The 62,500-nt window shown below is 35.6% G+C and overlaps 1 protein-coding gene across 1 annotated transcript; it reads right to left on the bottom strand.

The window, feature by feature from the left end:
• Window positions 1-3,535: 3,535 nt before the first annotated feature.
• LOC124362708 lies at window positions 3,536-60,681 on the bottom strand. The gene is made up of 11 exons (XM_046817426.1): window positions 60,604-60,681; window positions 53,545-53,617; window positions 53,018-53,059; window positions 52,370-52,423; window positions 50,598-50,646; window positions 49,831-49,904; window positions 15,921-15,962; window positions 15,228-15,281; window positions 10,994-11,042; window positions 10,220-10,293; window positions 3,536-3,680 (listed from the first exon to the last, which is right to left on the bottom strand). Exons 2-11 carry the CDS (start codon window positions 53,614-53,616, stop codon window positions 3,633-3,635), a joined length of 558 nt encoding a protein of 185 aa, XP_046673382.1. The 5' UTR covers window position 53,617; window positions 60,604-60,681; the 3' UTR covers window positions 3,536-3,632.
• Between the last annotated feature and the right edge of the window lie 1,819 nt (window positions 60,682-62,500).

The raw sequence follows: 62,500 nt of genomic DNA, 5'->3' as shown, positions 1-62,500 counted from the left end.
CTTGAATATGATAAACCTGCTAAACAGAATAGGCCCTAAATAGCAATATTGATGTTTACTAATTTCTTTATTACATCGTGGAACCATTAGAGCAAGATTTTCAGTTGATCGTGTTATCCTTTCCCTTTGTAATATAGTAAAATTATTTAGGTATGTATGCGTGTACATTATTAAGCCATATTCATGCAATTGTTGAAATGTTAAAAGGTTCCGTTCTTTAAAAATATGGCTTACTCTGCCAAAACGCTTTAAATTACTAATGGTTCGAACAGCATTTCTCTGGCACACTATGACAGGTTTTAATCCCGTTGGGTAAGTTCCTCCAAAATGAATTATACCATACCTCAACTTACTTTCAAACCATGAAATATATAATTGAATTAAATATTCTTGTCTTATATAGTCTCTTATATAGTACAGGGAGTAATTAATGCTTCTTAGCCTTTTGACTAGATAATTAATATGATGATTCCACTTTAAATGCTGATCCACGTAAACACCCAGATATTTAACAGACTCGACTATTTCTATACTAGAACATTTACATTCATATTTACATTGATGCTGATGACAATAAAAATCGAAGACTTCTTTCAACTGTGATTTTTCTTTGTTTACAATAAAAAAACACGATGCATTTAGTTTTGGATATATTAATCAGCAATATATTATTTACTAGCCACTCTGAAACGTTTACTAAGTCATTATTTACTTTTAGTTTTAGTGACTGTCGATTGTAGGCTGAGCACACAAGTGCCATGTCATCGGCATAGGCAAAAACAGTTGAATTAAAATTAATATCTAACAGGTCGTTTATGTACACAAAAAACATTAAAGGACCAAGAACCCCGCCTTGAGCTGTACCATACTTCAGATCCTGGACCTCACTTAAAGTATTATTTATTTTTACAGCTTGACGCCTGCCTTTACAAAAAGAAATCAACCAAGACAGGGCCATACCACCAATACCATACTTCTTAAATTTATTAATCAATACATTTACATCTAAAATATCAAAAGCTTTCTGCATATCTAAATATATCGCAAGGGTATATTTGTGCTGGTCAATTGCCGATGCTATCGTACTGATGTGTTTTTCTATTGCCAAGTCCGTGCCCCTGCCAGGGAGGAAACCATACTGATTATTAGACAAAATAAAATTGCTTTGGAAATATAAAAGAAGTTTATTTTTTATTATTCTTTCAAAAATCTTAGCTATAGTATTAATTAATGAAATTGGACGATATGAGGCCACCTCATGAACACTGCCAGACTTAAATATAGGCACTACAACAGCTGTTTTAAAATCACTGGGAAACAAGCCTTGCTCAACAGATTTAAAAAAAAAAATGGAACTTAAGAGTGGAGTAAACACATCCATATTTTCCTTAATGTCGCAAATACTTATCCCATCTATCCCCCTGCTATTTTTGTTTCTCATATTTCTAACAACATCTATAATTTCGTTATCTGCTACCTCAAATTTACTTAAAACTACATTGTTGTGCACCTGCTCATCATAAAACAAATCACAACCAAAGGAACTGTTGCGTAGCGCAGACACAACCTGAGTATAATATTCGTTGAAAGTATTTCCAATCAAAAATTCATTACCACCAACTTGAAGCAAGGATCCATTAACATTTATTTTATTAAGTGATTTTTTCTTTGATTTTACTATTTTTTTTAACAACATTCCAATACTGTTTTGAATCACCATTACTGTTTTCAATAAGTGAAGAGTAATAACTGAGTTTTTCTCTTCTAATTTGTTTGCACACCAATTTTGACAAATTATTATATTCATTTCTAAGGACCATGTTATTTCTATCCTTAATTAGGCGTTTATACATTTTATTCTTGCGATTTATTAGTTCTATAAGATTGTCAGATATCCATTCATTCAGTTTTCTATTTTTACTATTTAATTTTTTTAATGAACATGAAGCTGTATAGCATTCATTATAAATTTCGTGTGTGTGTGTGTGTGTGTGTGTGTGTGTGTGTGTGTGTGTGTGTGTGTGTGTGTGTGTGTGTGTGTGTGTGTGTGTGTGTAAATGGTAAATGCAATATTTACTATGCAATGAAAGATCTCTTGTGCCATACTTTATTACTACGTATCTAATATCATTCAGAGATGAGCCTAAGACCTCAAATGCTATTATGGATAGCCGTGAGTTGTGATTTCTCAGCAGACATAACATTAAAATACTTAAAGCCTTGTTAAATGCATTCAACTATCCTAGTGAACACTCTTGGAGTAGCTACAAATAACTTTAAACTAGTTGTAGTCTGTAATAACGACTCTTTTCTGAAAAAAAATCAAATTGTATTGGACAAAAGTTGTTATTACTGATTACTGCTACCATAATACAGTGTCAAGTACAAAATGTATTAGTAACTTTGGTAAATAATAATAACCTGTTACTGTTGTCACACTAATAAATAAACATTTAAATTTCAGGTAAACATGTGACTATTTTTAAAGTGCCGGGGGTCTTTGTTTAATTAAACAACTTTTTCAAATGTCAATCTTCCTGTATTTGTCAATGAATTATTGAGATATGCCTGCCTCAATCGTTTTAATATAAGAGACATTATCGTAATACAGTATTACTGCACAACGTATTCAATTTTTATAGGAATGGCAGCTTTTTAAATTCTATCATACTATATTCTCAATTTTAACAACTGTCAGATTTTATTTAACCTTTTGTGAAAATAAATGGATAATCTATTACTAAGCCGTTCTTTTCAAAAACTAATTTTATTGTTAATACGTTTTAACTTTTGGAATTTGAGATAATAATACGGCAGCAGGAGGATAAATAACTCATAAATGCGTTTTATTAAAATAAAAAAAGAACAAAGAACAAGAAAACCATAAATGGTTTTCAAAACTTTCGAAGAAGAAAAATGTTTCACCCGAAGACAAGAATTTGAAACGAAGATTAATGAACTTTTATTTAAATATTAACTTCAAAATGTTGTTAGAAAGCCAATGTTATGAATTAATATTTGATTTGAGAATTTATGATAATTTTGAGGTTTTTACAATCTTTTAAGTTTTAATTTCTTTTTAAAGTAATTTTAGGCATGTAAATAACTGAAAATGGTGTGAATATTTGTTGATGTCACAACAGTAACAGAACATTATTTAGCTTATTACTAGCAAATGTTGTGCTTAACACTGTTCTAAAGTACTTGTAGTAATAAACAACTACCTAATATTTACATATTTATTTACAATATTTGTAATTCACAAAGTACAAACAAAACATATAAATAAACATTAAGTGTAGTCCCAAGCTCAACACTATGAAGCGTTATATTAGTTATAGTAATTATGTTATTTGTTCCATTTATGTTAATTAAATTGTATTGAAAACAAAAAATTAGTCACGCAATCAAAATCATTTTACAAATATCTACAAAATAAAAATATTATGCCATTTATAAGTAGAAATCTAGAAATTAGACCATATTTGCATATCAATAGGTATATTTCATAAAAGGGTAATATAAAAATCTCTCCAACAATACAAATATTTTAATTTGTTTAATATGTATTAAGAATAAATAAATAAATTGACCTTTATAAAAGCTAAATTTCTTCTGGTGCTTTTGGGATGTTAACCATTCAGTAAATCGTTGACAGAGTCAATCGCACTCTTAGGAATCTGCAACAATATAACTCAATAAATATCCTACTTATTTAAGATAATTTTTCATTTGCATACAGTATAAAAATTATCAAAAAAAGTTTCATGTAATGAATATGTTTTTTAAGGATATATCATTTTTACCTTTCAAAATAGAACACATATAAGTACACGCATCTGAATATTGTCGAGTGTTTTGGAGTATTTACGATTTGGAACACATAAATATTATTTAAATATAAGCAAGACATATTTTTCTCTCTGTTTCGTCTAGGTGTTTCGTCCATGACGTATATAAGTCCTGCAATTACATTGTAAATAACCGCAGTGCACGTAAGTTTGCTTTCTGCATTGATAAATATTGTAGGCTCTTTAACAAATGAACATAATAAAATACAGATTCTCTTTAAAAATGACATTGTCTGTATTTTGAAATATTGAAATTATATTAAATTGTTATCAAAAAACCAAATAAAGTGTTTGTGGTAATTTTCATTCCAAATCAATCTAGTAACTATGTTGCTAATATTAAATATTTCTTAATTAAATATATTTATTGGTTTTATAAATTTCCGTCTCTCTGTTCTCTCTGTATCATTTAATAAATCCATAAATGCGAAAAACTTCGTGTATACACAAATAACACAAACACACAAAGTGGGGTGGGATCCTAAAATCGGACAGAAACCTCATTCCTGTCATTAATGTAATTTGTTGAGTAATACTCGTGCAATATGAACAAAAAAGTTAATTCTTGGTTTAAAACACCTTTTTATAACATTAACCCGGTGTATATATCAATAATTAAATTTATAAAAAATAAACAATACTTTGAAAGCTGCATATATATATATATATATATATATATATATATATATATATATATATATACACACACAGATGGTTACATATAACACAAATGTCTTAAAATTGATAAGAAGTCAATTATAACACGGTAGGAGTATGCTTTTGTCGCGTAACAGGCTTTGCTGAAGCTGCTTGCAAAATTTCAAATATATAGCTCATTTCCGTCTTAGTGACGCTTAGCACAATTCAGTGGTTGAACATGCACCATTACAGTATACGACCCTTTATTGTCTGTGTGGTTTGATGGTAATGAAGTTTCATGGTAAATATAACGTCTACAGATTAAATCTCTTTAGAGGTGTCTTGCCACGTGATACCTTCACATATTTGCTCATTGTCTTGGGTTTCATATGTTCAAATAATGAAAGTTACAGTGATGTAGGGAGAGTCCTACAACGCAAGAACTTTCCACTCTATTATTTGTTTAATGAATAAGCTACATGTTTAAATAAGTCACATGTTAAAATATCATATGCATCTACTCAGTTTGTTTACGAATTTACTTATTCTGCTATTTTTTCGTTCCATCATGGATACCTTTAAGACCAATATAAAATTATTTGCTAACATTCAGCCGAATACCCTGGAGTGACATGCACCATAATCGAACTCAGTGTTTTCCATATAGAAATGAATTTTCATGCAGAATTCTAAGCCTAAAGGTCAGTTCGTTCTCGAGGAGTATTTTACAGACAACGTCGTGGAATTGGAGCGCGATGATAAATAACAAGCAAAATTCCTCAAACAGGTTTTTGCTCAGGCTGCTAGCCAGTCCAGTAATGGTGTGGTGGCCAAAACATCCATCCATACATTATACTAACCTAATTTACCGCCAACAATGTTATTGTAATTACTTATGGCCACAGGAATTTCACAAAAAGTTATAGATATAAAAGTTTTTTCTGCCTAGTTTACATGGTATGACATATTTAAAAATGAACTTACTTAGCAAAGAACATTTGAAGGAAAATGTTATCTTACTGGCTGCTATTGACCTGACTTAAAATGTTGTTTTTGTTTAATACAAGATTATTATTTAATGGCTTAAACAGTGTAATTTACTAATGCCAAAGAGTTTGGTGAACACTTAGAGATAGTTCTACTGAACTTAAGATTAGACCAAGAAAAGTAAACAAACAGTTTTCTTTTGAAGAATGAACCTATTGAACTAGGAAATAATTCTTTTAGAGTTGACTTGATCAGTGATATTGGAACAAATGTAAAACAACAGCTGCATATGTTAGTGCCAGTAGGTGCACCCAGTCTACAGTACATTTAAAAGGAATGGTCTTAGAGTTTGTTGTGGCCAATGTCCAATCGGTTCTAATCGATTAGAACGAGTGTAACATAAACTAATTTCCGTTTAGGGGGGGGGGTCGGCATGTCCTATCTTCCCTATGTAAAATACCATATCTTTAGGTACACATATCTCAATAACTAATAAAGATATCCAGTTAATTCTTTTTTTGTTGTGTTCCCCACACCTTAATCTTTAATTAGAGCGATTGGTTTTTATTTCTCAAAATGTTTTCCCAAAAAAAAATCTTTTTTTTAATTAGTCATTAAATATTTGCAGAATGTTATTTGTATATTTTTTTAATGACAAATTTAAAAATAGGAATATCATAAAACCCATCGCTTAAAACAAAGATATAAGTGTGGGGAACACAACAAAAAAAAGAATTAACTGGATATCTTTAGTAGTTTTTGATATATGTGTACCTAAAATGTTAAAAAATCTACTTTTCGGAAAACGCCAAAAAACCAACTTTATTATGAAAAAACGGAAAAAAAACCTACCTTAGTGCATTGCCTGCTCCATAGGAAGGGTTGTCAGGGTCTTCCATATCTTCATAAAACATCTTCTAACCTCTTATTGGCAATGCTGAGCTGTTTACGGCACCGTTTTTTCAATTTCTTGCATAGCTTTATCCGATTTTTTTATCCGCACCTCGTCAAGCTCCTTCATGACACGGATGCAGTTTGACCCAGGATTGATTCCAAGTTTGTGTAAAAATTTTACACTTTATAATATTACAACGGTGTGTAAGTAGCTTATTGCTTCACACACTCCTAGTTCCAAGGTATTCTTCATTACAAAAAACTGCTTTAGGAACCCGAGACCAGATGACACTGTTCAGGGATTCGCTAGGATTCTGCGTGCCCCCGTGCAGACACTTACGCAGCAGATGCTCTTGAGAGAGAGATTCCCTGAAAATAGGCTTTATTTCATCCATAACAATTGGAGGCAGATGGGTGTGGTCCTTATGATTGTATGGTTTTTCCTCAGCTATAGCTTTCTTGAATTTGCACCATGTATCAGGTCCATTGGGGCATAGTGCATGAGCAGGTTCAGCGTTAGATGAAACAAGATGAAAGTAAGTCGCCCAGGACTGCTGCTTTCATTTTCTGCAAACTATCTGTAATTCCTCATAATTGCCAGACCATAATATGTCTGTAATTTTCATCTATAACAGAGTTAGTCAAAGCGACCACGGCCTCCTATCTTTTTACCATCGGAAAGATCTTTTTTTCCTATTTTAGTCTTTAGAGTTCGGAGCCTGGTGCCCATACGTTTTCTAAACATGAGCTATACACTCTAACTTTTCTGTTACATACTCTGGGCCATAAGGGGCTTCCTTTTGAATGGTTGGGAATGCAGCACTGTCGCCGTCACCTAAGTAATATCTGTATTTGATACCCCTAGTAGCCTCTGATTTCCTGAACATGTCAACAACACCGGCCACCTCCATTCCACCCACTTGTCCGGCCATAGTTAGCAGCACAATTACCTTCATGTTGTTGATTTTAGTCTGTTTTTGCACCTACAAAATCTGCTAAATACCCTAACATCTACTACTTTCCGGTATTAGCGGCAATAGCAGTAATAACACACCGTTGTGTGAGACATGGCCGCGGCGCTGCCAGGTTCCGTCAAAAATAACCAGTTATATTCATATCGCCATCATTTTCAACCACAGCTTCTGTGGCTGCTTGTTTCATTTCTTCTTCACAAATTTCTTTTGCTGTTGCTGCAAGGGTTTTGTTGTATACCTTGAAAGAAGGAGGCTTTGGTAAGTTCATAACTGAACAAAATGTCTTCGCTGCCTGCTCCCCCTTCCCAATACAGCGAAAAGCATAAACTGCTCGAACATTTACTTCTGATCTACGGTTTCCTAATTTTTCACTGTTACTAGATGATACAGAAAATCCACACTCATTACACTTTATTTCCAATTGTCACAGATAGGCCTACTCTGTTACTTGTTTGAAGTGAAAGTGAACCATTGCATTGAGAGCAAACCGCTATGTCTAAAAGCAACTTCTCAAAACTCAGCAAGTTTACAATATCATTACTACAATTGTTTACTCATACTTATGCATTGCTCATACTCATCTAAACTACTAACTAACTTTTTCCCTGATGTGCTCTGTTTATTTAGATTACAATCATCACTTGGTCCAGGAGTAGGCGTAAGTTCAGTGACATTGGAGCTAACACTAGGCCTAGCAGAAGTATCACCACCACTTCCATTGTTTGTCTTCCAAGCTGGTACCCCACTGAATAAACTTTTACGTTTTTTAAATGTCTTACTAAGTACGCGAGGCATTTCGAATAAAAATATAAACTACAACCACTTTCAATAACTTTGGTAACTAAATTTCACCATTGAAGCATAAACAATCACTGTCACAACATTACAAACACAAACATAACCAACAAGTCAGACAAACAATAAAACAGAACATCTGACTGACACAACCAAAGTGTATCACGTGATGAAGTGTTGCCAACACAGCTATAATAACAAAAAAAAATCTTTCGTAACAGTTTTAGAGTGAGTACTATATTGAAGCCCAGTCGGGCGTGGTGGAGCCACGAAAAAACTACGGTGCATACTGTAATAAAATGTCTCATAAAAAAATAAATATAATAATAATAACAGTAATTTTGGTATCAAATTAAAGCTAAAATGTAGAGGAATTTAGATAGCTAAAAATCTAAAAATCGATAATTTTGACGAAAATTCGTTCCGACCCCCCTTAGTTCCAGTGGAGAAAGGGGTATTTCACAACTCAAGGTCATTAAGAATTATTTAAGGTCAATTATTTAAGGTTATTTTGCATGGATGACTGAGCGGTTGGAAACTCTAATAGAAAACTAAAATGTAACACGGGATATGGTTTTAGTTTTGTATATATTTGTATTTAGAATTGTATAAGTGCATATATATATATATATATATATATAATATATATATATATATATATATATATATATATATATATATATATATATATAAGTATGCACATGTATATGCAAGTATATAAACATGAATAAGAAGATTATTTCCATACAAATTGTAATCAATTCTACTGCATAAACTAATCATTCATATCAAACCGAACACGGATTATACTAAAACTTGGCAAAATTCAAAAATTTATTTTTTCCGGTCCGATGAAGGTACCGGCATCTCAAACATACTGTACCGTTAGTTAGTTAGATTTTATATAATGTAACATTTCACAACCTAGTCAGCCAGTACAATTTATTATTATTTTTTTTTTAAACCAATGTTCCGGAACTAAATTATCGGCGGAGTAACTACCTAATTGGCACGCGTATGAATATTTTATTCTGAACCTTTTGTAGCAGCCCAACTACGTGACCGATCTGACCTCGCGCGCCTTGTCCGTAAGTAAAATTTATCTCTTCGTATTATTAAATTAGCCCTTTGATGCCAAACATATAAAAATAAATGTAACGTAAAGTAAAGTTGTAAATAGTAAAGTAACTTACCCTTGAAGATCTTTTATTTGCTTGGTTGAAATAGATACAAGTTGTGGCGTCGTCCTTCTGACGAGCACGTTGTTGTAATAAGTTTTTTGTATCATTAAATGGCTAATACTGTCGCGAATTTGTTTTAGGCGAGCTCACGTATTATTTGAGTAGATGGCTACCACCTTCACAACTTCTACTCCTCTAGTAATTACCGACTAGAAATAACCCTTCTTAGACTACAGCTTCAATGTCTCGTGCCAAGACGCCGACGCCCGGGTTGTAAGTCTACATATTGCGAAGGGAAGTGAAATCTTAATGTTTTATAAAGTAAAACATCGTAGGCATAATTCCATAGAACACTGGATATTTTAGGCCCACCTATCAGATATACATTTTTAGTTCTTGTACTCTTTTAGTTTATGTAATTGCCAGCAACGTGGCAAGGCATACATTTAATTTACCAACTAAAAGTGGTGCTTGTAAGTTTCACTGATTAAATTGAACTTATAAGTAAACTTTGCAATTCGGGTATTTATTACTACGACCTTAGAAGTCACCACCCCCATGTGTTATCGTCATTCAGTACAATACTTTATTTTTTAGTGTAGAGCTAAAAACATTTCCTGATTTGCTGAGAAAATGCTCAGGTAATATATAGTAGCCTAAAAATTTGGAAATTTGTTTATATCACATAAGCGCTTCTAACCGGCCAGGCGAATCATCATCCAATTCCTTTACTTAATTGCCACACTTGAACTACTTAAAACTGTACTATATTTATGGTGAAGACACATCATGATAGTGAATATTGACAGGCAGTCTAGAGAAGATTTTTCACTGAGTACCAAAATACCTAGATACTGCCCTGGTGCATGCACAATGTAAGAGGAAACGAGTAACTTACCGCGAGGGCATTGTCGTGGCAGGTCCCCTTGCCGTCCTTGTCCACTGGCAAGCTGCCGTCCTTACACTTCACACCTACACACAAACAAGGTTTTAAGACGCTTTCCATCCTGTTAAGGACGTTTTGACGTTCAATTGTTATATCAGATGACATGATCTTGAAATATAATTCTATTGCCACAAGAATTAATTCCAGCTACGTAGGCAATTTGCTAATTGGGCCTTCTAGAAGTGCGTAAAAATAAAATACATTTAATAAATCATACTAATGCATAATCATTCGTGAATATTCATTTAGTGTAGTCTATTACATTTTTTTCCACATTACAAATGCGATTCTAGACCCTTCAATGAACATTATTGAAATTAAATTTATAATTTACAATAAAAACTGTCCCCTTTTATGTTTTCATAAGCATTTTTTGTTAAAAAAAAACATAATAACACAAAAGGGCAATGGTTTTGGTTAATTTGGTTTCATATAGGATCTATGGAACAGAAACACTTATGAAACCTAAGACTCAAGTTCAAACAGAAATATTGTACATGTAATGAAAACGAACCACCTTACGAAGTCGTAGTTGCATGAATGTGATATCGCCTATCATATTTTTATGTAGGCCTATTATAACTTATATCATACTTCATTAGTTAAATCCACTGCAGTAAAATAAAAAAAAAACAGCCATAGGTGACGTTTAAATATAAAACATATTTATCCATTAAGGAAATAAACAATTTTCTAAATTATGCTAAATTAAATACAGGTAGTTACCATTATCGTTCAATTCTTTGTTTACGGAGTTGAGAATGGATCTTGGAATCTGAAACAAATTTGAGTAAGGATAAATATAAACTGCTCGTGAAGCGAAATATATGACTTTCAGACTTAAACAGTATTTGCACACACTCATCATCGAAAGGAAACTATATTACTGTTGCTTGTCAGTCACTTCGATAATGGATATTTTATGCCCTTGATTATTTTAATAATTCAATCAAAGTTTGTATTAGTATTTTTAACGATAAAATCTTGAACTGATCGGCACTACTTTTATTTTGGTACATGAAGGGAAATAATTAATTTGTGGTATACAAAGAAACTAGACTCCATCTATGCTGATAGACCGCTTCAACACAAAAATACCTCCAAATCTGAATTTTTCTGTCAACCAATAACATCCTGAAAATACAGAAATAGGAGTTCTAACCAATGTAAACGGCCTCTATGGTTGTTTAAACAAGATTAGAAAGTATGTAGTCTCCGAAGGGACTGACACTAATGCCTCCGGTCACCCGATTGGGCCCCGCGCTGATGACGATGAAAGAAAAACGTCCCTTAAGTTAGAGTCTATTACGTAACGGAATACAATTCTAGAGGATCTGATCAATAATGCCTGCTAAATTAGAGCTACCATATTATGAACTCATTTGCTTAAATGTATTTCATAGGAAACCTTTGGATTTCTAAGCCCGGTGACCTGCTCTGTTGTCTTTATAGCTATAAGACGTTTGATATTTTCACTGATTAACGCCATAAAACTGATTCTTAGTAGACAGTGGTTGCTTCTACTCTGTAGTGAAGCAGTACATTGTAGATCGTTTTATATAGTTATTTTCTATATAAAACGTTTGTGATTTGGGAACATACAATGGAATTTGAGCAAATGTTGTAAAAGAAGATTCACTATCAGTAAACTTCTTCAATAAAAGATAAATAGGTAAAATAAGGTTCCATCTATGCAGATAAGCCACTGAAATTTGATTTTCCCTGGTTCACAACTGTATGTACAAACAGCACAGAAAGCTTCATCTGAAGGTACATACCTGTAGTAAATGCCTGTTAAGCAATTAAAAAGTTCAAATTACTCCAAAACTTACAATTTCTGTAGACATCTTTAGACAAGACTAAGGTTTGAAAATCGTAGTCCCTGAAAATTATAGTGATTCTGACCAAGAGACAGCTTTTGTTTCCGCGGCCCTGACGTTTTGTCTCTTTTAAACTCCCTGATAATGTTCAGTAACTACGTTGAATGTTAAAAAAGTAAACTTTTCATTTTATTCTGGTTGTACAGTTCAACTGTTGAATGGCTGACTCTGGCTAAGGCAATCTTAACAACAGTAAACAACAATATACAGGGTGAGTTTTAAGTCCCTTCCCCCCCTATTTTTTTTTTAAACCGTATAAGTTAGGAGGTTTTAAACTCCGTACATATTCGTTAGACCTAAATATCTTGTTTTTCATGGGTTCATTGACTCTCCACCTCCAATGGGGGACGGTCCACGAGGAGTAAGCCGAGATTCTTAAATGTAAGCATAGGTTGATATGCACATCAAATTAAAGGTCTCTGTAAGTAGAATACAATGCCGCAAACCGGACCTCAAAAGGTTAATCCTAATGAAAATTACAGGGTGTTAAAATGTACAAAATAGTAATGTGCTATTATCTGCGTTTTATCGCGCAACTTTTTAAAAGTTCGTTTCAAAACAATTTTTCTATTGCTGTTTATTCTTTAAAAGAAACTTTATTTTGTTGTGTTTAATGATTTTAAGGGGGATCACTGGAAGTCCGAAGATCTAGGAGTTAACTAAAGGATTTAATAAGAAGTCGGTCATGTGATGTGTCGTTTAACATTGCCTTTTTAAAACGCTGGAAACTGTGCTACAATCTGAATTAAAAAAGGATAATTCGTAATTTTGTTAATAATAATTTTGTACAGAATCTGTGGTATGCATTTTTTAATGTAATCTTTGACATAGTCCCTGTGTTGTTGTAAAAGTTAAAGTTGTATGTTATCTGGGTATTCCCAGAGACTTGTTATGTTTGGTTTCAGTTACTTGGGCCATTAAGTATCTGACCTTGTTAGTTGCAGTGTGGCTACTGACCTTGTTAGTTTTAGTGATGTTAAAGTTAGAAACATGTCTCGCACTCTTCAAGAAAAAGTTGACATGGTGTTTATTTTTGGCGCTTCTGGGAATAATTACCACGAAACAATGAGACGATTTAATGAAAACCATCCAGAAAGAACTGTTAGCAGAAACCTATTTAAGGCAGTTAATAACAAAATTTAGAGAGACTAGTAGCGTTACTGATGCAAAACGTTCAGGCCGTCCTCCTTTGTCAGAAGAAGTTGATTTTGAGGTTCTTTGTACAGTTGTGAAAATCCTCAAACCTCTTCGAGACAAATAGCAGACAATATCGGGGTATCACAACGCAAAGCAATAATAACCCTGAAGAAGCACAAATTTCATCCCTACAAAATTATGCTACATCACGCATTAAATGAAGATGACCCGGACAGAAGATTGCAGTTCTGTGAAACTATGGATAGGACTAATTATATCAAATCCAACAACCGTAAATAATATCTGCTTTAGTGATGAGAGTACATTTTACGTAAATGGTTTAGTGAATAGACACAAACTGCAGATACTGGGATAACTCTAATCCCCATGTTCACAGAGAACATCATACCCAGTATCCCCAGAAAGTAAATGTTTGGGGCAGGTCTCTTTGGTAATCACGTGATTGGACCACTGTTTATTGACGGAAAATTTAAATGGAGAAAGTTATTTACATATGCTCCAAAATAATATTCATCCATTAATAGAAAATACAATTCGCACTAATGGTGGGGAGTTTAATCGAGAAGAAGTAAGGTTCCAGCGGGGGCGGTGCTCCTCCACACTACGATGTTAATGTTCGTGGTTACCTTAATGTACATTATCGTGAGAAGTGGATAGGACGACGCGGGGCAATAGAATGGCTGGGCACGGTCCCCTGACTTGAACCCACTGGATTTTTTTTGTGGGAACACTTGAAGTCTGTGATTTATTGTACACCACTCGCATGTGTGGAAGATCTTCGGAACAGAATTACTGAGGCCTGCAGGAAAGTAACACCAGAAATCCTAACCCGTGTAAGGAGTGAATTTGTTAACAGACTATACTACTGTCAGGAAGTAACAGGCAATCAGTTTGAGCATCTACTACAATAAAAGGGTAAGTAACAATCTACTAGTATCGGAATCGTACAATATTAGAACCGGAATCGCTGTTGAAATAAAAATAAATGGGTCTAAAACCTTTGTAAGACAACAATTCTTTAAATAAAATACTTACAAGGCGACACAACACATGATCGACTTCTTATTAAATCCTTTAGTTAACTCCTAGATCTCGGACTTCCAGTGATCCCTTAAAATCATTAAACACAACAAAATAAAGTTCTTTTTAAAGAATAAACAGCAATAGAAAAATTGTTTTGAAACGAACTTTTAAAAAGTTGCGCGATAAAACGCAGATAATAGCACATTACTATTTTGTACATTTTAACACCCTGTAATTTTCATTAGGATTAACCTTTTGAGGTCCGGTTTGCGGCATTGTATTCTACTTACAGAGACCTTTAATTTGATGTGCATATCAAACCTATGCTTACATTTAAGAATCTCGGCTTACTCCTCGTGGACCGTCCCCCATTGGAGGTGGAGAAGTCAATGAACCCATGAAAAACAAGATATTTAGGTCTAACGAATATGTACGGAGTTTAAACCTCCTAACTTATACGGTTTAAAAAAAAATAGGGGGGGAAGGGACTTAAAACTCACCCTGTATGTAATTGTTTAATTTTTATCCATAGTTGAAATCATTTAGACGATTATTAAGTTCAGTCTTGATTGGTGTTTTTATTCCTAAGTCGTAGTTATCGGAGCGGTGCCTGGCATTGAAGCAATTAAAGCACAGACTCAGCAATTTTATCATTTATTTCTATATAAGCAGCTAGACTGTATAAAACTAATAAAACACAGTGGTGTTCTGCAGTGAGAATTTGCATTTTACTTTTGAATTCAAATATTTAGTATCCATCTAAATGGATAGACTCCTAAGTTGTTTTTCAGCATAAAATAAACTAGTTACAAACGTTAAATGAGGTCGTTAGTATTTCTAGGTAATGTGTGTATGTCACTCTAGTCGGTACTGAATTGGTTATAAAAGACCACACTTACGTTCAATATTAAGTCAAAGAATGTGCGGCCTGCCAGCTCGGGTGGCGCTGGAGCCTGAAACATAAGTTAACATTAATTTGCATTCAATCTTATTATAATAAATGATTTTGTTTAATCAATAATTTTGTTGGAAAATAGATCAATTTGGCTTTTCAAAATTAGTAGTATTTTAACTTTTTAACTAAACTGTAGGTTACGTGATGCACGTTTTGACACAATAACTTTATTCCTTCTTCTTCTTGTTATCGGAGCGATGCCTGGCATTGAAGCAATTAAAGTACAGACTCGGCAATTTTCTCATTATTTTTTCTATATAAGCAGCTAGACTATATAGCTTTATCTTTCTAATTAATAAAACACGTAGTGGTGTTCCGCAGTGAGAAGTTGCATTTTATTTTTGAATTCAAATATTTAGTATCCATCTAAATGGACAGACTCCTAAGTTGTTTTTTTTTCATGAAATAAACTAGTTACAAACGTTAAATGAAGTTGTAAGAACGTATTTCAAGGTAATGTGTGTAAGCACAATACTGTACTTGTTGTACGGCATACGCCCTAAAGTCTTTTATCCTCAACAAAAGGTTGCTACTTTTTATGTCAGTCTAGTCGGTACTGAATTGGTTTTATATACATATATATATATATATATATATATATATATATATATATATATATATATAAGACCACACTTACGTCCAATACTCCGTTGCCTGCCGGCTCGTGTGGCGCTGGAGCCTGAAACATAAGTTAACATTATTTTGTATTCAATCTTATTATAATAACGTAACAAAATCGTACACAAAACTCTCTGTTCTGGTACCGAAAAATGATTTTGTTTATTCAATAATTTTTTTGGAAATTAGATCAATTTGGCTTTTCAAAATTAGTAGAACTTTAACTGTTTAACTAAACTGTAGGTTACGTTACGTTTTGACACAATAACTTGTTTCAGTGATATCATAAAATGAACATTCACATACTTCTATAACGTTATCAAACGTATAACTCCCAGTTTTACTTATTAATAATGTGACTATCAGCCATCTCGCAAAAGGGCGCCCTGGGTATTTGTTTCAGACCACAGGGAGAACTTTACAATGTTATATATTGCAACAGGTACACTCCGATGTTACCGAGGATCGCATGAAAGGCACGAGGAGTCTTGAGTTGAAATACTACTTCCCTATAACTAGTGATGAAGTGATATCCACTCACCGAATTAACTCGGTCTGAAGCTAACCAGAGAAAGCTCGCCAGCACAGCGATCAGTGGAAGGGCCGTCTTCATTCAGAAACAGGTCACCCACAGAATCAGTGGCGTGTCTTGCACAGTGCAAGTAGACCTCCCGCGGATCTGGCGCTAACATGGGCTCTTATGGAGTTATTCTGGACCAATGAGAGAGCAGCAATGGCGGCTAGGCCACGCCCCCTGCACCCCTCCCCACAACCACCATCGTCTCTGGATCAATGAGAGGGCAGCAATGGCGGCTAGGCCATGCCCCTGCCCCCACCCACCCCCTCCTACACCCCCTGTCACCTCCTGGTCCCTCCCCTAGCCAATGGGAGATTGTCTCTTATGGGAGGTACATTTCGGTGTTTCCTAACCACAGACTTCCTGTTTTCCGACGACTTATCTCAACCTAGACTTCCTGTTTGTCACACACCTCTGACTTTCTGCACTGCTTAACCACCCGTCCACAGGTTCCGTGTCGACGCCTATTGACACTCACCTTTTTGAGTACCTGAGAGTCTTAACACCCGCACCCGCGTATCTGATGGCTCCTACAGGAGTCCGACACTGTCCTACTGCCTCCCGCACTCCGAGCCTGGCGTAATGCCCATACCCGGATTTTGACCGCCTAACCTTTACCGGCAATGCACGACATATTCCGTCACCCATCTTTTCGAGTACCGGAGTGTATGACAAACCGCACCCACATTTCTAACGGCCCCTACCCAAACATTTCGAATGCCTCCAATACTCTTAACCACATATATTACCCACACTGTTATTTCTAACAATTCACTCCAGGACCTAGCCACCCATCTATACCCCCGTCTCTTGCAGACCCATACCTGAACAGTTCCTCACAGGGTTCCAACTTATACCCAAATCGGTACTCTGATCGCCTATCTTTTATCGGATGAATGATGATCTTTTAACCGTGTACTCGTACCCTGCCGAAACCCTACACTTTTCGATTGCCTCCAGTACTCCTACCCGAGCGTATCGCTCATACACGGATTTTGACCATTTTACAGTCCAATGTACCACATAGGCCTGCAATCGCCCGTCTCCTGGACATGCACCTGTATTTCTAATGGTCGTTACAGAAACCTCACACTATCCTATTACCTCTCATACCTCGGCTCTTAACCACGGATATTGCACATACTACGATTTCTAAATCCCCGATCTTTACGCGTGTATACGCCTACAGCCTCCCACCTCTCTCGTGTACCCAAGCGTCTTCGGCCCTCATCTGCACCCTGCTGAGGCCCCACACTTTCCACTCCTAGTCAGGCATAAAGCCTATACCCAGATTTTTACCATTTTACCGACCAATGTAACACATAGGCCTGCAATAGCCCGTCTCTTGGACATGCTAAGACCTACTTTTCTAACGGATCCTGCAGAGGCTTCACACTTTCCTATTGTCTCCCATACCTCGGCTCTTAACCACGGATATTGCACATACTATGATTTCTCACTCCCTGACCTTTACGTGTGTATACACCTACAGCCTCCCACCTCTCTCTCTCTCTCTCTCTCTCCTCTCTCTCTCTCTCTCTCTCTCTCTCTCGTGTACCCAAGCGTCTTCGGCCCTCATCCGCACCCTACCGAGGCCCCACACTTTCCACTCCTAGTCAGGCATAAAGCCTATACCCAGATTTTTACAATGTTACCGACCAATGTACCACTTAGGCCTGCAATAGTCCGTCTCCTGTACATGCTAAGACCTACTTTTCTAACGGATCCTGCAGAGGCTTCACACTTTCCTATTGTCTCCCATACCTCGCTCTTAACTACGGATATTGCACATACTATGATTTCTAACTCCCCGAGCTTTACGTGTGTATGCGCCTATCTCTCGTGTACCCTAGCGTCTTCAGGCCCTCACCCTCACACTGACGGGACAACAACACTTTCCAAATGCCTCCCGTACTCTTACCCAGGGGTATTACCCATACCCAATTTAGACCACCTACACATTACCGACTAGTATCCACAAAGTCCAACAGGCATCCATATAATATGTCGTACACCACGTCTCTTAGCCCTTACACATACTCCATGACTCCACACTCTAAAGTGTTTACTACGCGTAGCGTCACATTCGAAAATTGTCTTCCCACCATTAATACCCTGTACTGGTTCCCACACATATAGTTAACACCTTTACCGTATTAATCTCCATATACGAGTATTTACCGAGCACATCGCACAATCTTAGTTAGCCTTACCTTCGTAGGGTTCAAACTTGCATTTCGTTCAATTTCTAACATACCGAGGTCCCCATTAAAAAAAAACCAAGCCTAACACGGGACTCTCATTTTACTGACAAATATTCATACATTACCTGAAAGTGTAATGCTAATATTTACCGAGTACTTTCCCAACAGGATATTCTCATCCCGAGGTCCTAGTCTCAAGCTAACAGCTTATAACACGAGGCGTACCTTCTGAGCGACTACTATTTGCCGATCAATGCCCGTGCATATGTTTCAATACCTGGACACCTAATGTCTACGAAGTACTTCATATACTCTTATCCCACGCAACCCATCACGGGACCCTAATTTCTATTACCTTTCACTTGGATGTCTATCACTTCATTCCGGGACCCAACTCTCAAGCAGACTTAACCGGTAATTAAAAGAACCGTATTTCATTATTAACAAAGCACCATACATTTATTTCAACTACTGCTTAGACATTTAGTTTCCATATTAATCAAGTATTTTGTTTTCACTTAACCCACGCCTCCCTTTACGGCACTCCAACTTTTTATCCACGTTAAATCCACCATCACTTTCTAACGGCCAGGCTCTCATTTTCATAATATCAAGCGGGCGTAGCTTAATACGGAATACCATCCCATACAATTTAAGCTTTACCGTGTGTAATTATATATGTCGCTTATACTTGGACATCTAAAGACCCATCATACCTCACTCTGGTTTCCTAGCTGTTCCCTTACTTTAATTTATTTATAAAGAGACGCATACAGAGGTATTAGTCCAATCGTCTCGAGACCGCGTTATACTAATGTTTATATTATAATCTATACTAGCACTTTATGAAATCTCGACCACAGTGACTTACCCACTGCACCGGCTCATGACACTGCTCGTAACGGACAGTTTGCGGTTTGCGGTTACCTGCATCCTCGGACTCTGATAATTCATTTTCTACAACAATATTAAAACTAATAACTATTATAACATCTTCAGTACAGCACGGGATATCTGCCATCCTGAATACAGTCGGAATAATGCATAGGTACTGCATTCGGTGTGTAATAAGTTTTAATTTTTCTCCCGAGTGTGATGTAAAGAGCTTTAACTTATTTATAGTCTATTTTCAAAAAAAAACGTATACCGCTTCGTATACTTTGAATTTAGTTAATCATACAGGATGCGATGATTGAGGTTTGCGGTTACATGTAAAAACCCAGACGAGTAACGGTACAGCTGCAACCGCAATTTTAAGAGACCTCATTGGTCAAAATAAGCGCGTCTCTGATTGGTCTAAAATAGCCGCCAAGCACTCTGATTGGTCGGTGTTCTACACAGGCGGCAGAGATTTCCCTGTCTCGCCAGTCTGGAGGTGGACGTCAAAGAGGTAAGACCTATGTCGCTCTGTTCCTTGATATTGCACAACATTGTGTATACAGAGTCGATATCAAGACAAGAAATTTTATAAAAGTAAATTAGCTTATAGGAGTTTTATTACATTTTCAGTTTATTAAGTGCTTGTACTTTATTTAGCGATCACAGACATTAAACTCCTTTACACTGTGTGTGTTCTTAAAATCTTAATATACTATTGCTTCTTTAAATCTAATACAGTGTTATTGTGTTTTTATGAAAGTGAACAAGTTAATTCGTTGTGTTACTGTGTTTGTATCGTAGTGACAAATCCAACATAGATTTCATTAATTTATTTGTGTGTCGTATTTATAATCAAGTTTTGTGTAATTTATTTCGGTTATTACATCATACCACAGTGCACTGTAAAAAAGTTTACTGCGCATGCGCACCTCCTACACTTACTTAAATGCGTGACGTGGTCTTCTTGTCATTCTTAGACGTGACGTTGAACAGTCAACACCCATTCCAAAAGCTTGTATCAAAGCTGCTTGCTGTATTATTTTAGAGCTAATTACATACAACATGGATCCCGTAAAAGTTTTGCATACCGGTGAAACCTACTGTAGAAGGTTTAGAACATATGGGTCAGAAACAGTTTTCAAGTTTAACCCAGTACCCAAAGGAGTGTCCGAACTTGATTGGATTAAAAAGGGTTTTGGGAGTATTGTCGAAAAGGCGAAAGCCGGTACTACCGAATATGACTACCTAGGCTTCACTTTAGATTCTCTGAATTTTAGGACCAAAGATTCCGGATATATCGCTTATAGACCTGCAAATCAAGTTCACGGGGATATAATTTGGGATATATTTGGAAAACTTATCCAAAGTAATACGGATTCGATTAAGTCCATGGACACATTTAGAGTTAAGTGCACCCGCACCAATATTCCAGTAGGTAGTGGTGGCCTCAGAAGACCAGGTTTGTACAATAATTTCCAAGAAGAATGTAAAGCACGTAATGGTATCGTAGTCATTAAGAATAGTGATAATCTGTGTCTGCCCCGAGCTATAGTGGTAGCAAAAGCCTATGCCAAAAAAGATCCTCAATTCAAGGCTATACGTGAAGACAAGGGTAAGCGACAGACTTTTAGAGCCCGAAAACTGATGACTAAAGCCGGTGTCCAAATTTCAGAACAGGGAGCTGGGACCCCCGAACTTTCAAAATTTCAAGACCACTTCAAAAAGTATAATATTACAGTTTATAATTACGATAATAAGGGTCGAGATGTGTATTTTTCAGGTAGTAACGATGATGCTCAGTACAAAATTAACTTGTTGTATCACGAAGGCCATTATAATGTAATAACTAGCCTAACTGCAGCTTTTGCGTGCCATTTTTTCTGCGAAGCATGCCATGTCCCTTACGACCACAAAGCTGAACACAGATGTTCAAATATCTGTCCTGCGTGTCAGACCCTATCTCCACCGTGTAAAGAGGAGCATGGGGGAATTTTGTGCCCTGACTGTAACATGACCATGAAAAATCAGAACTGTTTTGCGGCTCATAAGAGTGAACGTTGTAAGTCCGTAAAAAAATGTTTACAGTGTCAAATACTTGTGTTTTTGAACAACCGTAAGTCAAAACATGTGTGCGGTGAAGTCTTTTGCAAAATCTGTAACGAATTCATGCCCCCGAACCATCAATGCTACATGCGGGTCGACACAAACAAACCAAAAACCAAAGACTTTCTTTTCATTTTCTTTGATTTAGAGACCCGTCAAGATGAAATTTTAACGGAAGAATCTAGAGTTCATAAAGTTAACCTTTGTGTTTCTCAACAATTTTGTTGGAAATGTATTAATGGTAAATCTTGTGAAATGTGCAAAGACCGAACAAAGATCTTTGATAGTGATCCTGTGAATCAATTTATGAATTACGTAATGGAGGAGAGAAAAAAATTCAAAAACGTATGTGTAATGGCTCATAACGGTCAGGGTTTTGATTTTCAATTTCTGTTAAAGTACGTTCTCGAACAAACAAAATTCACTCCAGAGCTAATTATGCGTGGCACTAAAGTCATTCTTATGGAATTGGATAACGTCAGATTTATCGATTCGCTAAATTATTTCCCCATGGCCCTCTCTGCACTACCCAAAGCCTTTGACCTCCCCCCGGAGAAGAAGAAGGGTTACTTCCCTCATCTTTTCAACACTTTGGCAAACCAAAATTATGTAGGCCCCATACCACCCAAGGAGTACTATTGCCCTGAATCCATGTTTGAGAAGTCTTACAAAGATTTTGAAAATTGGCACAACGACCAACTTAACCAAAATGTAGTTTTTGACTTTCAAAAAGAGTTGGTCGAGTACTGTATCTCCGATGTGGAGATACTGGCGCAAGCGTGTATTAAGTTTAGAAACATGTTTTTGAAAGAATGTAATGTAGATCCGTTCATGGAAGCCGTCACCATTGCCAGCGCATGTAATCTGGTGTTTAGACGGAATTTCTTAAAACCCAACACTATTGGCCTGGTTCCTAAAAACGGATACCGTATGGTTGATAACCAATCGCCTATTGCTTTACAATGGCTGAGCTGGGAGGAAGAACAGCGTAGTGTCCGCATTCAGCATGCGGGGAGGGACAGAGAAGTTAAAATCGAGGGATTAAAAGTAGACGGTTTTGACGGAGAACGAATCTATGAATTTCACGGCTGTTATTTCCGTGGGTGCCCAAAATGTTTTCCATTTAATAGAGAAGAACCACTCAAAGAGGACCCTTCCGACTCCCTGCACTTAAGGTTCGAGAGAACCAAAGCTAAAATGGCTCGTCTCCGAGCATCCGACTATGAAGTAATTGAAATGTGGGAGTGTAAATTCAATCATTTAAAGAAAGAACAAAAATTGGATTATCTAAATTTTCTCCCTATTCTAAACACACTCCCACTCAATCCCAGAGATGCCTTCTTCGGGGGCAGAACAGGCAATGCAAAATCTTATCACAAGTGCGGGGACGGGGAAACAATTCAGTATGTAGACGTTTGCTCCTTGTACCCGTTTGTCAATAAGTTTTCTCCTTATGTTTTATCCCATCCAAACATATATGTAGGGGACAAGGAGTGTAGAGAAAGAGGCATGGAGGCCGAAGGTCTCATGAAATGTAAAGTATTGCCTCCACTAAATTTGTACCATCCCGTCCTTCCAGCACGCATGAACAATAAATTAATGTTTGTTTTATGCCGTACATGTGGTCTAGAAATGCTAAACACAGACTGTAACCATAACATCGAAGAAAGAGCATTGACAGGGACATGGACAATGCAGGAAATGAGAAAGGCTGTAGAGAAGGGGTATACCATTTTAGAAATGTACGAACTTTGGGATTATAAAATTATTACTTACGAAGACGGTGGTCTTTTTACGGATTTTATTAACAAATTTCTCAAGATTAAACAGGAGGCATCGGGCTACCCCTCTTGGTGCCTCACTGAAGAGGACAAGGCTAAGTACGTTCAAAATTATTATGAACACGAAGGTGTCAGACTTGACCCTTTCAAAATTGAAAAGAACGGAGGTCTTCGCTCCCTTGCTAAATTGATGTTAAATTCTTTCTGGGGTAAATTTGGTCAAAGGGAAAATCAGACAAAAACATCAATCATAAGAGACCCCTTTGAATACTTTCAGTTGCTGTCCAACCCTGAAATAGATGTAAATACTACTCAAATTATTAACGATACTGTACTAATTGTGAACTGGCAGCATATTGAAGAAGCCGCAGAAGCCCTAAGGACAGTGAATGTTGTGGTTGCAGCATTTACAACGTCACATGCTCGATTAAAACTGTATGAACACTTAGAAAAGTTAGGGAGGCAAGTTCTTTACTATGATACAGACAGTGTCCTTTACGTACACAGGGAGAGTATGCACAAGGTCCCCACAGGGGACTACTTGGGCGAAATGACCGACGAGTTGGCTGACTATGGTCCAGGGTCATACATAGTAGAATTTGTTTCCGGAGGCCCCAAGACTTACGCCTATCTTGTCTGGTCAACAAATAAAAACGCACTAGTTGAAGTTTGTAAAATAAAAGGCCTTACTCTAAATTTAAAAACTAGCGAAAAATTAAATTTCGAAACATTGAAAGCATTAGTTCTGAGTAATTCATTTGACTCAGTGGACATAGAAGAGAACAGAATAAGACGAACCAAGGACAAAGACATTGTTACAGTCAAAGAAACAAAGTCTTTTAAAATTACAGGGCCCAAAAGGAGACTTGAAGGACCCTATGATACTGTACCGTTTGGATTTAAGAAACAAAAATTAACACTCTAACATGTTTAATAAACTACATTTTCACCAATCACAACGTTAAAATTTCATTACAAATCCTGAGACATACATAGAGAGAGATTAAATGTAATTATAACCCACCACATCCGTTGGTTGTGACCGAACGTTCGTTAAACCGCTTCCTTCAGATGTGTACTAGTATTGAATTATGTTATGAGAGCTGACAACGAGTAAAAATTTTAAATTATTTTATTATACAGGTATTTCAATTACGTACAAAAGAACTTTTTAAATACTAGATAATTGTACTGTATTATTGCAGCCATTACATATAATTTTGCACTCCAGACCCTTCTTTGGGTGGTTGGCCGAAAGTGCAAAATACAAATGTTTTGAGTGTATATCTCCCCCCGTCATCTTTACCTTCAAATGTCACATAAGTGTGAATGTTTGATCACCCTCGCGTCAAGGGAGCTTCTGCTTCTAAGGCCGGCGTAAAACCTGTAAGTCCTGGAGCAGTTCGACCTCTTTCACGGCCGGCTTAAAACCCGTAAGCCCGGGAGAGGTTGACCCTTGGACAGTGTGGAGGGTGAGACTGATTTGAAGGAGTGAATGTGGGAACTCAGTAGGATGCGTGGACTTGGGCATGGAGATGAACAAGTCTATGCTCCGAACGGCTCAGCATGAACGAGGTCTCTAAGGCAGGCCTAAACTCTGTAAGTCCTGGGACCGTGATCGTGTAATATAGTGACCACATTGAATGTGTACTGATGACGGAGCCGATAAACGCTGATTTCCCTCTTCTTAAGCCATCTGATACAGCAAACTGTTAGATACGTCATTACATAGTTATTTGCTCGAATGTTAGCATTTTATATTTCTTTATTGTTTTTAATAACATAAATACCTTCCAGTGTATGGATAAAGTCAATTATCACAAACATTTTACCATACCGATTTTTCTACGTCACTTAAATATGCTCTTATGTGTGATCTCAGGTCCACTTCAATACATACACGCTGACATATCCATCAAACACTATTCACTCTGTAATTTCACCGCAAAATCAGAATGTCTAGGAGCTTTAAATAATTATGCCCCGCAAACACTCACATGCACTACACAGGCTTACAGGTGGATACCAACAGTTTTATTTATAAATTTGTAGATGACTCGTCTCATGTTCATTCGCAAATGAACACTCAGAGCGTTAACATGGCAACCTTCCTTAAGCTTGAATCTAGAAATGTGGTTAACAGAAGTGAGAGGTTTCGTACCACACGTGAAGAACTAACGTTTATACTGACCTCTCCCATTGACTCAATAGATTGGCCCCTAGCATTTTCAGAGTACATTGTCGATCATATAAAGGATGGAGCCTCACCTACTGATCACTTTGGAATTACAATTAAACATCAAAGTATAGCCAAAGAAGGGATTATACCTTTCATGGCAGCATCTAAATTAACCTCTTACGTGTTTGATGATGCGCTTGAGAAGACATTCGTTAATGTGGAAACATTGATAGGGCCTTTAATTGTGACAGCAACTATAGTAAAAGTACCTGAGCAGTTTCTTCAGTAATAGGCATTTAGTATATCTCCTTGTATTATTAGTAAAGAGACAGAGAGAGGTTAGGCATTGAGTTGAGGATCACTTTGTGTTTGCTTTGAATAGGTACACGGAGGAGGAATAAAAATAAGTACAAAGACCCATTTTACGTTTTTTTAGTAGAGTGAATTGAAAGACTTCTCCGAGTATAGTGAACTGTTGAACTTGCAATGGATAAAATAAAAAAAAAATAAAAAAATAAAGTATAAAATCTATCTCACTGAGAGGTGAGGTACAAAAAAAAATATGTTGGGAGGTAGCAGATTTGTCATGGAATGGCTACCACCGTAAAGAGCGATGGTTGGGGCTCTTTACACACGTGGATAGGCCTACTGGGGAAGGAGCCACGTAAAAAATCTCCTAACGCGCCATGGTCCTACGCCCTGGTCACGCGGCAAGCACGTGTGTACCTAGCGTGGTGGGGAAATGTGACCACTCGTCACAACACGGTTGTTAAAACATATAGACCTCACCGAAACATACGAGTATTTCTAGGACGTCAGATTAACATATATAGTGACACCATTTAATCTACATACCAATAGCATGACTTGACTGGTTCATCTGAACCCTCATCTGCACCCTGCGCCTAACACTGTTGCCAGTTTTACTTGTAGTGAAAATTATTGGTCTCTCTCAGCATATGTTGCAATAAACAAACGTTATCAATTGTTACCGTAAACAAATAAATGTACATTTTATTTCACTCATCTATTTTACATTCATATACATTAAGCAGAGCCAGTATATGACCATATCCAGGTCATAACGGGATCAGCTGGTGATCAGCATCGATATGGTAACACCGTCTCAATTGTCATTGAACTATTTTAGTGCAGACTGTTTTAATTGTTTAAACAAATGGGTAAATAAAACAAAAATTTCAGAAAATCTTTTGTCAGTAATAGGTCCATTACCCGCAGGTTAGTGAGGCGGTAGAAGGCATCCAGCGAGACGGTGCAGTTGTTCATGTGCAGCTCCTCGAGTGTACTCTCCACAGGTTTGAACGTGTTCATAGACAGTCGGATTTGCTGTAATGTTAAATGTGTATTTTTAACTTAAAATCTATGAAAACAACTTTATAAAAAGGAAATTTTACTCTGGGTGATTTAGGTTAAGTTGAAGCGTAGGGTTTTAGGTTGATTAAGGACTACCTAGGATATAAGGGAGTAGGAATGTTAGGGCTACCAGGAATAGGACTACTAGGATACTCCAACTTAACCTAAATCACCCAGAGTAAAATTTCCTTTTTATAAAGTTGTTTTCATAGATTTTAAGTTAAAAATACACATTTAACATTACAGCAAATCCGACTGTCTATGAACACGTTCAAACCTGTGGAGAGTACACTCGAGGAGCTGCACATGAACAACTGCACCGTCTCGCTGGATGCCTTCTACCGCCTCACTAACCTGCGGGTAATGGACCTATTACTGACAAAAGATTTTCTGAAATTTTTGTTTTATTTACCCATTTGTTTAAACAATTAAAACAGTCTGCACTAAAATAGTTCAATGACAATTGAGACGGTGTTACCATATCGATGCTGATCACCAGCTGATCCCGTTATGACCTGGATATGGTCATATACTGGCTCTGCTTAATGTATATGAATGTAAAATAGATGAGTGAAATAAAATGTACATTTATTTGTTTACGGTAACAATTGATAACGTTTGTTTATTGCAACATATGCTGAGAGAGACCAATAATTTTCACTACAAGTAAAACTGGCAACAGTGTTAGGCGCAGGGTGCAGATGAGGGTTCAGATGAACCAGTCAAGTCATGCTATTGGTATGTAGATTAAATGGTGTCACTATATATGTTAATCTGACGTCCTAGAAATACTCGTATGTTTCGGTGAGGTCTATATGTTTTAACAACCGTGTTGTGACGAGTGGTCACATTTCCCCACCACGCTAGGTACACACGTGCTTGCCGCGTGACCAGGGCGTAGGACCATGGCGCGTTAGGAGATTTTTTACGTGGCTCCTTCCCCAGTAGGCCTATCCACGTGTGTAAAGAGCCCCAACCATCGCTCTTTACGGTGGTAGCCATTCCATGACAAATCTGCTACCTCCCAACATATTTTTTTTTGTACCTCACCTCTCAGTGAGATAGATTTTATACTTTATTTTTTTATTTTTTTTTTTATTTTATCCATTGCAAGTTCAACAGTTCACTATACTCGGAGAAGTCTTTCAATTCACTCTACTAAAAAACGTAAAATGGGTCTTTGTACTTATTTTTATTCCTCCTCCGTGTACCTATTCAAAGCAAACACAAAGTGATCCTCAACTCAATGCCTAACCTCTCTCTGTCTCTTTACTAATAATACAAGGAGATATACTAAATGCCTATTACTGAAGAAACTGCTCAGGTACTTTTACTATAGTTGCTGTCACAATTAAAGGCCCTATCAATGTTTCCACATTAACGAATGTCTTCTCAAGCGCATCATCAAACACGTAAGAGGTTAATTTAGATGCTGCCATGAAAGGTATAATCCCTTCTTTGGCTATACTTTGATGTTTAATTGTAATTCCAAAGTGATCAGTAGGTGAGGCTCCATCCTTTATATGATCGACAATGTACTCTGAAAATGCTAGGGGCCAATCTATTGAGTCAATGGGAGAGGTCAGTATAAACGTTAGTTCTTCACGTGTGGTACGAAACCTCTCACTTCTGTTAACCACATTTCTAGATTCAAGCTTAAGGAAGGTTGCCATGTTAACGCTCTGAGTGTTCATTTGCGAATGAACATGAGACGAGTCATCTACAAATTTATAAATAAAACTGTTGGTATCCACCTGTAAGCCTGTGTAGTGCATGTGAGTGTTTGCGGGGCATAATTATTTAAAGCTCCTAGACATTCTGATTTTGCGGTGAAATTACAGAGTGAATAGTGTTTGATGGATATGTCAGCGTGTATGTATTGAAGTGGACCTGAGATCACACATAAGAGCATATTTAAGTGACGTAGAAAAATCGGTATGGTAAAATGTTTGTGATAATTGACTTTATCCATACACTGGAAGGTATTTATGTTATTAAAAACAATAAAGAAATATAAAATGCTAACATTCGAGCAAATAACTATGTAATGACGTATCTAACAGTTTGCTGTATCAGATGGCTTAAGAAGAGGGAAATCAGCGTTTATCGGCTCCGTCATCAGTACACATTCAATGTGGTCACTATATTACACGATCACGGTCCCAGGACTTACAGAGTTTAGGCCTGCCTTAGAGACCTCGTTCATGCTGAGCCGTTCGGAGCATAGACTTGTTCATCTCCATGCCCAAGTCCACGCATCCTACTGAGTTCCCACATTCACTCCTTCAAATCAGTCTCACCCTCCACACTGTCCAAGGGTCAACCTCTCCCGGGCTTACGGGTTTTAAGCCGGCCGTGAAAGAGGTCGAACTGCTCCAGGACTTACAGGTTTTACGCCGGCCTTAGAAGCAGAAGCTCCCTTGACGCGAGGGTGATCAAACATTCACACTTATGTGACATTTGAAGGTAAAGATGACGGGGGGAGATATACACTCAAAACATTTGTATTTTGCACTTTCGGCCAACCACCCAAAGAAGGGTCTGGAGTGCAAAATTATATGTAATGGCTGCAATAATACAGTACAATTATCTAGTATTTAAAAAGTTTCTTTTGTACGTAATTGAAATACCTGTATAATAAAATAATTTAAAATTTTTACTCGTTGTCAGCTCTCATAACATAATTCAATACTAGTACACATCTGAAGGAAGCGGTTTAACGAACGTTCGGTCACAACCAACGGATGTGGTGGGTTATAATTACATTTAATCTCTCTCTATGTATGTCTCAGGATTTGTAATGAAATTTTAACGTTGTGATTGGTGAAAATGTAGTTTATTAAACATGTTAGAGTGTTAATTTTTGTTTCTTAAATCCAAACGGTACAGTATCATAGGGTCCTTCAAGTCTCCTTTTGGGCCCTGTAATTTTAAAAGACTTTGTTTCTTTGACTGTAACAATGTCTTTGTCCTTGGTTCGTCTTATTCTGTTCTCTTCTATGTCCACTGAGTCAAATGAATTACTCAGAACTAATGCTTTCAATGTTTCGAAATTTAATTTTTCGCTAGTTTTTAAATTTAGAGTAAGGCCTTTTATTTTACAAACTTCAACTAGTGCGTTTTTATTTGTTGACCAGACAAGATAGGCGTAAGTCTTGGGGCCTCCGGAAACAAATTCTACTATGTATGACCCTGGACCATAGTCAGCCAACTCGTCGGTCATTTCGCCCAAGTAGTCCCCTGTGGGGACCTTGTGCATACTCTCCCTGTGTACGTAAAGGACACTGTCTGTATCATAGTAAAGAACTTGCCTCCCTAACTTTTCTAAGTGTTCATACAGTTTTAATCGAGCATGTGACGTTGTAAATGCTGCAACCACAACATTCACTGTCCTTAGGGCTTCTGCGGCTTCTTCAATATGCTGCCAGTTCACAATTAGTACAGTATCGTTAATAATTTGAGTAGTATTTACATCTATTTCAGGGTTGGACAGCAACTGAAAGTATTCAAAGGGGTCTCTTATGATTGATGTTTTTGTCTGATTTTCCCTTTGACCAAATTTACCCCAGAAAGAATTTAACATCAATTTAGCAAGGGAGCGAAGACCTCCGTTCTTTTCAATTTTGAAAGGGTCAAGTCTGACACCTTCGTGTTCATAATAATTTTGAACGTACTTAGCCTTGTCCTCTTCAGTGAGGCACCAAGAGGGGTAGCCCGATGCCTCCTGTTTAATCTTGAGAAATTTGTTAATAAAATCCGTAAAAAGACCACCGTCTTCGTAAGTAATAATTTTATAATCCCAAAGTTCGTACATTTCTAAAATGGTATACCCCTTCTCTACAGCCTTTCTCATTTCCTGCATTGTCCATGTCCCTGTCAATGCTCTTTCTTCGATGTTATGGTTACAGTCTGTGTTTAGCATTTCTAGACCACATGTACGGCATAAAACAAACATTAATTTATTGTTCATGCGTGCTGGAAGGACGGGATGGTACAAATTTAGTGGAGGCAATACTTTACATTTCATGAGACCTTCGGCCTCCATGCCTCTTTCTCTACACTCCTTGTCCCCTACATATATGTTTGGATGGGATAAAACATAAGGAGAAAACTTATTGACAAACGGGTACAAGGAGCAAACGTCTACATACTGAATTGTTTCCCCGTCCCCGCACTTGTGATAAGATTTTGCATTGCCTGTTCTGCCCCCGAAGAAGGCATCTCTGGGATTGAGTGGGAGTGTGTTTAGAATAGGGAGAAAATTTAGATAATCCAATTTTTGTTCTTTCTTTAAATGATTGAATTTACACTCCCACATTTCAATTACTTCATAGTCGGATGCTCGGAGACGAGCCATTTTAGCTTTGGTTCTCTCGAACCTTAAGTGCAGGGAGTCGGAAGGGTCCTCTTTGAGTGGTTCTTCTCTATTAAATGGAAAACATTTTGGGCACCCATGGAAATAACAGCCGTGAAATTCATAGATTCGTTCTCCGTCAAAACCGTCTACTTTTAATCCCTCGATTTTAACTTCTCTGTCCCTCCCCGCATGCTGAATGCGGACACTACGCTGTTCTTCCTCCCAGCTCAGCCATTGTAAAGCAATAGGCGATTGGTTATCAACCATACGGTATCCGTTTTTAGGAACCAGGCCAATAGTGTTGGGTTTTAAGAAATTCCGTCTAAACACCAGATTACATGCGCTGGCAATGGTGACGGCTTCCATGAACGGATCTACATTACATTCTTTCAAAAACATGTTTCTAAACTTAATACACGCTTGCGCCAGTATCTCCACATCGGAGATACAGTACTCGACCAACTCTTTTTGAAAGTCAAAAACTACATTTTGGTTAAGTTGGTCGTTGTGCCAATTTTCAAAATCTTTGTAAGACTTCTCAAACATGGATTCAGGGCAATAGTACTCCTTGGGTGGTATGGGGCCTACATAATTTTGGTTTGCCAAAGTGTTGAAAAGATGAGGGAAGTAACCCTTCTTCTTCTCCGGGGGGAGGTCAAAGGCTTTGGGTAGTGCAGAGAGGGCCATGGGGAAATAATTTAGCGAATCGATAAATCTGACGTTATCCAATTCCATAAGAATGACTTTAGTGCCACGCATAATTAGCTCTGGAGTGAATTTTGTTTGTTCGAGAACGTACTTTAACAGAAATTGAAAATCAAAACCCTGACCGTTATGAGCCATTACACATACGTTTTTGAATTTTTTTCTCTCCTCCATTACGTAATTCATAAATTGATTCACAGGATCACTATCAAAGATCTTTGTTCGGTCTTTGCACATTTCACAAGATTTACCATTAATACATTTCCAACAAAATTGTTGAGAAACACAAAGGTTAACTTTATGAACTCTAGATTCTTCCGTTAAAATTTCATCTTGACGGGTCTCTAAATCAAAGAAAATGAAAAGAAAGTCTTTGGTTTTTGGTTTGTTTGTGTCGACCCGCATGTAGCATTGATGGTTCGGGGGCATGAATTCGTTACAGATTTTGCAAAAGACTTCACCGCACACATGTTTTGACTTACGGTTGTTCAAAAACACAAGTATTTGACACTGTAAACATTTTTTTACGGACTTACAACGTTCACTCTTATGAGCCGCAAAACAGTTCTGATTTTTCATGGTCATGTTACAGTCAGGGCACAAAATTCCCCCATGCTCCTCTTTACACGGTGGAGATAGGGTCTGACACGCAGGACAGATATTTGAACATCTGTGTTCAGCTTTGTGGTCGTAAGGGACATGGCATGCTTCGCAGAAAAAAATGGCACGCAAAAGCTGCAGTTAGGCTAGTTATTACATTATAATGGCCTTCGTGATACAACAAGTTAATTTTGTACTGAGCATCATCGTTACTACCTGAAAAATACACATCTCGACCCTTATTATCGTAATTATAAACTGTAATATTATACTTTTTGAAGTGGTCTTGAAATTTTGAAAGTTCGGGGGTCCCAGCTCCCTGTTCTGAAATTTGGACACCGGCTTTAGTCATCAGTTTTCGGGCTCTAAAAGTCTGTCGCTTACCCTTGTCTTCACGTATAGCCTTGAATTGAGGATCTTTTTTGGCATAGGCTTTTGCTACCACTATAGCTCGGGGCAGACACAGATTATCACTATTCTTAATGACTACGATACCATTACGTGCTTTACATTCTTCTTGGAAATTATTGTACAAACCTGGTCTTCTGAGGCCACCACTACCTACTGGAATATTGGTGCGGGTGCACTTAACTCTAAATGTGTCCATGGACTTAATCGAATCCGTATTACTTTGGATAAGTTTTCCAAATATATCCCAAATTATATCCCCGTGAACTTGATTTGCAGGTCTATAAGCGATATATCCGGAATCTTTGGTCCTAAAATTCAGAGAATCTAAAGTGAAGCCTAGGTAGTCATATTCGGTAGTACCGGCTTTCGCCTTTTCGACAATACTCCCAAAACCCTTTTTAATCCAATCAAGTTCGGACACTCCTTTGGGTACTGGGTTTAAACTTGAAAACTGTTTCTGACCCATATGTTCTAAACCTTCTACAGTAGGTTTCACCGGTATGCAAAACTTTTACGGGATCCATGTTGTATGTAATTAGCTCTAAAATAATACAGCAAGCAGCTTTGATACAAGCTTTTGGAATGGGTGTTGACTGTTCAACGTCACGTCTAAGAATGACAAGAAGACCACGTCACGCATTTAAGTAAGTGTAGGAGGTGCGCATGCGCAGTAAACTTTTTTACAGTGCACTGTGGTATGATGTAATAACCGAAATAAATTACACAAAACTTGATTATAAATACGACACACAAATAAATTAATGAAATCTATGTTGGATTTGTCACTACGATACAAACACAGTAACACAACGAATTAACTTGTTCACTTTCATAAAAACACAATAACACTGTATTAGATTTAAAGAAGCAATAGTATATTAAGATTTTAAGAACACACACAGTGTAAAGGAGTTTAATGTCTGTGATCGCTAAATAAAGTACAAGCACTTAATAAACTGAAAATGTAATAAAACTCCTATAAGCTAATTTACTTTTATAAAATTTCTTGTCTTGATATCGACTCTGTATACACAATGTTGTGCAATATCAAGGAACAGAGCGACATAGGTCTTACCTCTTTGACGTCCACCTCCAGACTGGCGAGACAGGGAAATCTCTGCCGCCTGTGTAGAACACCGACCAATCAGAGTGCTTGGCGGCTATTTTAGACCAATCAGAGACGCGCTTATTTTGACCAATGAGGTCTCTTAAAATTGCGGTTGCAGCTGTACCGTTACTCGTCTGGGTTTTTACATGTAACCGCAAACCTCAATCATCGCATCCTGTATGATTAACTAAATTCAAAGTATACGAAGCGGTATACGTTTTTTTTGAAAATAGACTATAAATAAGTTAAAGCTCTTTACATCACACTCGGGAGAAAAATTAAAACTTATTACACACCGAATGCAGTACCTATGCATTATTCCGACTGTATTCAGGATGGCAGATATCCCGTGCTGTACTGAAGATGTTATAATAGTTATTAGTTTTAATATTGTTGTAGAAAATGAATTATCAGAGTCCGAGGATGCAGGTAACCGCAAACCGCAAACTGTCCGTTACGAGCAGTGTCATGAGCCGGTGCAGTGGGTAAGTCACTGTGGTCGAGATTTCATAAAGTGCTAGTATAGATTATAATATAAACATTAGTATAACGCGGTCTCGAGACGATTGGACTAATACCTCTGTATGCGTCTCTTTATAAATAAATTAAAGTAAGGGAACAGCTAGGAAACCAGAGTGAGGTATGATGGGTCTTTAGATGTCCAAGTATAAGCGACATATATAATTACACACGGTAAAGCTTAAATTGTATGGGATGGTATTCCGTATTAAGCTACGCCCGCTTGATATTATGAAAATGAGAGCCTGGCCGTTAGAAAGTGATGGTGGATTTAACGTGGATAAAAAGTTGGAGTGCCGTAAAGGGAGGCGTGGGTTAAGTGAAAACAAAATACTTGATTAATATGGAAACTAAATGTCTAAGCAGTAGTTGAAATAAATGTATGGTGCTTTGTTAATAATGAAATACGGTTCTTTTAATTACCGGTTAAGTCTGCTTGAGAGTTGGGTCCCGGAATGAAGTGATAGACATCCAAGTGAAAGGTAATAGAAATTAGGGTCCCGTGATGGGTTGCGTGGGATAAGAGTATATGAAGTACTTCGTAGACATTAGGTGTCCAGGTATTGAAACATATGCACGGGCATTGATCGGCAAATAGTAGTCGCTCAGAAGGTACGCCTCGTGTTATAAGCTGTTAGCTTGAGACTAGGACCTCGGGATGAGAATATCCTGTTGGGAAAGTACTCGGTAAATATTAGCATTACACTTTCAGGTAATGTATGAATATTTGTCAGTAAAATGAGAGTCCCGTGTTAGGCTTGGTTTTTTTTTAATGGGGACCTCGGTATGTTAGAAATTGAACGAAATGCAAGTTTGAACCCTACGAAGGTAAGGCTAACTAAGATTGTGCGATGTGCTCGGTAAATACTCGTATATGGAGATTAATACGGTAAAGGTGTTAACTATATGTGTGGGAACCAGTACAGGGTATTAATGGTGGGAAGACAATTTTCGAATGTGACGCTACGCGTAGTAAACACTTTAGAGTGTGGAGTCATGGAGTATGTGTAAGGGCTAAGAGACGTGGTGTACGACATATTATATGGATGCCTGTTGGACTTTGTGGATACTAGTCGGTAATGTGTAGGTGGTCTAAATTGGGTATGGGTGATACCCCTGGGTAAGAGTACGGGAGGCATTTGGAAAGTGTTGTTGTCCCGTCAGTGTGAGGGTGAGGGCCTGAAGACGCTAGGGTACACGAGAGATAGGCGCATACACACGTAAAGCTCGGGGAGTTAGAAATCATAGTATGTGCAATATCCGTAGTTAAGAGCGAGGTATGGGAGACAATAGGAAAGTGTGAAGCCTCTGCAGGATCCGTTAGAAAAGTAGGTCTTAGCATGTACAGGAGACGGACTATTGCAGGCCTAAGTGGTACATTGGTCGGTAAACATTGTAAAAATCTGGGTATAGGCTTTATGCCTGACTAGGAGTGGAAAGTGTGGGGCCTCGGTAGGGTGCGGATGAGGGCCGAAGACGCTTGGGTACACGAGAGAGAGAGAGAGAGAGAGAGAGAGAGAGAGAGAGAGAGAGAGAGAGAGAGAGGTGGGAGGCTGTAGGTGTATACACACGTAAAGGTCAGGGAGTGAGAAATCATAGTATGTGCAATATCCGTGGTTAAGAGCCGAGGTATGGGAGACAATAGGAAAGTGTGAAGCCTCTGCAGGATCCGTTAGAAAAGTAGGTCTTAGCATGTCCAAGAGACGGGCTATTGCAGGCCTATGTGTTACATTGGTCGGTAAAATGGTAAAAAATCTGGGTATAGGCTTTATGCCTGACTAGGAGTGGAAAGTGTGGGGCCTCAGCAGGGTGCAGATGAGGGCCGAAGACGCTTGGGTACACGAGAGAGGTGGGAGGCTGTAGGCGTATACACGCGTAAAGATCGGGGATTTAGAAATCGTAGTATGTGCAATATCCGTGGTTAAGAGCCGAGGTATGAGAGGTAATAGGATAGTGTGAGGTTTCTGTAACGACCATTAGAAATACAGGTGCATGTCCAGGAGACGGGCGATTGCAGGCCTATGTGGTACATTGGACTGTAAAATGGTCAAAATCCGTGTATGAGCGATACGCTCGGGTAGGAGTACTGGAGGCAATCGAAAAGTGTAGGGTTTCGGCAGGGTACGAGTACACGGTTAAAAGATCATCATTCATCCGATAAAAGATAGGCGATCAGAGTACCGATTTGGGTATAAGTTGGAACCCTGTGAGGAACTGTTCAGGTATGGGTCTGCAAGAGACGGGGGTATAGATGGGTGGCTAGGTCCTGGAGTGAATTGTTAGAAATAACAGTGTGGGTAATATATGTGGTTAAGAGTATTGGAGGCATTCGAAATGTTTGGGTAGGGGCCGTTAGAAATGTGGGTGCGGTTTGTCATACACTCCGGTACTCGAAAAGATGGGTGACGGAATATGTCGTGCATTGCCGGTAAAGGTTAGGCGGTCAAAATCCGGGTATGGGCATTACGCCAGGCTCGGAGTGCGGGAGGCAGTAGGACAGTGTCGGACTCCTGTAGGAGCCATCAGATACGCGGGTGCGGGTGTTAAGACTCTCAGGTACTCAAAAAGGTGAGTGTCAATAGGCGTCGACACGGAACCTGTGGACGGGTGGTTAAGCAGTGCAGAAAGTCAGAGGTGTGTGACAAACAGGAAGTCTAGGTTGAGATAAGTCGTCGGAAAACAGGAAGTCTGTGGTTAGGAAACACCGAAATGTACCTCCCATAAGAGACAATCTCCCATTGGCTAGGGGAGGGACCAGGAGGTGACAGGGGGTGTAGGAGGGGGTGGGTGGGGGCAGGGGCATGGCCTAGCCGCCATTGCTGCCCTCTCATTGATCCAGAGACGATGGTGGTTGTGGGGAGGGGTGCAGGGGGCGTGGCCTAGCCGCCATTGCTGCTCTCTCATTGGTCCAGAATAACTCCATAAGAGCCCATGTTAGCGCCAGATCCGCGGGAGGTCTACTAGTGCAGTCCAGTATTGGATGTTGATCTTCGTAACTCAGGAGACCTGACAGAAGATTATAAGAGGAATACGCCTACTCGTCAAACTTTATATATATAAAACAATAACTCCATTTTCTGAGGCAGCAACCAATCTATGCTGAAATTAATTTTAATATAAGGGATTTGTACAGTGTGATACAAAATCAATCTTCTCGTTGAATGAATTGGCACCCAAATTCAAAATGGTTTAATAGCAATAATATCTTTCTTCGTTAAGAGCCTGCTGTACTGGCATTTTTACGATCTTATTTTAGTTTTTCAGAGTTACGGCAGATGCCTTGTTTTAAAGATAGAATTAATACGCGTCAAAAGGCTAATTGTTCGATATTTTTAATCGCTTTGCAAAAAGCTCATACGTTTTATGCTTCACTGTTTAAAAATTTAAAAGATGTATACCTTACAAAATAATAAATAAAAAGTGTTTGTATATGTATTAATTATATACTTAAAATTAGACCTCTCCCATAAAGCTCTCCCGAACAAACATAAGGACATAAAAGTGCATGAATTTAATCATTGCTATTGTGTGATAAAGAAAACATGAATTGGACGCATTATAAAAATCAACCTCTTCTTTAAAGTTTGTAAAGAGGCCCAAATTTATGCATAGTTTTCAGCAGTGCTAATATCGTTAACAGAAAATACGTGTTCAGTAAACTAAAGGTTATTTTACCCCAATTTAGAAGTCCATACTCGAGTTACTAGTTGTCTTCTCGCCTCTATAAACTATAAGAAAATTATTAAATGAATACAGTAATAATATATTATTATGGTAAATGTACTGAAAATGTTGTATTTTTATTAATTTATAATTAATGTGCATTTATTCATAAACCTTTAGTGCTTATACTTCAGATTACAATGATTTTTATGAGTAAAATTTAACATTTGAAAGTACATACCATAAAAAAGATCTAGAAAATGGATAAATTCCAACACTTTTTAATACTTTACGTCAAACAATAGAACTGAACTAAACTTATTTTCCAAATTCCTATTTCCTATCTGTAGCTATTACAAACTCAACAAATCTGGATGTCTTTATTGAACTACATTTGATGTTAAGATAATTCCAATATTATATAAAAAAATGACTCAATGCTCAGGTGAAGATCAAGCTAACAGACTATGCTTCCTTTGATAAAATACAGAAAACTCCAAGCCACAGCAACCCGTAGAACAGTAACACGTCACTGGAGTGTGATACCCAAAGTTAACCTGGTTCCCAAGTTAACTACAAACTTCAAAATTGACTTTGACGATCTCTCAGGGTGCCGGCTAACAAATCCGATTGTAAGGACAGGCCGATTTAGATTTTAACAATCATCAGCAAATATTCACTGATATTCAAAATTACTAAAATATGCTGATTTTTATATGAATAGACATAATATTACTATATGGGACCATACAGATTAGAAATATTTAACTTTATAAAGAAACTAGTTTTACAATTTGTTCGAATCATGAAAGATTTATTATTTATACGCTCATAGTAACTTGTTAAATAAACGACTTTTAGCTATAACATACGTGAAAATGTATTTAATTTTAACGGAACAAATTATGTTTCTAAATAAATATGATAGTGGTATGTTATCGTAAGGGATATATTAAGGTATGTTGTACCGACGTCGCCGCCGTACTAAAAGAGTGACATAATCCTTGAGATGTTAAGGCATATAATAGCACAATATGGGACCATACAAATTAGAAATATTTAACTTTATAAAGAAACTAGTTTTAAAATTTGTTCCAATCACGGAGGAATTATGATTTATACCCTCATAGTAAGTTGTCAGATAAATTATTTTTGTTACCTACAAAATATGTATGTATCTGAAGTTGACGGAACAAATTATGTTTCTAAATAAATATGATAGTGGTATGTTATCGTAAGGGATATATTAAGGTATGTTGTACCGACGTCGCCGCCGTACTAAAAGAGTGACATAATCCTTGAGATGTTAAGGCATATAATAGCACAATATGGGACCATACAAATTAGAAATATTTAACTTTATAAAGAAACTAGTTTTAAAATTTGTTCCAATCACGGAGGAATTATGATTTATACCCTCATAGTAAGTTGTCAGATAAATTATTTTTGTTACCTACAAAATATGTATGTATCTGAAGTTGACGGAACAAATTATGTTTTTAAATAAATGTGATAATGGTATGTTATCGTATGGCATATAACAAGGTATATTGTACTGACGTCATCGCTGTACTACGGTATGTCATTAAAGGATATTCTGTAATTTAGACAGTAACACAATCCTTGGGATTTTAACGGTATGTCATTAAAGGATATTCTGTAATTTAGACAGTAACACAATCCTTGGGATTTTAACGGTATGTCATTAAAGGATATTCTGTAATTTAGACAGAAACACCAAACATACCAGATGCAAGACAAAATTCATTTACAGTATTTATGGTTTGGTTGCTTATTTGTGGTTTTAGCTGTTGAGTGTTCTCATCACGGTATTTAGAATTAGTAACAATAATCATCAATAACTATAATGTAAGAGTTGATAATCCTATTATAGGAGCAAGCTTTAGGCTGACACGTCCACTATGACTATCCTCTATTTTTTCAAATCACATGCAGTTCATACATTCTAAAGTGGCTATGGGCGCTAGTTAAGCACTATATCGAAGGGAGAGCTAGTAAGTACTGTACCTAGTTTTGGATTCGCTGAAGTTGTTTCAACGTTTGCATTCTTTACAGACTTCATTTAATAAGTGATAACCTAGTTTATTTATATCTGAATGATAATTCATATTTTTATTTAATGTATTATATCAGGCGTTTATGTTACACCAATTGCTTGTCCCAGAGTTCTTATATTTACTGAAACTATTTACATTGCACAGCAATAAATTAAAGTTTAATAAAAAAAACAACCTACCATTTGTAACGAAAGTTTTACAAAGCAACGCCTGAATAATTTCAAATTGCTTAATGGGACAAAATTTATGAATTTATCTCCAATGGAATCTGTGTGCATTGTATTTACTAACAGAATGGTTTATAAGGTTCCCACACTTGGGGAGCTACAGTACCTACGCGAGAGGCTACCTTGCATAGCACCCGGCAACATAGGCAGCTTTAATTGCCCAAAGTGGAATTTGGCTTCTCTTACTTGGGCACTAAGTTGTATAATGACCTTTCTCGGTTACTTAAAGCATCTTTGACATCTGATTCGCTTAGAAATAAGATAAAAAATATTTTTACCACGCCAGTTATATCAATGTTTTTGTAATAATAATTTTGGAAGTTATGTTACAGTTCATCCTTGTTAATTTAATTTATTCTTTTAACTATTATTAGTATTAATTTTGGTTCATTTTTATTTAGTTATAAGCAAGACGTGAGCTGATCTGAAAAGCTTTTGTACTGAAAAACGGTCGTATACAGGCTCTATTATTTTATTACTTAATTTATACCAGTGAGACAGACAGAGAATATCACGTGAGATCGCTTATAATAAAATTATAAGCGATTATGTTATTATAAAACTAATTATTATTTAAAAAATGTAAACATTTGATAATTTGTGAAGTGCCTGACGATGATTACTGAATTTGAATCAGAAAAGCCTTGCACAAAATAAAAAATTATATTGGAAAATGTTGTATTCCTGTATTCTAGTGATACTACAATATATATATATATATATATATATATATATATATATATATATATATATATATATATACACACACAATGTTAAATATTCAAATTTTGATTTGGGCTAATATGATGATTACCCAAGTCACTAATTTAAAAGCCTCCAAATTAATAAGGACTCATTAATACAATTGTCCTATTTTCGTCTTTTCAGGGATGGTATAAGATTCATAAGGGCTGAGAATGGAAATTAAAAAAATATCAAACAATGTTTACTTTCACTATCTTAATAAACTTACTTTGTTAAACATTATTCGTCTAGACGTGTGAATTAGTTAACTATGAAGGTATATTCGAATACGTTATACTAAGAATAAGTTAATAAAACTTATGAATTAGAAGTTGAACTAAATAAAATGTCTATAACTAACATTATGAATACCGCTAAATACCTTTATAAATTGTTATAGGTATGAATTTATTATTTAGGATTATTACATTAATTTTATAATTGAATAGTATATTACTAAATACTCTAATCAGTATAACTTTAAAATAATCTGAATTTTAAATTAATTTATTCTAATGTAAAAATGTAAGATAGTAAATGTGTCCTCATTTCCAGAAATAATGCTATAAAAGAATTTAGCTTGCATTTTGGTTTTACTTGCTTTGTATCGCCCATACTAAAACACCATATTGTAAAATATTTGAACGTTTCCTAGCTATTTTTTCTTCTAGTTGTCTTCTAAAGCGGATTGTTGATATTTTCTTAAACAGTATTTTACTTTCGAAAAATGGGTTTCAATATTGATTTTATTAGTAGTTTAGTTTTTTACACCCCTTATTATTTAGAAGAGGAAATAGGGTAAAATCTATGTGATAATACAATTTGTTTATATTTAAAATTTTAAGATTATCCAGAAGATTAATCCAAATAATTTGGCTCAGAAGTGTTCTCCATCTTCATTAATGCCTGGCCTTAGAATTAGTAGCTATATATAAAAGATTTAAAATTTATATTTCGGATAATATTCATAAATATAACTAATCATGAGGAATGAAAAACAATCACAATATGGTTCACGTACATAATCATTTAAATAATGTACACCTTTTTAGTATCTTCAGTTCAACGTGTTCTAGAAAATACTTATGAACATTTGTTCTTTATTTAAAACTGCAAAAACAAAAGAGAATTACCTTGCAAGTATAAATGTATAGTCCTTGAATATAATAATAATAATATAATATGCAGTAATAAAATGAACAGTTTAAAGTGGCTCACCTGCTTGCCTCACTACCTGTCCCAGAGAAATGGTAGAGGTGAATGTGATGTCCATGTTATATAGGAGAACTGGCCTTGGTATAGTTCTTGTTTGTCGTCGTTCTCCCTACTCACAACTCCTGACGCACAGCAAGTGATAACAATACAGGCAGGGATACTTCCACCTCCCCAATTCACTGCCCTTGTGTTCCCTATTCACAACTTCTGACGCACAGCAAGTGATAAAAATACAATGGTACTTCCACCTCTCCACTTTACTACACTCGTGTTCCATACTCACAGCTTCTGACGTAGAGCAAGTGATAACAATATAGGGATACTTCCACCTCCCCACCTCACTACCCTCGTGTTCCCTACTCACAACTTTTGACGCACAACACGTGATAACATTGCGTGATATTCCACCACCCCACCTAACTACGTGTTCTCTACTCACAACTCTTGACGCAAAGCAAGTTATAACAATACAGGGATACTTCCACCTCCCCACCTTACTACCCTTGTGTTCCATACTCACAGCTTCTGACGTAGAGCAAGTGATAACAATACAGGGATACTTCCACCTCCGCACCTTACTACCCTCGTGTTCCCTATTCACAACTTCTGACGCACAGCAAGTGATAACAATACAATGGTACTTCCACCACCCAATTTACTACCTTCGTGTTCCCTACTCACAGCTTCTGACGCACAGCAAGTGATAACAATCAGTGATATTCCACCACCCCACCTCACTACCCTCGTGTTCTCTACTCACAACTCTTGACGCAAAGCAAGTTATGACAATACAGGGATACTTCCACCTCCCCACCTTACTACCCTCGTGTTCCCTACTCACAACATCTGACGCACAACACGTGATAACAATCAGTGACATTCCACCACCCCACCTCACTACGTGGTCTCTACTCACAACTTCTGACTCACAGCTAGTGATAACAATATAGGCATACTTACACCTGCCCACCTTACTACCCTTGTGTTCCATACTAACAGCTTCAGACGCACAGATAGTGATAACAATATAGGGATCCTTCGCCTCCCCACCTTACTACCCTTGTGTTCCATACTCACAACGTCTGACGCAGTGCAAATGCTAACAATACAGGGATACCTCCATTTCCCCATCTCTCTACCCTCGTGTTCCATACTCACAACATACTCATAGCTCCTGACCTAGAGCAAGTGATAACAATACAGGGATACTTCCACCTCCCCACCTCACCACCCTCGTGTTCCATACTCACAACTTCTGACTCACAGCTAGTGATAAAAATATAGGGATCCTTCGCCTCCCCACCTTACTACCCTTGTGTTCCATACTCACAACGTCTGACGCAGTGCAAATGCTAACAATACAGGGATACCTCCATTTCCCCATCTCTCTACCCTCGTGTTCCATACTCACAACTTCTGTCGCAGAGCAAATGATAACAATACAGTAATACTTCCACCTCCCCATCTTACTACCCTTGTGTTCTATACTTACAATTTCCGACGCAGAGCAAGTGATAACAATACAGTGATACTTCCACCTCCACACCTCACTACCCTCGTATTCCCTACTCACAACTTCTGACGCACAACAAGTGATAACAATCAGTGATACTTCCACCTCCCCACCTCACTACCCTCGTGTTCCCTTCTCACAACTTCTGACGCACAGCAAGTGATAACAATACAGTGATACTTCCACCTCCCCACCTTACTTCCCTCGTGTTCCATACTCACAGCTTCTGACGCACAGCAAGTGATAACAATACAGGGATACCTACACCTCCCCACCTTACTACCCTAGTGTTCCATACTCCACCCACCAGTTTGTTTAGATCATTAATTGACCTTATTTGAAACCTTGATGCATCTGTGGACTTACTGACAAAATTTTTATTTCCGAGGGCCAAACATATGCATAGCTCAACTTTTTCAATTTCTTTGCTTGCAACAATATGATTTTATTAAACCGCGTGAGATGCTCATTTACATATACACTAACAGATTGTACGTTTGGCGAAAAGATAGTGGATTTTAATTTTGCTGTTTATACTTTTTGAGCACATAATCCCGCTTCTTCCTGTTGGAAAATTGAATTATAATTGGGTTTGGACCTTTAACACGTTTTGTGGGAATTCTGCGGATTGCTTGCAAGTCCCTATCAAAATATATTTCCTCATTAATGGCTTCAGATATTTTCCCAACAATGTCAGCTATCGGCTCATTGTTGTGCTCTTCAATGCCTTCGATCTCTAGATTTTGTTTTCTACTATACTGCTCAAGATCTTCAAGTCGTATTTTACACGCATCTAACTCCGATTTAAGGGGCAAATTTTGAGCCTTAAGATCATTTTGCGTCTTTTCAAAAATCACAACTTTACCAGAGTACTCAATAATGTTTTGTTCATAATCGTCGATTTTTTGTGAAAAATATTCTACTGAGCTCTTAAATTCTTTAATTTTATCAGAAAACTTTCGTTCATAACTCTCAAACTGCAATCTGATAGTCTTTTCCATAAATTCACTATGCAAAGATGTAATCAAATCTTTTACTTCCTTGGAATAACCTTGCTCCTTGGGAGCTTTGGATTCATTTTGACAAGGTTTACATTTCCAATTTTTTCTCCTATCTTCTCCCATTCGATTCCAAGTGCTTTCTTTAACATCTGCACACTCAAAATGAAGTTCTAATTTGCAGATGGAACAAGTAACAAAATCACAATTACCTTCAGGCAATGATTCATCACATCCGGTACAGTCAGTTATCTTGATAAAGAGATAGAGATATAGCAGAGCTTATGATTAACACATCCAACCACCACAGAGCCACTGGCGTAACTGTGTGTGTGTGTGTGTGTGTGTGTGTGTGTGTGTGTGTGTGTGTGTGTGTGTGTGTGTGTGTGTGTGTTCAAGTTCAAAATCACTTTATTCAGGAAAAATACAATACAATTTCATACATACACTTTTATCCCCGAAGGCGCAGTTGTGCCTTGATCCTTATTTAAAGTAACTAATCATCACTACATACCGTAAAATTTAGAGCGAAAGAACACATATTACATTTCATGCATAATTATCCGAATTCATAATTTTACAAACCACTATATTAACAATACATACTAATTAATACATTAATAACTTTGATAAATAAATTTAATAACAATTCATATAAGCAAAAAATATATTAACAACTTAGATATATAAATACATTAACAATTAATATAGTCAAAAACATATTAACAATTTAAATAAATAAATATATTAACAACTTAGATAAATAAATATAATAACAATTAATATAATCAAAAAACATATTAACAATTTAAATAAATAAATATATTAACAATCCATATAAATAAATAAATTTATATATTTACAGAGCAAAAAAACAGTGCATGACATAACAATAAATCAACAAAAACAAACTATAATACAGATAGAGAGCGTCAACCAGGCCAGACTTTGCGTCAATACGAGTGCAATAAACAGCTATATAATAAATAAATAAATATATATATTATATATATATTGTATATATATATATATATATATACAATGTATACACATTAACATATATATACACATTACAATAAGATAACATTCACAACTATGTACTATATAACAAAAATAATTATTTTAACAATCAAGAGGCAAGTTCTTGACATATTCTAGAGCTTTTAATTTTACCTTAGGTCTTTCAAAAATAATGCTCTGCTCACAATGCAGCAAGAAATTGTTGTATATTTGAGGACCTATATAACAAAATTGATGCCGACTCGATTCCTTGGTTACAAACGGAATTTTTAGTAGTAAATTCTGACTAGATCTTGTCCCTCTATTATTTTCCCTAAATTCAAATTGACCAATAAACTTTTGAACAAACAGTATTACAGAGTATTGGTGTAGTTGTTTAAAGGTTAAAATATTATTTTCGGAAAAAAGTTAGCTCATCCTGTCCATGCGTCTTACATTGTATATTAATCCTAATGCATGTCTTTGATTCACAATTACACTATTTAGATAGATAATATAACTTCCACCATAGTGAATCAATCCGAACTTAATGAGACTCGTACACCATGAAAGTTAAACATTTTTTAACTGGTCGTTTCTTACAAAATGTTTTAAGTGGTAGAGTACATAATTAACCTTTCTCAACTTTTTGGATAGAAAGTCTACAAGTACAATTATAAATACACTGATGCTTATGACAAAATAAATTAAACTCATGACTATGTTGCTCATTGGTGAGGTGATAGTAAAAAACACTATACATTTAGAATTAAAAGAATTTGTCAAAAGTCGATTAGATGACAACCATTGCGAAACCTTATGCAGATCACTTCTAATTTTTATCTGCAGTGATTGCCTATTATAGGCAGAGCACACACGTGCAGTGTCGTCAACATAGGCATACATGGATGAATACATCTCCAAGTCTAACAGGTCATTTATATAAACTAAAAAAATAATCGGCCCTAAAACTCCACCCTAAGTTGTGCCAAAGTACAATTCTAAGGGATCACTCATAACATTATTAATCTTAACAACCTGCTTCTTCCCTTTACAAAAAGATTTCAACAATGTGAGAGCCAAACCACCAAAACCATAGTATCTGAATTTATTCAATAAAATGTCTATGTCTAGTACATCGAATGCTTTTTGAAAGTCAAGGTAAACAGCCACTGTATATTTATATCTATCTGACTCATTGAAAATCGAGCTAATATGTCTTTCAACGGCTAAATCAGTTCCTCTTCCAGGAAGGAACCCATACTGGTTACGAGAAAAAAGCGACTTTTGGCAAAAATAATCTACAATTTTGTTTTTAATTAAAGTTTCAAAAATTTTAGCTATCACACTAATTACAGAAATTGGCCTATATGACGATACATCTGAGGGGACGCCTGATTTAAAAATAGGGACTACTGAGGCTATCTTGAACTCGTGAGGCACCCTTCCCTGTTCTAATGATCTTTTAAACATACAGTACAAAAGGGGTGCAAATATATCTAGGTTTTGCTTGATAGTCATTATATTGAGACCATCAATACCTGTGCTACGCTTGTTTTTAATTTAATTAATAACATTTACGACATCTTCATATGCACAACCAAAACTACCAATAGTTAGTAGTTAGTAGTTACATGGTATGACATATTTAAAAATGAACTTACTTAGCAAAGAACTTTTGAAGGAAAATGTTATCTTACTGGCTGCTATTGACCTGACTTAAAATGTTGTTTTTTGTTTAATGCAAGATTATAGAATGGCTTAAACAGTGTAATTTACTAATGCCAAAGAGTTTGGTGAACACTTAGAGATAGTTCCACTGAACTTAAGATTAGACCAAGAAAAGTAAACAAACAGTTTTCTTATGAAGAATGAACCTATTGAACTAGGAAATAATTCTTGTAGAGTTGACTTGATCAGTGATATTGGAACAAATGTAAAACAACAGCTGCATATGTTAGTGCCAGTAGGTGCACCCAGTCTACAGTACATTTAAAAGGAATGGTCTTAGAGTTTGTTGTGGCCAATCTCCAATCGGTTCTAATCGATTAGAACGAGTGTAACATAAACTAATTTCCGTTTAAAGTTCCAGTGGAGAAAGGGGTATTTCACAACTCAAGGTCATTAAGAATTATTTAAGGTCAATTATTTAAGGTTATTTTGCGTGGATGACTGAGCGGTTGGAAACTCTAATAGAAAACTAAAATGTAACACGGGATATGGTTTTAGTTTTGTATATATTTGTATTTAGAATTGTATAAGTGCATATATATATATATATATATATATATATTATATATATATATATATAAGTATGCACATGTATATGCAAGTATATAAACATGAATAAGAAGATTATTTCCATACAAATTGTAATCAGTTCTATTGCATAAAACTAATCATATCAAACCGAACACGGATTATACTAAAACTTGGCAAAATTCAAAAATTTATTTTTTCCGGTCCGAAGAAGGTACCGGCATCTCAAACATACTGTACCGTTAGTTAGTTAGCTTTTATATAATGTAACATTTCACAACCTAGTCAGCCAGTACAATTTAATATTATTTTTTTTAAACCAATGTTCCGGAACTAAATTATCGGCGGAGTAACTACCTAATTGGCACGCGTATGAATATTTTATTCTAACCTTTTGTAGCAGCCCAACTACGTGACCGATCTGACCTCGCGCGCCTTGTCCGTAAGTAAAATTTATCTCTTCGTATTATTAAATTAGCCCTTTGATGCCAAACATATAAAAATAAATGTAACGTAAAGTAAAGTTGTAAATAGTAAAGTAACTTACCCTTGAAGATCTTTTATTTGCTTGGTTGAAATAGATACAAGTTGTGGCGTCGTCCTTCTGACGAGCACGTTGTTGTAATAAGTTTTTTGTATCATTAAATGGCTAATACTGTCGCGAATTTGTTTTAGGCGAGCTCACGTATTATTTGAGTAGATGGCTACCACTTTCACAACTTCTACTCCTCTTTTAGTAATTACCGACTAGAAATAACCCTTCTTAGACTACAGCTTCAATGTCTCGTGCCAAGACGCCGACGCCCGGGTTGTAAGTCTACATATTGCGAAGGGAAGTGAAATCTTAATGTTTTATAAAGGAAAACATCGTAGGCATAATTCCATAGAACACTGGATATTTTAGGCCCACCTATCAGATATACATTTTTAGTTCTTGTACTCTTTTAGTTTATGTAATTGCCAGCAACGTGGCAAGGCATACATTTAATTTACCAACTAAAAGTGGTGCTAGTAAGTTTCACTGATTAAATTGAACTTATAAGTAAACTTTGCAATTCGAGTATTTATTACTACGACCTTAGAAGTCACCACCCCCATGTGTTATCGTCATTCAGTAGAATACTTTATTTTTTTGTGTAGAACTAAAAACATTTCCTGATTTGCTGAAAAAATGCTCAGGTAATATATAGTAGCCTAAAAATTTGGAAATTTGTTTATACCACATAAGCGCTTCTAACCGGCCAGGCGAATCATCATCCAATTCCTTTACTTAATTGCCACACTTGAACAACTTAAAACTGTACTATATTTATGGTGAAGACACATCATGATAGTGAATATTGACAGGCAGTCTAGAGAAGATTTTTCACCGAGTACAAAAATACCTAGATACTGCCCTGGTGTATGCATAATGTAAGAGGAAACGAGTAACTTACCGCGAGGACATTGTCGTGGCAGGTCCCCTTGCCGTCCTTGTCCACTGGCAAGCTGCCGTCCTTACACTTCACACCTACACACAAACAAGGTTTTAAGACGCTTTCCATCCTGTTAAGGACGTTTTGACGTTCAATTGTTATATCAGATGACATGATCTTGATATATAATTCTATTGCCACAAGAATTGACTCCAGCTACGTAGGCAATTTGCTAATTGGGCCTTCCAGAACTGCGTAAAAATAAAATACATTTAATAAATCATACTAATGCATAATCATTCGTGAATATTCATTTAGTGTAGTCTATTACATTTTTTCCACATTACAAATGCGATTCTAGACCCTTCAATGAACATTATTGAAATAAATATAATTTACAATAAAAACTGTCCCCTTTTATGTTTTCATAAGCATTTTTGCTCATAAAAACATAATAACACAAAAGGGCAATGGTTTTGGTTAATTTGGTTTCATATAGGATCTATGGAACAGAAACACTTATGAAACCTAAGACTCAAGTTCAAACAGAAATATTGTACATGTAATGAAAACGAACCACCTTACGAAGTCGTAGTTGCATGAATGTGATATCACCTATCATATTTTTATGTAGGCCTATTATAACTTATGTCATACTTCATTAGTTAAATCCACTGCAGTAAAATAAAAAAAAACAGCCATAGGTGACGTTTAAATATAAAACATATTTATCCATTAAGGAAATAAACAATTTTCTAAATTATGCTAAATTAAATACAGGTAGTTACCATTATCGTTCAATTCTTTGTTTACGGAGTTGAGAATGGATCTTGGAATCTGAAACAAATTTGTGTAAGGATAAATATAAACTGCTCGTGAAGCGAAATATATGACTTTCAGACTTAAACAGTATTTGCACACACTCATCATCGAAAGGAAACTATATTACTGTTGCTTGTCAGTCACTTCGATAATGGATATTTTATGCCCTTGATTATTTTAATAATTCAATCAAAGTTTGTATTAGTATTTTTAACGATAAAATCTTGAACTGATCGCCACTACTTTTATTTTGATACATGAAGGGAAATAATTCATTTGTGGTATACAAAGAAACTAGACTCCATCTATGCTGATAGAACCGCTTCAACATGCAGAGTACAATAGGTCAAATTATACTTCCAAATCTGAATTTTTCTGTCAACAAATAACATCCTGAAAATACAGAAATAGGAGTTCTAACCAATGTAAACGGCCTCTGTGGTTCTTTAAGCAAGATTAGAAAGTATGTAGTCTCCGAAGGGTCTGACACTAATGTATCCGGTCACCCGATTGGTCCCCGCGCTGATGATGATGAAAGAAAAACGTCCCTTAAGTTAGTGTCCATTACGTAACGGAATACAATTCTAGAGGATCTGATCAAAAATGCCTGCTAAATTAGAGCTACCATATTATAAATTCATTTGCTTAGATGTATTTCATAGGAAACCTTTGGATTTCCAAGCCCGGTGACCTCCTCTGTTGTCTTTATAGCTACAAGACGTTTGATATTTTCACTGATTAACGCCATAAAACTGATTCTTAGTAGACAGTGGTTGCTTCTACTCTGTAGTGAAGCAGTAAATTGTAGATCGTTTTATATAGTTATTTTCTATATAAAACGTTTCTGATTTGGGAACATACAATGGAATTTGAGCAAATGTTGTAAAAGAAGATTAGCCACCAGTAAACTTCTTCACTAAAAGATAAATAGGTAAAATAAGGTTCCATCTATGCAGATAAGACACTGAAATTTGATTTTCCCTGGTTCACAACTGTATGTACAACAGCACAGAAAGCTTCATCTGAAGGTACATACCTGTAGTAAATACCTGTTAAGCAATAAAAAAGGTAAAATTCCTCCAAATCTTACATTTTCTGTAGACATCTTTAGACAAGAGAAAGGTTTGAAAATCGTAGTCCCTGAAAATTATGGTGATTCTGACCAAGAGACAGCTTTTGTTTCCGCGGCCCTGATGTTTTGTCTCTTTGAAACTCCCTGATAATGTTCAGTAACTACGTTGAACGTTAAAAAAGTAAAATTTTCATTTTATTCTGGTTGTACAGTTCAACTGTTGAATGGCTGACTCTGGCTAAGGCAATCTTAACAGCAGTAAACAACAATATATGTAATTGTTTAATTTTTATCCATAGTTGAAATCATTTAGACGATTATTAAGTTCAGTCTTGATTGGTGTTTTTATTCCTAAGTCGTAGTTATCGGAGCGGTGCCTGGCATTGAAGCAATTAAAGCACAGACTCAGCAATTTTATCATTTATTTCTATATAAGCAGCTAGACTGTATAAAACTAATAAAACACAGTGGTGTTCTGCAGTGAGAATTTGCATTTTACTTTTGAATTCAAATATTTAGTATCCATCTAAATGGATAGACTCCTAAGTTGTTTTTCAGCATAAAATAAACTAGTTACAAACGTTAAATGAGGTCGTTAGTATTTCTAGGTAATGTGTGTATGTCACTCTAGTCGGTACTGAATTGGTTATAAAAGACCACACTTACGTTCAATATTAAGTCAAAGAATGTGCGGCCTGCCAGCTCGGGTGGCGCTGGAGCCTGAAACATAAGTTAACATTAATTTGTATTCAATCTTATTATAATAAATGATTTTGTTTAATCAATAATTTTGATGGAAAATAGATCAATTTGGCTTTTCAAAATTAATAGTATTTTAACTTTTTAACTAAACTGTAGGTTACGTGATGCACGTTTTGACACAATAACTTTATTCCTTCTTCTTCTTGTTATCGGAGCGATGCCTGGCATTGAAGCAATTAAAGTACAGACTCGGCAATTTTCTCATTATTTTTTCTATATAAGCAGCTAGACTATATAGCTTTATCTTTCTAATTAATAAAACACGCAGTGGTGTTCTGCAGTGAGAAGTTGCATTTTATTTTTGAATTCAAATATTTAGTATCCACCTAAATGGACAGACTCCTAAGTTGTTTTTTTTTTCATGAAATAAACTAGTTACAAACGTTAAATGAAGTCGTAAGAACGTATTTCAAGGTAATGTGTGTAAGCACAATACTGTACTTGTTGTACGGCATACGCCCTAAAGTCTTTTATCCTCAACAAAAGGTTGCTACTTTTTATGTCACTCTAGTCGGTACTGAATTGGTTTTATATATATAAGACCACACTTACGTCCAATACTCCGTTGCCTGCCGGCTCGTGTGGCGCTGGAGCCTGAAACATAAGTTAACATTATTTTGTATTCATTCTTATTATAATAACGTAACAAAATCGTACACAAAACTCTCTGTTCTGGTACCGAAAAAATGATTTTGTTTATTCAATAATTTTGTTGTAAATTAGATCAATTTGGCTTTTCAAAATTAGTAGTACTTTAACTGTTTGACTAAACTGTAGGTTACGTGATGTACGTTTTGATACAATAACTTGTTTCAGTGATATCATAAAATGAACTTTCACATACTTCTATAATGTTATCAAACGTATAACTCCGAGTTTTACTTATTAATAATGTGACTATCAGCCATTTCGCAAATGGGCGTCCTGGGTATTTGTTTCAGACCACAGGGAGAATGTTACAATATTACATAATATAACAGATACACTCCGATGTTACCGAGGATCGCATGAAAGGCACGAGGAGTCTTGAGTTGAAATACTACTTCCCTATAACTAGTGATGAAGTGAGATCCACTCACCGAATTAACTCGGTCTGAAGCTAACCAGAGAAAGCTCGCCAGCACAGCGATCAGTGGAAGGGCCGTCTTCATTCTAAAACAGGTCACCCACAGAATCAGTGGCGTGTCTTGCACAGTGCAGTACAGACAGTATTGAATGTTGATCATCGTAACTTAGGAGACGTGACAGAAGATTATAAGAGGAACACCACAGACCTTACATATATAATTAATAAAGTAATATAATATATATAAAATAAAAGGTACTTTGGGATTATACCGACCACACCAGTATGAAGAACACAAAAATAGAAATTTATAGAAACAAACATGATAGAACGAAAAAACAACTCTTCAATTACAAAATTACAAACTTACAAGCATTTCCAGGTATTGTGATCGGTATTGTTGTCGCTGTTATCTTATCTTTCTCGAGAATCCTGATTACGGCAGGCCGCGCGGCATCACGTGATTTGCACGGTACATCATTGCCTTTCCATTACAATTCAATTTATATTTCTGATTAGCCCCTCTAGAATTTGATATTTTACTGATAGGTACTATCTCGAGGGATGTTTTTCTTTCGTCGACATCAGCGCGGGGCAGCACCGAAGGTGCTGCCGAAGCCCGCGCTGATGGCCGGAGGCACTCGCATTTTGGGTGGCGGAATGTGATCAAGAATAAAAACAAGTTTTGAGTGTTTTTTTAATAAAAAGTTTAGTTTGGTAAATGTTTGTTTTTGTTGAATTTTTGTGTTTGGAGAAATGTAGAGGTAAAACACGGAAGTACAACAAAGCGATGCACCAGCTGAACGGGCGGCGAGACTCTGCAATCACGTTATCTACTAGACGCTCGACTTTGACCTCTGTCTGAGGATGGGGAGGTGTTTGCGATAAGACAATTCCTGTTTTATATTGACGAAATATTGTTCTACGCTAATCTAGTAATCAGTAGAAACGAAATGTGAAATAACGATTCATGTCTGGGTGTGGTCGGTATAATCCCAAAGTACCAAATAAAATATATATATATATATTCAATAAGGCTATTGCCATTTATACAATTTAACGTAAATAAAAGTCGTTTGACAGGTGTTTGGTCTTCCGATCATATGTTAGTTTGCTTATTTAAACGCATATGTGACAGATACGGCCAAATACAAAATAATTGAATCGGAAAAAGTAAGCGCTCTGTGGTGTAATGGTAGCACATTCACCCGGCAAGTGAGAGATCCGGGTTCGACTCCCGGCGGAGCAAGTACTTTTTGTGATTCAATGTTTATTGAAATTATATATATAAAATATGTATATATATATGTTTTATATATATATATATATATATATATATATATATATATATAAAACATAGTAATATAGTAAAAATCTATGCTGAAACTATTTTAAATCTAAGGGATTTGTACAGAGTGTACAAAATCTTCTCTTTGAATTAATTGGCACCCAAACTCAAAATGGTTTAATATCAATAATAGCTGTACTGGCATTTTTACGACGTTATTTTAGTTTTAAGAGTTACGGCAGATCCTCGTTTTAAGGATAGAATTAATACGCGTCCAAAGGCCAATTTTTCGATATTTTTTATCGCTGTGCAAAAAGCTCATACGTTTTTTGCTTCATTGTTTAAATATTTAAAAGATTTATACTTTCCAAAATAATAAATAAAAATTGTTTGTATATGTATATACTTAAAATTAGACCTCTCCCATAAAGCTACGAACAAAAATAAGGACATAAAAGTGCATGAATTTAATCATTGCTATTGTGTGCTAAAGAAAAGAAGAAATTTAAGCATTATAAAAATCAATCCTCTTCATTAAAGTTTGTAAAAAGGACCAAATTTATGGATAGTATTCAGCAGTGCTAATATCGTTAACAGAAAATACGTGTTCAGTAAACTAAAGGTTATTTTACCCCAATGTAGAAGTTCATACTCGAGTTACTAATTGTCTTCTCGCCTCTATAAGCTATAAGAAAATTATGAAATAAATACATTAATATTATCTTATTATGGTAAATGTACTGAAAATTTTGTATTTTTATTAATTTATATTTAATGTGAATTTATTCATAAACCATTAGTGCTTATACTTCAGATTACAATGATTTTTATGTGTAAAATTTAACATTTGAAAGTACATACCATAAAAAAGATCTAGAAAATGGATAAATTCCAACACTTTTTAATACTTTAGGTCAAACAATGGAACTGAACTAAACTTATTTTCCAAATTCCTATTTCCTATCTGTAACTATTCCAAACTCAAAAGAGCTGGATGTCCTTATTGAACTACAATTGATGTTAAGATAATTCCAATATTATATAAAAAAATGACTCAATGCTCAGGTGAAGATCAAGTTAACGGACTATGCTTCTTTTGATAAAATACGGAAAACTCCAAACCACAACAAACCGTAGAACAGTACACGTCACCGGAGTGTGATACCCAAAGTTAACCTGGTTCCCAAGTTAACTACAAACTTCAAAATTGACTTTGACGATCTCTCAGGGTTGCCGGCTAACAAATCCGATTGTAAGGACAGGCCGATTTACACATTAACAATCATCAGCAAATATTCACGGATATTCAAAATTACTAAAATATTTTTTCGAATACTGATTTTTATATGAATAGTCATAATAGCACAATACTCGGCCATAAAAATTAGAACTTTTTACCGTAGTTAAGAAACTACTTTTACAATTTGTTCGAATTATTGAAGATTTATTATTTATACGCCCATAGTAACTTGTTAAATAAACGACTTTTAGCTATAACATACGTGAAAATGTATTTAATTTTGATGGAACAAATTATGTTTCTAAATAAATATGATAGTGGTATGTTATCGTAAGGGATATATTAAGGTATGTTGTACCGACGTCGCCGCCGTACTAAAAGAGTGACATAATCCTTGAGATGTTAACGGTATTTAATTAAAGGGTATTCTGTAATTTAGACAGAAATACCAAACATACCAGCTGCAATACGAAATTCGTTTATTTTTGGTTTTGTGGTTTATTGGTGGTTTTAGCTGTCGAGTGTTCTCACACGACATTTAGAAATAGTAACAATAATCGTGATAACAATAATCATAATACAATAATTGATAATCCTATTATAGGAGAAAGCTTAGGCTGGCAAGACCACATGGTCACATATCCTCGAAGTTGTTTTAGATCACATGGAGTTAATACATTCTAAAGTGGCTATGGGCGCTAGTTAAGCACTATATCGAAGGGAGAGCTAGTAAGTACTGTACCTAGTTTTGATTAGCTGAAGTTGTTTCGACGTTTGCATTCTTTACAGACTTCATTTAATAAGTGATAACCTAGTTTATTTATATCTGAATGATAATTCATATTTTTATTTAATGTATAATATCAGGCGCTTATGTTACATCAATTGCTTGTCCCAGAGTTCTTATATTTACTGAAACTATTTACATTGCACAGCAATAAATTAAAGTTTAATAAAATAAACAACCTACCATTTGTAGCGAAAGTTTTACAAAGCAACGCCTGAATAATTTCAAATTGCTTAGTGAGACAAAATTTATGAATTTATCTCCAATGGAAACTGTGTGCATTGTATTTACTAACAGAATATACAATGTTTATGTTACATCAGTTGCTGGTCCCAATCCTCTTATCTTTACTGAAACTATTTACATTGCATAGCAATAAATGAAAGTGTAATAAAAAAAGAACTGATCATTTGTTGCGAAAGTTTTATAAAGCAAAGCCTGAATGATTTCAAATTTCTTAGTAGGACAAAATTTATCAATTTATCTCCAATGGAAACGGTATTTACTAACAGAATGGTTTATAAGGTTCCCACACTTGGGGAGCTACAGTACCTACGCGAGAGGCTACCTTGCGTAGCACCCGACAACATAGCCAGCTTTATTTGCACAAAGTGGAATTTGGCTTCTCTTACCTCGGCCCTACGTTGTATAATGAATGACCTTCCCGGGCTATTTAAAGCATCTTTGATAACTGCTGCGTTTAGAAATAAGATAAAACATCGTATTTTTATCATGGAAGTTAAATAAGTGTTTGTGATATTAAGTTTTGGAAAGTTATGTTTCAGTCCATCCTTGTTAATTTAATGTACTCATTTAAACCATTATTTAGTACTAATTTTCGTTCATTATTTCGTTATTTAGTTAGTTATAAGTAGGACTTGATTTGATCTGAAAAGCAGTTGTTCTAAGAAACGCTAGTAATATACAGGCTCTTATTTTATTAGTTAATTTATTCCAGGCAGAAAGACACGTGAGATCGCTTATAATCAAATTTTGGCACCGACTTTAAAGCGAGCTTTCTTCTCTACATTTTTTTATTCTTTGCTTTATAGTCAACACATGTCAGACTAAAACCATCTCAGTTGAATTACCAAATAAATAAGTTTTTTTAACTATCTGATGTTACTTATATTTTTCACTAACTTTAAAAGTTACTAAAAACAACACAGGTGATTCGTGTCAAAATTTGAGTTTAATTTCTGTTATTTCACATTCCTTTTTTTAATCACTTAGCCTTCTCAGACACACTGTACAGTATAGTGTTCAAAAGTTTAAAACTCAATTCAAACCTCAATATTAATTTTAAATCGACAAAAAATTCATATAACATATTATGGTTGTACTAACCTTAACAATAAACAATTATTCACTCTAATCAATAGTGTTATTACGGTCTATTGTACAAGATGCCAAGTAGAAGGAAAATATAAATGATTTATTGTAATATTTTTTTTAATATAAGGATAATTCATTTTAAAATAGAGAAAATTCATCATACATATTATTTTTTTAAATTAAATGAAACTTTTAGACGTGTCTAAGATTTCATTCATATTTAGATCAGGAATTAAACACTGATCAGTAGTAATCGTTAAATTGTACACCAAAAGGTGTCATTAAGTGGTAAAAACAAATGAGAACACAATAATTTTTAGGTTTCTTAGGTTTTAAATATTCAAAATAAATCAAAATAAACACTCATAAATTAATCTAAGTACATAAACAAAGACACCTAAATATCCGAGGTATGTTGAACAGTTGAGAGAGTATAAACAAACAGACTGAACTAGTTCCAGAACTCACCACCAGGGAGAAGCACTAAATAGAACAGATGTATGATGTAAATCATTGCGTACAATACTGTTGTTTCTCGAAATACAAATACTTCTAGAACTGTAGAAGAAGTTCGTTATTTTGCGTACAGTATATTATACTATCTTGAAATATTGAGTAAAAATATATTATTTAAAAGGTAGGTCAAAGAGGTTAATAAGATACTTCGTAAATGTCAAGACTGCTCATTATTTAGCTTAAAGGTTGTTTTAAAATAACACTTTTATTTTCGTAACCACTACAAAATTAAAACCCTCTAGCATCCCTGTCTTGTGACCCAACATTTAAATAACAACGAACAAAACCCAACACAGTTTAAAAACTAACCTTTAGTTTATTCATGTAAAAATGTTAAATACCTACGGTGACATTGTTAGCATACAAAATAAACAGCGTATCTACCAAGCAACAACCAATGGATGACATTTTAATTAAATTTTGCCGCATATGATCATACGTGTGTTGAAATATAATTTCTCTTGTCCTAAAATGGATTCTGCTTATTATTTTTAAGCAAAATACAAAATTACACTTTTGAAATCGCCTATACAAGCCTATACTGAGTGTCAGATGTGTTTTAATATTTTTTTAATAATGGGCTAGACACTCTACGATCATCCATCAACTTTTTCATTTTGGAAAAAGTCTAAGAAATAATTAAAAGTAAAAATAAATTGTTGTGTACTAAACATATCCCAGAGCTTTGCGTTTGATTTTCGTTCCAATTTAATACATAAATGTATTAATATAAAGAAATTATGGATTGACTTATAAGCACGTAAAAAACTCGTTCAGTGTCATTTTTATTACCGTAAAAATTCAAATTTTTATTTGGGCTAATATGAAAATTACCGAAGTCACTAATTTAAAAGCCTCCAAAATAATAAGGAATCATTAATACAACTGTCCTATTTTCGTCTTTTCAGGGATGGTATAAGATTCATAGGGGCTGAGAATGGATGTTAAAAAAATATCAAACAATTTTTACTTTCACTATCTTAATAAACTTACCTTGTTAAACATTATTCGTCTAGACGTGTGAATTAGTTAACTATGAAGGTATATTCGAATAAGTTATACTAAGAATATGTTAATAAAACTTATGAATTAGAAGTTAAACTAAATACAATTTCTATAACTAACATTATTAATACCGCTAAATAACTTTATAAATTATTATAGGTATAAAATTATTATTTCGGATCAATTATTACATTAATTTTATAATTGAATAGTATATTACTAAATACTCTAATCAGTATAACTTACAAAAAAACTTCTTTTGGGAAAATGAATTTGAAATTAATTATCATGTAAAAATTTAAGATAGTAGTCGTCTAGTTGTCTTCTAAAGCGGATTGTTGATATTTTCTTGAACAGTATTTTACTTTCGAAAAATGCGTTTCAATATTGATTTTATTAATAGTTTAGTTTTTACACCCCTTATTATTTAGAAGAAGAGATATGGTAAAATCTATGTGATACGAGTAATACAATTTGTTTATATCTAAAATTTTAAGATTATACCTTTTGTATTTAATACTGAGGAGTAAAAAATGAAGAATAATCCAAATAATTTGGCTCAGAAGTGTTCTCCATCTTCATTAATGCATGGCCTTGGAATTAGTAGCTATATATAATAGATTGAAAATTTATATTTCGAATAATATGCATAAATATAACTAATCATGATTAATGAAAAACAATCAAAATATTGTTTACGTACATAATCATTTAAATAATGTACACCTTTTTAGTATTTTCAGTTCAACGTGTTCTAGAAAATACTTGTGAATATTTGTTCTTTATTTAAAACTGTAAAAACAAAAGAGAATTACCTTGCAAATATACAATGTATAGTCCTTGAATATAATAATAATAATATAATGTGCCGTAATGGAATGAACAGTTTAAAGTGGCTCACCTGCTTGCCTCACTACCTGTCGCGGAGAAATGGTAGAGGTGGATGTGATGTCCATGTTATATAGGTGAACTGGCCTTGGTATAGTTCTTGTTTGTCGTCGTTCTCCCTACTCACAACTCCTGACGCAGAGTAAGTGATAACAATACAGGGAGGGATACTTCCACCTCCCCACCTTGCTACCCTCGTGTTCCATAGTCACAACTTCTGACTCACAGCTAGTGATAGCAATACAGAGATACTTCCACCTCCCCACCTTACTACCCTCGTGTTCCATACTCACAACTTCTGACGCAGAGCAAGTGATAACAATACAGGGATACTTCCACCTCTCCACCACACTACCCTCGTGTTCCATATCAAGATCATCAAGTCGTATTTTACACTCATCTAACTCCGATTTAAGGGACAAATTTTCAGCCTTAAGATCATTTTGCGTCTTTTAAAAAATCACAACTTTACCAGAGTACTCAATAATGTTTTGTTCATGATCGTCGATTTTTTGTGAAAAATATTCTACTGAGCTCTTAAATTCTTTAATTTGATCAGAAAACTTTCGTTCATAACTCTCAAACTGCAATCTGATAGTCTTTTCCATAAATTCGCTATGCAAAGATGTAATCAAATCTTTTACTTCCTTGGAATAACCTTGCTCCTTGGGAGCTTTGGATTTATTTTGACAAGGTTTACATTTCCAATTTTTTCTCCTATCTTCTCCCATTCGATTCCAAGTGCTTTCTTTAACATCTGCACACTCAAAATGAAGTTCTAATTTGCAGATGGAACAAGTAACAAAATCACGATTACCTTCAGGTAATGGTTCATCACAGCAGGCACAGTCAGGCACCTTGATAAAGATATAGAGATATAGCAGAGCTTATGACAAACACGTCCACTCACCACAGTACTTCTATTTCGCTGCGGAATATCAATCAGAGATGGGCCCAAGACCTCAAATGCTTTTATAGACAGCGGTGACGATGACGCTGGTTTCTGATTTCATCATCAGACATAAAATTAAAATACTTAAAGCTGTGTTAAATGCATTCAACTATACTAGTCAACACTCTTGGATTAGCTACAAATAACTTAAAACTAGTTGTAGTCAGTAATAACGACTCTTTTCTTAAAATAAAAATCAAATTATATTGGACAAAAGTTGTTGTTACTGATTACTGCTACCATAAAACAGTGTCAAGTACAAAATGTATTAGTAACTTTGGTAAATTATAATAACCTGTTACTGTTGTCACGCTAATAGATAAACATTTAAATTTCAGGTAAACATTTGACTTTTTTTAAAGTGTCGGGGGTCTTTGTTTGATTAAACACCTTTTTCAAATGTCAATCTTCCTGTATTTGTCAATGAATTATTGAGATATGCCCGCCTCAATCCTTTTAATATAAGAGACATTATCGTAATATATTACTGCACAACGTATTCAATTTTTATAGCAATGGAAGCTTTTTAAATTCTATCATACTATATTCTCAATTTTAACAACTGTCAGATTTTATTTAACCTTTTGTGAAAATAAATGGATACACTATTACTAAGCCGTTCTTTTCATGAACTAATTTTATTTTTAATACGTATTAACTTATGAAATTTGAGATAATAATACGGCTGCAGGAGAATAAATAACTCATAAAAATAAAAAAAGAACAAAGAAAAAGAAAACCATAAAGGCTTTTCAAAACTTTCGAAGAGGAAAAAATGTTTCACCCGAAGACAAGAATTTGAAACGAAGATTAATGAACTTTTATTTAAATATTAACTTAAAAATGTTGTTAGAAAGCCAATGTTATGAATTAATTAATATTTGATTTTTTACAATCTTCTAAGGTTTAATTTCTTTTTAAAGTGAATTTTAGGCATGTAAATAACTGAAAATAGTGT

This window comes from Homalodisca vitripennis, chromosome 5 (genome assembly GCF_021130785.1).
Source record: "Homalodisca vitripennis isolate AUS2020 chromosome 5, UT_GWSS_2.1, whole genome shotgun sequence".
In the NCBI taxonomy this organism is placed as follows: Eukaryota; Metazoa; Arthropoda; class Insecta; order Hemiptera; family Cicadellidae; genus Homalodisca; species Homalodisca vitripennis.
The sequence above is the reverse complement of the archived record's forward strand: the minus strand, read 5'-3'. Positions and strand labels throughout refer to the sequence as shown.

What these genes read in the sequence shown, in the direction of transcription:
- LOC124362708 (XM_046817426.1), bottom strand. Translation starts at nt 53,616, where the DNA reads ATGAAGACGGCCCTTCCACTGATCGCTGTGCTGGCGAGCTTTCTCTGG. An exon ending in CTTCAGACCGAGTTAATTCG is followed by an intron (nt 53,060 to 53,544) that starts GTGAGTGGATCT and finishes CTTATGTTTCAG; the next exon opens with GCTCCAGCGCCACACGAGCC. An exon ending in GCCACGACAATGCCCTCGCG is followed by an intron (nt 3,681 to 10,219) that starts GTAAGTTACTCG and finishes ATATTGTTGCAG; the next exon opens with ATTCCTAAGAGTGCGATTGA.